Source organism: Leopardus geoffroyi, chromosome E2, assembly GCF_018350155.1.
Source record: "Leopardus geoffroyi isolate Oge1 chromosome E2, O.geoffroyi_Oge1_pat1.0, whole genome shotgun sequence".
Lineage (NCBI taxonomy): Eukaryota > Metazoa > Chordata > Mammalia > Carnivora > Felidae > Leopardus > Leopardus geoffroyi.
The window spans coordinates 12832999-12893946 of NC_059335.1; the positions used below are offsets into that span (position 1 = coordinate 12832999).

The following is a 60948-nucleotide window of genomic DNA, read 5'->3' on the forward strand; positions in this document are numbered from 1 at the left end:
TCTGCATTTTACAAGATGAAGAGACGAGACCCAGAGAGGTTGAGACACTTGCCCCAGGTCACCCAGCTAAAAGTCACTGGAACCCAGATTTGAACCCAAGAGGCGTGGTTTGGCTTTACTGAGCGTGACCAAGATAGCTGTGGCTTTTCCCTCAGCTTGACTAAACTTTAGATAGTCTTCCCTCTGTTTTTATTTTATTTAAAAGTTTTTTTTTTAATGTTTACTATTTTTGAGACAGAGAGAGACAGAGCATGAATGGGGGAGGGTCAGAGAGAGGAAGACACAGAATCTGAAGCAGCCTCCAGGCTCCGAGCTGTCAGCACAGAGCCCGATGCGGGGCTCGAACTCACGGACCGTGAGATCATGACCTGAGCCGAAGTTGGATGCTCGACCAACTGAGCCACCCAGGCACCCCTACTTCTCTCTGTTTTTAAACCGCTGACCTCCCTCTCACCCAGGCCCTTCCCGAATCCAGATGGCCTAACCACAGGGGTCCCAGACCTCGCTTTTCTTAGAGCATTGACTTTAGAAAACTTGTCATTATAAATTCTTGCTCCGTCCCTTTGGGAGATATGTAAATATCTTTAAAAACCGCTTGCCAGTTTTACAATCCAGGAAATGTCGGTCTCAGGGGACCTGGGAACCATCTCTTTGGAATGTAAACATCTAAGGAGATTGCCCCCCTGTCTCCCAGTTTCCCTAAGGGGGTGAGAGCCTAGCTTCTGTGGGCACCTTTTTCCCAGTTGTAAAACTGCCTCCTGTCACAGAGACACAAGCACGTTTCCTTTTCCTTTGGGGAAAGCCAGTTAGCAAACACAGATGATCTAAGATCCCCCCTTAACTCCAGCTCTTAAAAACCCACCTTCTCTTCGTTTCAGTTGAGTTCAGACTGAGCGCTGGCTTCTTTTCCCTCCTGCAGTACCCTCCCCCTCCCCCGCCCCCCCAATAAAGTCCTCCTTCCCTGTTTAACGCAGTCAGGTGCACTTTTGTTGGGCAGAAATCATTTACATCCAAAATCATTTGTGGCTTACCGAGAAAAATAGTTTGCAGTGTATCAATCTCCTTATCATTAGCAAAAATCATTTGCAGAGTTAAATCTAAACTTTACAGAGTCTGGGCCCCAATCAACAATAAATAGGACATCCAGGGGCGCCTGGGTGGCTCAGTCGGTTGAGTGTCCGACTTCAGCTCAGGTCATGATGTCATGGTTTGTGAGTTCGAGCTTCGCATCGGGCTCTGTGCTGACGGCTCAGAGCCTGGAGCCTGCTTCGGATTCTGTGTCTCCCTCTCTCTGCTCCTCCCCTACTCACGCTCTGTCTCTCTCTCCTACAAAAATAAATAAACATTCAAAAAAATTAAGTAAATAAATACAAAGCTACATTAACCAGATAATCCTTGAGTGGTTCTGTGAGACAGTGCTTCAGTAAGATGTGAACAATTTTTAAGGTTCTGCTTTTGTCTTATTTATACATTTTAGATCAAGCATTGCCCCACAGAAATACATTGCAAGACACACATAAGCTACATGTAATCTGGGGAGTTAAGCATCCGACTTCGGCTCAGTTCATGATCTCACCGTTTGTGAGTTCGAGCCCCGCATCGGGCTGTCTGCTGTTAGCGAAGAGCCTGCTTCAGATCCTCTGTCTCACTTTCTCTCTGCTCCTCCCCTGCTTGCTCTCTTTCTCTCTCTCAAAAGTAAAATAAACATTAAAAAAATACATGTAATTAAACATTTTTCTAGTATCCACATTAAAGAAGGAAAAAGATGTGGTCAATTTTAGTAATTCATTCAACCTCGTATATATGAACATTATCACTTACAAAGTTAATCAATATAAAACCATTATTAATGAGATATTTTGTGGGGTTTTTTATACTAAGCCTCTGGAATCCCGTGTGCATTTTATGCTTCTATTACGTTTCAGTTCACACTAGCCACATTTCAAGTGCTCAATATCGAAAGCTTTGGAACTTTGTATATAAGTGTAAGGCTTCACTTCCTCAACGTGATGTATATCATGGTTTGTTTATTCTTCTATTGATGGATACCTGTGCCGTTTCCAGTTTGGGGCTGTTATGAATAAAGCTGCTAGGAATATTCTTGTACACTTGCTTTTATAGACAGAAGCTGTCATTCTTCATGCATAACTTCTTAGGAGTAGACCTGCTACATTAGAGGATGTGGGTATGTTCAGCTATTAAGAAACTGCCAGAGGGGCACCTGGGTGGCTCAGCTGGTTAAGTGTCCAACTTGGCTCAGGTCATGATCTCGCGGTCCATGGGTTCGAGCCCCACCTCGGGCTCGGTGCCGACAGCTCAGAGCCTGGAGGCTGTTTCAGATTCTGTGTCTCCCTCTTTCTCTGACCCTCCCCTGTTCATGCTCTCTCTCTGTCTCAAAAATAAATAAATGTTAAAAAAAATTTTTTTTAAAAAGAAAAAAAAACAACCGATCGATGCTGACCTTAGTGGGTTTATGTTGGAGAAGTAACAGGATGTTTACATGGTCACAAATGATCTCCCTGTGAGATCTCCCTCACAGGAGGGAATATTGACATAAAAAGAAAATCCCCGAGGGCACCTGGCCAGCTCAGTTGAGGAGCAGTGCGACTCTTGATCTCAGGGTTGTGAGTTCGAGCCCTGTGCTGCATGTAGAGATTACTTAAAGATAAAATCTGTAAAAAAAGGGTTGGGGGGTTCCCGGTGGCTCTGTCGGCTGAGCGTCCAACTCTTGATTTTGGCTCTGGTCATGATCCAGGGTCATGGGATCAAGCCCCGCGTTGGGCTCCACGTTGATATAGAACCTGCTTAAGATTCTCTCTCTTGGGGTGCCTGGGTGGCTCAGTTGGTTAAGCGTCCAACTTCGGCTCAGGTTGTGAGCTCGTGGTTTGTGGGTTCGAGCCCCACGTCGGGCTGTGTGCTGACAGCTCAGAGCCTGGGGCCTGCTTCGGATTCTGAGTCTCCCTCTCTCTCTGCCCCTCCCCTCCCCTCTCTTAAAAATAAACATTAAAAAAAAAAAAAAGATTCCCTCTCTCTCTCTTTCTCTCTGTCTCTCCCTCTCTCCCTCTGCCCCTCTCCTCAGCTCAAGTGCTCTGTCTAAAAATTAAAAAAAAGAAAAGAAAAGAAACGAAACCCCAGAAGGACCACTTTAACCAAATGATCAGAGTTAACATCACTAATAATGGGACGGACACACAGCTTGGACCTCCTGATACGATACCCGAGAAAGGACAGGCCTCACTTCTGTGCTATTGGGCAAAACGTGCCCAGCCTGAATCTAACCGTGTGGAGGCATCAGACGAGCCCAAACTGAGGAACGTTTGACAAAGTGGCTGACCTCTGCTCCTCCAAAACATCCCTGGCAGGAAACAAAGAATGACAGAGGCCCTGTTGTACATGCAAGGGGGATAAAGAGGCCTGACAACAGAGTGCGTGTATGAGTCAGGATTTTCTTTTGCTACAAGAGACATTATTTAAGCAACCGAAAAGAATCTCAAGGAAGTCCACAAATTAGATCATTTGTGTTCCGTGTTAATTGCCTGATTTAGATAGATACACTATGCTTGTGTAGGAGGAATGTCCTTGTTTTTAGGAAATCCGCATCAACCTGTATTTAGAGGTCAAGGGGCAACATGTCTACCACTTACTGTCAGGCTGTTCAGGAAAAAAAATATTTGTACAGAGATAGTGAAAGTGATAAAATAAATGTGGTAAAATGCTAACTCAGGGTAATGTGGTTGAAGGGTAGGTGGAAATTCTTTGTTGCATTGTTATAGTTTTTCCTCTAAGTCTGAAATTATGTCAAACACTTAAAAATTAAAAAAATTAAGAGGGAACGATAGTACCCCACTAAGGCAAATTATAATAATGTACCTGCCTCAGAGAGTCGTGAGGATTAAAATAAGTTCATATATATAAACAGCTAGGACAGTACTTGGCATCTAGAAGGTGCTGGCTACGTGTTATTATTTCTTTAAAAACATTTTTTTTTAATGTGTATTTACTTTTGAGAGACAGAGAGAGACAGCACGAGCAGGGGAGGGGCAGAGAGAGAGGGAGACACAGAATCGAAAGCAGGCTCCAGGCTCCGAGCTGTCAGCGCAGAGCCTGACGCGGGGCTCGAACCCACAAACTGAGAGATCATGACCTGAGCCGAAGTCAGACGCTCAACCGACTGAGCCACCCAGGCGCCCCTATTATTTCTTTTATCTTTATGCCTCTGGAACATTACAGAAAGTAGATGTTTGCCAGGTAAATGCTTGCTCCTTAAGGCATCCATTGTTTCTATGTGCCGGGCACTGAGGTAAGCATTTTATAGGCACCACTGAATGCCCTGCGCGGTCTTGTAGATTAGAGCTAGCATTGGTTTTCCAACTTTTATTATAAAAAAAAAATCTCACCCAGACCAGTTGGAAAGATCATGCAATGCACATTCCTTTGCGCTTCACTCAGATTCAGTAACTTCTAACATTTTTTTCAGGCCCACTTAATGATGCTCCATTTTATTTATTTATTTTTTCAACGTTGTTTTTTTTTTTTTTTTTTTTTTTTAATTTATTTTTGGTACAGAGAGAGACAGAGCATGAACGGGGGAGGGGCAGAGAGAGAGGGAGACACAGAATCGGAAGCAGGCTCCAGGCTCTGAGCCATCAGCCCAGAGCCTGACGCGGGGCTCGAACTCACGGACCGCGAGATCGTGACCTGGCTGAAGTCGGACGCTTAACCGACTGCGCCACCCAGGCGCCCCATTGATGCTCCATTTTATAGATGCAAACACTGAGGTGCAAACAAGATTAAGTCACTTCCTGAAGGTTTTCCTGAGCGGGGATTTGGACCCAGGGAATCTGACCCCAGAGGGTGCCCCCCAGATATGTTCGACATTGCGGGACACAAATGGGGTGTCTGACTCTTGATTTTGGCTCAGGTCATGAGCATAGGGTCGTGAGGTCAAGTCCCGCTTCAGGTTCCACACTGAACCCGGAATGTGCTTGAGATTCTTTCTCTCTCTCCCTCTGCCCCTGTCCCCAACTCTCACGTGCACTCTCTCTCTCCAATAAAATAAAATAGAATCATAATTAGGGGTGCCTGGGTGGCTCAGTCAGTTAAGCGTCCGACTTCAGCTCAGGTCATGATCTCGTGGATTGTGAGTTCGAGCCCCGCCGTATGGATGGCACAGATATCAAAATTCTCATTATTAGCACACTGCACTCCAGTGGAAAAAACCTGTGATTTCAACCCACGTGACAGTGGTAATGGCAGTGAGCGTCGGTTAGAGAATATGGCAGCACCAGACTGGGGGGAAATCTAACCAGCTGGACATTTCCTCCCCTCACTCTTCACTCTATTTTTAAACCTTCCATCTGCCCTCATATGCCTGTTACTCTTTCCTAGTTTCCACCCTACCTCTGACCTATCATTAGCATGAATTCAGTCGTTGGCACGCTGTAATCCTTTCTTTTGTAAATGTGTATTTATTTTTGAGAGAGAGAGAGAGAGCAGGGGAGGAGCAGAGAGAGAGGGAGACACAGAATCCGAAGCAGGCTCCAGGCTCTGAGCCGTCAGCACAGAGCCTGATGTGGGGCTCGAACTTACAGACCGCGAGGTCATGACCTGAGCCGAAGTTGGACGCTTAACCGGCTGAGCCCCCCCCCCCCGGGGGGCTCCAAGTGTGTTCTGTGCCAATGGTCTGGACTGAACTTTCCCAGCCTTCCCGTGGGCTGAGTCAGAATTGCTTTTGTGGCGGAAGCCGTGTCTCTCCTGGGTTTGCTTTAGATTAGGTAAATCTATTCATGGGAAGAAGCAGGATGTGGAGTTTGAGGTGGGACGGATCCAAGCTCATATTCTCTGTTTATTACCTGTGTGAATTTGGGCAGTGACTTCACTTCTGCGAGCCACCTGTCATATCTGTAAAACGGCCGTGATCACGCGTGCTTCCTAGGGGTAGCGCGAGAATGACGATTAGGTCTGTTAAACAGCCCTGGCTGGAAAGAGCGATTAGTTATCGGTCGCTGCTGAAACTCTGTTTCTGTTTTCTCCACTTGGAGTTCTTCAAGGCAATAGGTACCTTGTGTGACACAGAATGTCAAATGCCAGAGCAAGATCCGGGGTTTCAGTGCAATGGATTAGAAATCTCCCAGGAGTGTGGGGGGGGGGGGAGGTGCGCCTGAGTGGCTCAGTCGGTCAAGCGTCCGACTTCGGCTCAGGTCATGATCTCATGGTGTCATGGGTCCGAGCCCCGAATCGGGTCTCTGCTGTCAGCACGGAGCCCGCTTCAGATCCTCTGTCCCCCTCTCTCTCTGCCCCTCCCCCCCCCAAAATAAAGAAACATTAAAAAAAAAGGAAAGAAATCTACAAAGTGAGCGTTCATAGGTACCATCAGGTGTCATGACCATGGTTTGAAACCCACTGGGGGTTTGTGAGCCAGTGGGCATTGTCCCCTGACTTAACTCGTTTATGTGAAAAATCTGACAGTGTTACCTCAGTGCAAACACGATGGAATGTGGTTGTTAACCCCCCAGCCTGATAGAATGTGCTCTTGCATTTGTCATTTCATCAAATTTGTCATTTAATTAATCTGGAATACTCCATCCCCCTGCCCCCCTTTAGAAAGAATCATTGTTGAGCCCTTGAAAAGTAATCTCTAAAAAAAAAAAGACAAGAAAAGTAATTTCTAGATTCCACCCTAATAGAACTTCCTGTGGTGACAGAGATGTCCTGGAGTCTGTGATGTGCAGCCCAGTGGCTGTGAGCGCATGTTGAAAAGCAGTGAGAGGCACCTGGCTGGCTCAGTCAGTGGAGTGTGCAACTCTTGACCTCGGGGTGGTGAGTTTGAGCCCCACGTTAGGTGTAGAGATTACTTAAAAAAAAAAAAAAAGTGTTTTTATTTAAGAGAGAGAGAGCAGGAGTGGAGAAGAGTGGCAGAGGGAGAGAGAATCCCAAGCAGGCTCCATGCCCAGCGGGGAGCTCAACACGGGGCTCGATCCCATGACCCAGGGAGTATGCCCTGAGCCCAAATCAAGAGTGGGTTGCTTAACCGATTGAGTCACCCAGGTGCCCTGGGTATAGAGATTACTTTAATTTTTTTTGATGTTTATGTATTTTTGAGAGAGACAGAGACAGAATGCGAGTGGGTTGGGGCAGAGAGAGAGGGAGACACAGAATCCGAAGCGGACTCTAGGCTCTGAGCTGTCAGCACAGAGCCCGACGCGGGGCTCGAACTCACGAGCTGTGCGATCATGACCTGAGCCGAAGTCGGACGCTCAACCGACTGAGTCACCCAGGCGCCCCGTATAGAGATTACTTTAAAAAATAAAATAAAATCTTGGGGCGCCTGGGTGGCGCAGTCGGTTAAGCGTCCGACTTCAGCCAGGTCACGATCTCGCGGTCCGTGAGTTCGAGCGCCGCGTCAGGCTCTGGGCTGATGGCTCAGAGCCTGGAGCCTGTTTCCGATTCTGTGTCTCCCTCTCTGTCTGCCCCTCCCCCGTTCATGCTCCGTCTCTGTCCCAAAAAAAATAAATAAACGTTGAAAAAAAAAATTAAAAAAAAAAAAATAAATAAAATCTTTAAAAAGAAAAGCAGGGCGCCTGGGTGGCTCAGTCAGTTAAGTGTCCAACTTTGACTCAGGTCCTGATCTCACCGTTCGTGAGTTTGAGCTCTGTGCTGACAGCTCAGAGCCTGGGGCCTGCTTCCGATTCTGTGTCTCCCTCCCTGCCCCTCTCCCGTTCATGTTCTGTCTCTCTCAAAAATAAATAAACATTTTTTTAATTTAAATTTTAATTTTAATTGAAAGTTTTAATTTTAACTAATTAGAATTACATAGCCACATATGGCTAGTGGCTACTGTATTGGATGGCAAAGCTCTAGACTGACCTCCTGGGTATTTGTGAAACTGACATACTCTCTTCTCATAATTGGGTTCGATGAACAAATAGAGGTTCCTGAGCTGGGATTTAACATGGACATCCTGTCTCCCTGACTCTGCCAGACTGTTCCTGGGGACTAGTCTATGCTTTTCAAAATCAGCATGGCTCTGGGCTGGCCATTTAGTTGCTCCGAAACTCAGTTACCCAGTCTGTCAAGTGGGGGATGACGTCCCTTCTGCAAGGTATTGTGAAGTCAGGCTAAAATTCTAAGCCAACCCCACCTTTTCCTAGTAATGTGAGTTTGGGCAAGTTACATAACCTTTCTGCAGCCTTAGTTTCATTAAGTTGGGAGCAAGACAGTCCCGAGCAGTAAGCAGTAGCGACAAAGTACTTACAACAGTGCCCGGGGCCTGAAGCAACCTATATACGTGTATGTCCTTATTATAATGTCCTTGCAAAAAGACTGGACAAAAATTGTAGGTCATGAAGTCAACTTAGTCTCCACCAGTGTTTTGGGGGTTTGTTTCTTCACTGGTTTCTCTTGGAATTATTTTCCTGTGTTATGTTAATAATTTATAAAAAAAACAACAACAACCCATATTTGATATTATCTTTCGAAGCAAGGATATGTTTCATTTTGTAACATTTTTATTTCAGTGTTGCAACTGTGTTTCACAGTAGTCTTGATGTCGGATCTATTTCTGACTCCCAGTGTGCTCAAACAAGTTTTAAAAGCACTGCTGTAATATTTTTTTTCAGTGGCGAGATCTCAAAATTACAGAAAAGTTGCAATTGTGTGGTACAAAGAAATGTTCTTTCCTAAACTGTCCAAGAGTGAGTTGCCGGTGTTATGCCCCCATCACCCCTGGATAGGTTGTTCAATGTGCGTTTCCTACGAACCCGGACCTTCTCCTGTATAACCAAACTAGAGCCTCAAAAATGAAAAGTATTAGCATCATTAAATTACTGCCACTCAATTTTTATACTCCAGTTTTTTCCACTTCTTATACTCCAGTTTTTGCTGGCTATCCCAATAATGGCTTCCGTGGCAAAGATTCTGATCTAGACTCTTGTATTTCCATTTGCCTGTCGTGACTCTCTTAAAAAAAATTTTTTTTAAGTTTATTTTGAGAGAGAGAGAGAGAGAGAGAGAGAGACCGAGAGACCATGGAGGGGGGTCAGGGAGAGAGGGAGAGAGAGAATCCCAAGCAGGTTCCATGATGCTCAACCAACTGAGCCACCCAGGCGCCCCTCCTCCCTTGTCCTGGTCTGTTTCTTCCTTTAGTCTGGAAACATTCTGCATTCTTTCCTTGACCTTCATGACTCTCGTGAACAACATTACAGGCCAGTTTGGGGGTTGGGTGTCCACGAATGTGTGTTCACCTGGTATCTTCCCACAACCAGAGCCTGGTTAAGCGTCTTTGGCAGGAGTGACACAGAAGCGATGTGGGGTCTTCCTATACCCCTACCGGGACTTGTGCTTTGCTGCTTCAGGAAGGTGGCGTCTTCCAGGCCTCCCCACTGTAACGTTACTCTTTCTCCCTTGGTAATTCATGTGTGCTCTAGGGAGGTATTTTCGGGCTATGCAAATATCCCATTCCTCACGCAGACTTTTGATTTATTCATTTAGTCCCCTCAAAATAGACTCAGCATCAACGGATTCCAATGTATTCTAACCATTGTTTACTTTGATGTTCAAATTGTCCCCACTTGGACCAGAGGGAGCCCCTTGGAGCTGACTTGTGTGTCCTTTTGGCCTGACCCCCTCATTCTTGGAGCATTTCTTTGCTTCCTGGTGCAACAAGATGTGCTTTCCCACCCGGCCCAGGCCCGGAAGTAGCCTTCACCCCAAGAAGCCTTGCTATATTTTGCTGGAGGCTGAGATTCAGAAAGCTGGATTTGGCTGCTACATGGGGTTGTTGCCATGGGCTCTTGCTGCACCCAGGCTCTCTCAGTGGACAGAGGTAGGGAATATATACTCATACACCTACATATACACATGTACCCAGACTTACGTCTATGTTTATTTCTGCATCTGTTTTTACACATCGAAAGCCATGAGCATCCCCTGCTCTCTCCAATCCCACCCCCACACTGCACAGTCCATTCTCCTTTTCTCTGTGTGCATAATTGTAGCTCATGTCTCCATCAGTGAGAAATCTTTTTCTTAAGTTTTATTTATTTTGAGAGAGAGAGAGAGAGAGAGAGAGAGGGAGAGAGAATGTGAACAGAAGAGGGGCAGAGAGAGAGAGAGAGAGAGAATCCCCAAGCAGGCTCCGCACTGTCAGCGCAGAGCCTGACGTGGGGCTTGAACTCACGAACCGTGAGATCACGACCCGAGCCAAAATCCAGAGTCGGATGCTTCACCGACGGAGTCACCCAGGCACCCCTCCATCAGTGAGAAATCTTTTTTTTTTTTTTTTTTTTTTAATTTTTTTTTTTTCAACGTTTTATTTATTTTTGGGACAGAGAGAGACAGAGCATGAACGGGGGAGGGGCAGAGAGAGAGGGAGACACAGAATCGGAAACAGGCTCCAGGCTCTGAGCCATCAGCCCAGAGCCTGACGCGGGGCTCGAACTCACGGACCGCGAGATCGTGACCTGGCTGAAGTCGGACGCTTAACCGACTGCGCCACCCAGGCGCCCCCATCAGTGAGAAATCTTAATACGTTTACTTATTTGCTGGATCCCCCTGAATGTAGCTAATCTCTTGTGGTTGCCATCCACCCACGCCACCAGCCCCTGGGACGTCCGCCCTGCTGATCCCACTTGTCTCTGACACCCAATTCTGAACCCTGTGCCCCCTTGCTCTGATCTCTCTTCCAGACCTGCTTGCTTGGGTGCAGGAAGGGAAGGGAAAGGAAGAGATTAAAGTATTTAAAACAGAATAGATGATTGTTTTTGCTCTTTAAAAAAAATTTTTTTTTCAACGTTTATTTATTTTTGGGACAGAGAGAGACAGAGCATGAACGGGGGAGGGGCAGAGAGAGAGGGAGACACAGAATCGGAAACAGGCTCCAGGCTCTGAGCCATCAGCCCAGAGCCCGACGCGGGGCTGGAACTCACGGACCGCGAGATTGTGACCTGGCTGAAGTCGGACGCTTAACCGACTGCGCCACCCAAGCGCCCCTGTTTTTGCTCTTTGATTTCTACTTCTAAGCTCCTAGCTCTGCTTTTCTTTCCTCCCTCTGGTGAAAAATGGCCAGATTCTGCCTAACTTAAGCCTTCTTTTATTGAACTGGACATAGCTTCAAAACATCTTCAGTCCAGTGCTCACCAAAACAGAGGTTTGAGCGAGAAGAAGAGGGAGGAGAAGGAAGAAGAACATGAGCAGAAGAATCTAGCTCAGATGAAAAGCAACAGAGGGTTGCCTGGTGGCTCAGTCGGTTAAACGTCCGACTTCGGCTCAGGTCATGATCTCGCGGTTCGTGGGTTCAAGCCCCGCGTCAGGCTCTGTGCTGACAGCTCAGAGCCTGGAACCTGCTTCGATTTCTGTGTCTTCCTCTCTCTCTGCCCCTTCCCCTGCTCATGCTCTGTGTCTCTCTCTCAAAAATAAATAAACATTAAAAAAAATTTTTTTTTAATTAAAAAAAAAAAAAAAAGCAACAGAGGCAAAAATGGCGTCATCTCATCCCCGCATTTTCCCCAAGGTCTTTGAGGCCCGTGTTTGTGCTTGAGAAATGGATTTCGCCATCAGGCAGGTCTTGCTGGAGACAAGGCAGGTGTGACAGGGGACAGGGTGGGAGGCTCTGAAGGGACTGGCCCTTCTGGTTTCTCTCCTTCCCAGGTTTGTGTTTTTAATGAAGGGCTTATTTAATTTTAATTACACAAGCAGTTCGTGGATACCTTCTCCATGTGAAGCATTTAAACAACACAGAGAGAGCCAAAGGCCCTTTTGAGAGACCGGCAGTCAACCAGCAGCGGAGGGGAGAATTTGGAGCGTAGCAAGCAAACGTTGTTCAAAATGACAAACGCACATCCCTTTGACTTGGCCGTCTTCCTCCAGGGAATCTGTTTTACAGGTGCGGCCTCGTGGCTGGCGGCTGGCGGAAGGTCTGCCCAAGTGACACTGATTCTAGCTCGGCTTGTAATGGCAGAAAACTAGGGATAGCCTCAATGTTTATTAACAGCGCGCCTGTTGGGGCGCCGGGGTGTCTCAGTTGGTTAAGCGTCCGGCTCTGGATTTCGGCTCAGTTCATGATCTCGAGGTTCGTGAGTTCGAGGCCCACGTCCAGCTCTGTGCTGACAGCCCAGAGCCTGGAGCCTGTTTCTCTGCCCCTCCACCCCCCCTCTCAAAAATATATACACATTAAAAAAAAGAGGAGATTGGGGCGCCTGGGTGGCGCAGTCGGTTAAGCGTCCGACTTCAGCCAGGTCACGATCTCGCGGTCCGGGAGTTCGAGCCCCGCGTCGGGCTCTGGGCTGATGGCTCAGAGCCTGGAGCCTGTTTCCGATTCTGTGTCTCCCTCTCTCTCTCTCTGCCCCTCCCCCGTTCATGCTCTCTCTCTGTCCCAAAAATAAATAAACGTTGAAAAAAAAAAAAAAAAGAGGAGACTCTTTCATGTCTACGGACATTAAAAAAACGCACATCTAGATGTATTAATCTGGAGAGATCGTGAAGATAATATCGCTCAGTGACAAATAAGGAAGACGCCGAGTAGGGTTCCACTTCTGTGTAAAAGCGATGATCCAGGCGTGAATGTTTATATAGCCTAAAATATTTCAGGAGATACCCCCAAGACAGTGAGTACCCTTGCCTCCGGAAAGGGAAAATTGGGTGGCCATGGGATTCATCCTTCCTGATGCATCCTTTCCGTTCTTCCTGTGTGATCTTGGACGGGTGGTGGGGCTTTTCTGAGCCTCAGTTTCCCCGTTTGGAAAGAGACGGTCATTAAAATGAGCGACCCGGGCTTTCGCTGAGGAGTTGTACACCAGGTGGGCCAATGAAGAGACAGGCCTTCCCACCCTGACCCTCCTGGATCTGGGCCTTCGTGGGGACTCCCTCCAACTTTCCGCTTCATCCCCCACGGTCCGTGGCACCGCAGCCCGTGGTCTGCAGCCAGATGCACAGGGGATTTTCCTAAGTCCTGGGCGGTCTGGGGCAAGTGAGGGGGCAGGTGATCCAGTCCTTCCCCACGGGCTCTTCATCCCACCCACTCCCCCACGCTTGGGTCCAGTGCAGGTTTTTTCCGGTTTCTCCAGGATCATCCTCTTCCTCTGCTGGGCCCTCCGGTGAGCGTGGGTGGGGGGGTGCTTCCGGGGCTCTCGCTCACCCAGCCTGTGTACCAGCCCATCGGGGCTCCACATACAAGGAGCTCCATTGCCTGGGTCCAAAGCCCTCCTCCTCCCCCAGTTTGTGACTTTGAGCAAGTCGCTGCGTTTTCTGTGCCTCAGTTTCCTCATCTGAAAAATGGAAGCAGGAACTGAGCCCTTGAAGTGTGACTGGTCGGAATAGAGATGTGCTGTGAATGTAAAATACCCTGCAGGTTGGTTGTTTTGTTTTGTTTTGTTTTTAAGTTTATTTATTTATTTTGAGAGAGACAAAGACAGTGTGAGTGGGGGAGGGGCAGAGAGAGGGAGAGGGAGAGAGAGAATCCCAAGCAGGATCTGTCCCATCAACACAGAGCCCGATGCGTGGCTTGAACCCACGAACCACGAGATCGCGACCTGAGTCGAAACCAAGAGTCAGACGTTTAACTGACTGAGCCCCACCCCCACCCCGCCCCGGCGCGCCCCCACATTTCATTTTGAAGACTTAGCAGGAAAAATGAAAGAATGTAAAAGACTTCATTAATACTTTTTATATTGTTCACATTCTACAATGATAATATTTTGGCCATGTTGGGTTGAACTGTGAGTAATCTCACCTGTTTCTTTGCTTTTTCTAACGTGGTTACTAGGAAACAGAATTATACATGTGGCTCACATTATATTTCTCTTGGATGGTGATGGTCTATTTATTTATTTTTTAAAGTTTATTTATTTATTTTGAGAGCGAGCGAGCGAGCACGAATAGGGCTGGGGCAGAGAGAGAGAGAGGAGGGGAGAGAGGGAATCCTAAGCAGGCCCTGCACCATCAGTGCAGAGGCTGACGTGGGGCTCAGACCCACGAACTGTGAGATCATGACCTGAGCCAAAGTCAAAAGTCAGACACTCAACCGACTGAGCCATCCCGCCCCTCTTTTATTATTTATTTTATTTATTTTATTTATTTATTTATTTTTTCAACGTTTATTTTTTTGGGGACAGAGAGAGACAGAGCATGAACGGGGGAGGGGCAGAGAGAGAGGGAGACACAGAATCGGAAACAGGCTCCAGGCTCTGAGCCATCCGCCCAGAGCCTGACGCGGGGCTCGAACTCACGGACCGCGAGATTGTGACCTGGCTGAAGTCGGACGCTTAACCAACTGCGCCACCCAAGCGCCCCGATTTTTTTTTTATTTTTTAAAGTTGGTTTCGGGTGGCGCTGATTTAGACAAGTGCTGGGTGTACCAATTTTAGCTCCTGTCATGGGCAGCACTAGTCCATTTTTGTTTCAACAGCCACCTGATTGGCTTTTCCAGCTTTATGTAGGTATAGTTGATGATTAAAACTTGTATAGATTTCAGGTGCACAAAAGGATGATTTGACACATGTGTGCCTTGAAATGTACCACGTTCAAGTTAATTAACACGTCCGTCACCTCACATGGTTAACCACGTTTTGTATGTGTACTGAGAACGTTTAACATTTACTCTCATTGACAAACAAAAAGCAGAGGCTCTTAAATACAGAGAACAAACTGGTGGTTTCCAGAGGGGAAGGGGGGGGTGATGGGTGAAATAGGTGATGAGCACCAGGTGTGTATAGAAATCTTGAATCACTAAATTACACACCTGAAACTAATATAACATTGAATGTTAATTATACTTCAGTTAAAAAAAGAAAAATAGGGGGGCACCTGGGTGGCTCAGTTGGTGAAGCATCTGACTCTTGATCTTGGCTCAGGTCACGATCTCGCGGTTCGTGAGTTTCGAGCCTCGCATCGGGCTCTTTGCCGATAGCTTGGAGCCTGCTTCAGATTCTGTCTCCGTCTCTCTCTCTGCCCCTCCCCCATGCGTGCTCTGTCTCTCTCGAAAATAAATAAACATTAAAAAAAAATTTAAGACCTAGACACATAGTTCACTGTGAGCATCATGCCCTTCGGCACCCTCCTGCTTTCCCGTGTGCCGTTCCTTCTGCCCAGGATGCTTTTCCCTTGTCCTCCCCTCTCTCTACCTGGCCGATACCCCCTCCTTCTTCAAGACTCAGCTCTGACGCCCTCTCCAGCAGGAAGCCCTCTCTGTCCTCCATCTGGATCGGGCGCCTCCTCTGGGGCTCCCACAGTCCCTGGGCTTCCCCCATAGGTGTTCTGACACTCTAGATGGTCAGAGGAGCGAGTCTGGCTCTGCCACTGGACCCCGAGTCTCCTGAGAGCAGTGCCGGGCTGTGTTTTTAGCACTGCCCAGCTCAGGGCCAGGCACAGAGGAAGGTTTCAGTAAATGTTTGTTGAATGAGAAACAAATGAGCTCAGAAGTGAGACGGACCTCAGGACGTGATGGCGGGACTCCTGAGAAGTGGGAGCACTGTCTTCACCCCTTCTCTTCGTTTTTCCTGCCATCAGGCTTCCTCAGAAGCCGAGGCTTGATGGTTGGCCTAATTCATTCCTGAACGCTGCAGGCTGTGGTTTCTGTGGAAAGTCCCAGAGAAATTCTTTTTTTCTTGGCTTCTCTCACAATTCCGTCCACATTTCTTTGCTGACTCAACATCCTCCCCAGCTTTTATTTTTACATTTTTCCCAAACTCTTTTAATGAAAAATTTCAAACGTACAGAGGAGTCGGAATAATTTTACAGTGAAGTCTTGCATACCCATTACTTGGATTCTACAGTTAACGTTGTACTCTGCTCGCTGTATCACATCCACCCCTCTTTCCATCCCTCTGTCTGTCCATCACTCCTTCCCAGCCCTGGGGCTTCGGAGCCACCTTTTGTGGTTTCCCTGCTCACTGCCTCTGTTCTTGTGTTTAGCCTCTAACTCTCCCCAGTCGCTCAACTTGAGTCTGCTGTTTCCTGCTGAAAAATAGTATATAACTAATAGATAAAAATAGTATAGCTAAAATAGTTAGTATAACTAAAAAATATTAGCATATAACTAATAACTAAAAACAGTAAATAACTTAGGGATGCAGAAGCCAGCATGTGCTGAGAACGTCCTACGTGTCTGACACTTTTCCAAGTGCTTTATAGGAAACCATCCACTTAACCCACCTGACGACACTGTGTAGAAACAGAGGCCTGGACGGGTGACGCCACTAGCTCAGAGTTTCAGAATAAGTGGCCCGCCCAGGATTTGAACCCAGCAGGTGTCTTAACTGGTAACCGGAAGAGCACCTGGGAGACACTGGGGGTTTTGAAACCAAGAGGGCCGGTTGGTGTTTTGAAAGCGCCCTCTGGTGGCTGCGAGGAGCATTGTCCGCTCCTGGCTTCTCTGGCTGACGCGGGGAAGACATTCAACTAAATCCTGGGGCAGAGACACTGTGTCCACTCGAGAGTGGCTCTGCCTGGGCTCTGGGATGTCTTCTTGGAGGAGGCGACGTTGGAACAGGGCCTTACCCCACACGTAGCAAAGGCGCGGGAGAACCCGCCTTGTTCTGGGAAGAGTGTGCAGCTTGGCGTGGGAGGGAGTCACCAGATGCGGCTGCAGAAATAGGCCACGGCCCATTTAGCCAAAGAACCTTGGCCTTGGGATTTTTTTTTTTTTTTTAACGTTTTATTTATTTTTGAGACAGAGAGAGACAGAGCATGAACGGGGAAGGGGCAGAGAGAGGGGGAGACACAGAATGGAAGCAGGCTCCAGGCTCTGAGCCATCAGCCCAGAGCCCGACGCGGGGCTCGAACTCACTGACAGTGAGATCGCGACCTGAGCCGAAGTCGGACGCTCAACCGACTAAGCCACCCAGGTTCCCTGGCTCCTTATTTACTTTTTGCTTTATTTTAATTTATTTTTTTAATGTTTATTTTTGACAGAGAGAGAGAGAGAGAGAGAGAGAGAGAGCGGGGGAGGGGCAGAGAGAGAGGGAGACAGAATCCGAAGCAGGCTCCAGGCTCTGAGCTGTCAGCACAGAGCCCGATGCAGGGCTCCAACCCACAGACCGCAAGATCAGGACCTGAGCTGAAGTCGGACGCTAAACCGACTGAGCCACCCAGGCGCTCCTCCTTATTTACTTTTTAAAGTAGGCTCCATGCCCAACATGGGGCTTGAACTCATGACTCAGAGATCAAGAGTCATAGGCTCTACTGACTGAGCCAGCCAGGCACCCCTGGACTCAGTCTTACAGGAACTCAAGCGGCACCAACTCAGAGTCAAAAGTGCATTTCCCTTGTCAGGATTCCCTCAGTGAGCCTCTTTCTCCTTAGTTCCAGGAAAGGGCAGCCATCCCACGGGGATTTTCCTCTTAGGACCCCCGAGCAGGGAGACACCGCATTTTGTGGATAAGGTGCCCATAGGAAAGTAAAGGCCGTCACTTCCTGGACACTCACCACGACCCGGGCACTGTCCTGAGCGCTTCCCACATGTTAACTGGTTTCACTTTCGCAACGACAACATGCAAGCTCCTGGTTCCTCATGATCCCATCACTGCGGGCCGCTCGGACACTCACTTCCTCCTGCCTCTCTGCTCCGTGCCCACCTCACCCCAGCCTTCCTCCGTCGTTCAGGCTCACCACCTGCACGCCCGCCTCCTGGCCTTTGCACTGGCTGTGCGCTCTGCTGGAAAGCTCTCCCTCTCCAGCTGCACGTCGCTTCCTCTCCCTCTTCTTCCCGTGTCTGCTGGCAGGTCACCTCCTCCGAGTGGGCTTCCTTGACCACCTTATCAAAAGCAGCCTGCCTCCCTCACCCCCAGCCCCCCATCCCTTTGCTCGGCTGTACTTCTCTACACAGCAGTTCTCTCCACCTGACGTCTTCACGCACATGCGCCGCTTGGGTGTCCCTTTGCGAGGGCCTTGTCTCTTACTCCTGACACCGTGCGGTAGGAACGCCTCCTGAATGCCAAAACAACCCTTAGAACCACTACCTCCCCATTTTACAGATGAGAACATCGTTTATTTATGCATGTATTTTGGGGGGGGAGAGAGAGAGAGAAAACCCACGAGGGTGGGGGAGGGGCAGAGAGAGGGAGAGAGAGAGAATCCTAAGCAGGCTCTGTGCTCAGCGCAGAGCCTGATGCGGGGCTCGAACTCACAACCGTGAGATCATGACCCGAGCTGAAATCAAGAGTCAGATCCTTAACCTGCTGAGCCAGCCAGGCATCCCTAGAGATGAAGAATCTTTTTTTTTTTTTTTAATTTTTTTTTTAATGTTTATTTATTTTTGAGAGACACGCAGAGACAGAATGCAAGTGGGTTAGGGACAGAGAGAGAGAGAGGGAGACACAGAATCCAAAGCAGGCTCCAAGGCGTCGTCAGCACAGAGCCCGATGCGGGGCTCGAACTCACGAGCTGCAAGATCATGATCTGAGCCGAAGTCGGACGCTCAACCGATTGAGCCACCCAGGCGTCCCTGGAGATGAAGAATCTTAAGGCAACTCAGCTAAGAGTTAACTTGTGGAGACGGGATTCCCATCCGAGCAGCCCGGCCTAAAGGTTTGACCAGGGTCTGCAGGTTTCCCGCCGCAGGCTCTGTTGCTACGGTAAAATGCTCTGTAACAAACTGCCCCCACACTCGGTAGCCTTTATTTAAGCTCACAAGGTCACAGGTGGCCAGTTTCAGCGGGGCCTGGATGGAGAGGTCTCCTGGACGCTCGTATGTCTGCGGGTCAGCTGCTCGCTGATCTAGCTTGGTCTCGGCTGGGGTGGCCGGGAGACTTGGTTTTACTCCAAGTGTCTGTCACCTTCCAATAGGCTAGCCTGGGCTTGTCCTCCCGGAGGTGGAGTGGAACCGCCCAAGTCCCCTCACATGACACCTACGATTGTAAGCGGCGGTCTGTTACTTCCCCCTCGTGCTGTTGGCAAAAGCAAGTCACAAGGCCAAGCCAGGGTCCTGTAACCGTGGCGTTGGCGTTACACGGGGACCGACCGGGGCCAGCCGTGCAATCTACGGAGTTGGTCATCAGCTCAGGGTCTCTGGGGCGGGAGAGGTGGGAGGCCATTTGAGAGAAGACCCCAGGAGCTCCCGTGAGGGGCTTCTTTGAAGGGAACTCCCAGGCTCCAGGCGGACAGGCTTTGGGTGGGGGAAGGGAACCAAGCAGGAGAGGATGGCCGGGCAAAGAGGCTGTTGTGTGTGCATTTCTTACTTGGGTGTGGTTGTCCACAGGAAGTTGGCAGGAAGCTTTGAGAACATCCATGTTTGCTGGTTGATGAGTGACTGCCTTGATATTTAATTGTGGTCACTTCATTACCTGTTTTTGTGTTTTTAAGATTTTATTTTTTCAAGTAATCTCTGTACCCATTGTGGGGCTCGAACTCTCAACCCCAAGATCAAGAGTCACATGCTCCACCGACTGAGCCAGCCAGGCGCTCTTGGGATTTTTCTTTTTAATGTTCTTACTTACTTTTGAGAGGGAGAGAGAGAGAGAGCAGGGGAGGGGGCAGAGATAGAGGGAGACAGAGAATCCAAAGTGGGCTCTGTGCTGACAGCACAGAGCCCGATATGGGGCTCGAGCTTATGAACTGTGAAATCACAACCTGAGCTGAAGTTGGATGCCTAACCGACTGAGGCATCCAGGCACCCCATCCTGGGATTTTTTTTTTAAGCTTATTTATTTTGAGACAGAGAGAGAGAGAGAGAGAATGAGCAGAGGAGGGGGAGAGAGAGAGAGAGAGAGAGAGAGAGAGAGAGAGAGAGAGAGAATCCCAAGCAGGCTCCACACTGCCAGCACAGAGCCTGATGTGGGGCTTAAACTCACGAACCGTGAGATCATGACCTCAGCCAAAGTCAGATGCTTAATCCATTGAACTACCCAGGCACCCCGCCCCTGGGAGTTTTAATCTAGATTAATGTATATCTATCAAATATACGTCAATCTAGGTTTTCCTGTATTCCTGTATTTCCTGTATTCCCGCCTGGTTCCGTGCACACGACGTGAGGAGGCCGCTTAATTGTCACAGAAGCTCTGTAGAGCCAGAACTATGATTAACTCCAGTTTACAAGTGAGAGATATTTAGTGGCTTGCACAAGAGTTTCCCAGGACTTTTGCCGCTTGTAAAAATAACTGGACCCAGATGGTCCTGGAATGTCTGTGGGTAAAGTGAGGCTGGCCGGGCTGTCACCAGCAGATTAGAGATTAGAGATGGCCTGAGGCCGGGCCCATGTCTTCAGCAACATGCAGAATAGAGCTGTCATTTTTTTTTCTTTTGAGAGAGAGAATGCGTGTGTGTGCACAAGTGGGGGAGGGGCAGACAGAGAGAGAGAGAGAGAGAGAGAGAGAGAATCTCAAGCAGGCTCCATGCAGAGCCCAGCGCGGGGCTCCTTCTCACCAATCATGAGATCATGACTGAGCTGAAATCAAGAGTCAGACGCTCAACGGACTGAGCCGCCCAGGCACCCCCTAGCTGTCATTCTTACCGTAACTCTGGGTGTGGGTTTTCCCCGGTTCCTGGTCTCCTGGAGTGGCCTCCCTATCCTCAAGGCTCATGCCTGTAATAACAGTGAAGCTTTTACAGCTGATGTGGCAAACCCAAACCCGGTCTTCCACATTTGGAAGATTTATCGTTCCTCCCAATGCATTTGGAGTACTAATTAATTTCCCTGTGTTTTACCCATCAGAACTCGATTTTTCTGCTATGTCCTGGCCACTGAGGGATGGTATTCTGCCCCAGCGCTAACCACCTGGCTCAAGTGTTAGGCTTTTGCAATATTGAAGATTCTCCTGGCTACTTGTTCCACGGTGCCCATCACTGTGTCCCTAAGGGCGTCCCCAGCACTGACCATCGGACCGGGAACAAAGGTCCTGCACCCAGTCTGGAGCTGGGATGGACATTATGAGTTCCGACTCTGGCACCCTCAGCCTATGCCCACCAGCCTCCTGGGAAGGCTGCCCATTTGTAGGGACAGCCCACGGATTAGAAAGTACTTCCAGACAGGGTCTTGAGGCAGCTGGCCTCTTGTGGTTTGGGTCCTGAATGTTCTACACTTCCCAGCTGTCAGGGGACAAGCTTCCGGCTCCCGGGCTGCATCTGCTGTGACTTTCCATGTCTCCTACAGTAGAGCCACACTGCTTGGGTCCAAATACCCGTTCTGCCCTCGTAAGCATGCCTTGGCATCTTGTTTAGATGACCTGTGCCTCAGTTTCCCCATCTGTGAAATGGGGATAATAAAGGCACTGACCTTATAGTGTTGCTGTGAAGATGAGATCAGGTGACATCCGGAAAGTGCTTCAAACCTCCCCCTCCGCCCTGCTCGTAAGCACCCTAAATGTTGATATTATAAGTGATTACTAAGGGTCATAGCCTTCCAGGCACCCCTCCCTGCTATGAGCACCAAGAAAGGCAGATTCGGGGCCCAAGGTGGCCGCGTATTAAATGACGAGTGTGTTTCTTTACCTATTCCACTGCCGACAGGCATTTGAGTCACTTCGAAATTTTGGCAATAACAAATAGCAATGCTAGGAACATTCTTGTAGAGGTCCTTTGGTGGACACACCTGTGCGTTTCTGCCGAGAACGTAGGCGGAACGGGCAGTGCAGGGTCCGGGGGTATGCAGGTGGTCAGCCAAGGTGGTTGTACGTACTTACTGAATGTTGAACCATGCGATTGCATGTGCCGTTTTAATAAATGAAGGAAATTCAGACGTACAACTATAGAAGCCACCGGGTTGCCCAGACATTGCTTGGACTCGAGTGTATTAGTTCCCAGTTGCTGCGTAACAAGCTGACCACAAGCTTAGCGGCTTAAACGAACACAGCTGTGCTACCTTATGGTTCCGGAGGTCCCAAATCTGAAATAGGTCTTACGGGGCTAATGTCAAGGGCTGTGTTTTGCCAGGGAGCAAGAATTCCTGTCCCTTTCTAGCTCCTTCTAGCTGGACTAAGAATCAAATTGACATGAGACAGGCTAACAGGAGAAAATCAAATTTAACAGGTGTACATACAGGAAAGCCACACAGACATGGAGATCCCAGACACTCAGGCAAAAATGAGGTCTGTGTGTCCTTTTTTTTTTTTTTTAATATTTACTCATTCTTGAGAGAGAGAGAGAGAGAGAGAGTGAGTAGGGGAAGGGCAGAGAGAGAGAGAGAGAGAGAGGGAGACACAGAATCCAAAGCAGGCTCCAGGCTCTGAGCCGACAGCACAGAGCCTGACGTGGGACTTGAACGCACGAACCGTGAGATCATGACCTGAGCCGAAATCAGTCGCCCAACCAACTGAGCCACCCGGGCCCCCCTCTATGTGTCCTTTTGAATGGAGGAGAAGGGAGCAGGCATGTCTGGGATTTCAGAGGAAAGGGATGCAATTCACACAACGATGAAACAAAGAGTAATGTTTGGGAAACAAATGTTTGCTGGGCCACCCAGAAACAATGGGACAGAGAGAGGGCTTTGATCAGAGTGGCCTTGCCAGTAAGTTCCTGCCCACCATACCTAGTTCATATCATAACGTAATTATCTATTCTGATGTCTCTCTTCCTGCATCAGGTCCTTGATCTAAATTCTTTTTAGTCCACTGAGGGAAAATTACAGAGCCTGAATCTTCTGGGTTTCCATTGCTTTATTTTTTTTTAAGTTTTTATTTATTTATTTTGAGAGAGAGAGAGAGAGAGAGAAAGCAAGTGTGCGAACTATGGGGGATGGGCAGAAAGAGAGAGAGAGAGAGAGAGAGAGAATCCCAAGCAGGCTCGGCACTTTCAGCGCAAGGCCTGATGCGGGGCTTGACCTCACGAACCGCGAGATCGTGACCCGAGTGGAAATCAAGAGTTAGACCCTCAACCGACTGAACCACCCAGGCGCAGCCCCTCCATTGCTTTTTAATTCCAAAAGTCTCCATGGCAAAGATCTCGGGGCAGCCTGGCCCCCACAGTTCTTACAGAGGCTCTAGGGGAGAATCCGCTCCTTGTGTTTCCCAGCGTCCAGCATCGGCCTGTGTTCCCTGGCTCCTAGCCGTATCACTCTGACTTCTGCGTCTGTTCTCGTTTCCACTTTTCTGACTCTGATCCTCCTGCCTCCCTCCTATAAGGACCCAGGTGATTACCTTGGATCTTTCTTGGTAATCCAGGATAACTTCCACGTCTCAAGGTACTTAACGACACTGACGATGTCGCTTTTGCCCTGTCAGGTACCATATTCACAGGTCCGGAGGGGATGGGGGTGTAGAAATCTCTGGGGGGGACCGTTATTCTGCTTCCCACACTGAGGTACAGAGCTCTGAGAGCTACAGAAAGACCAGCCAAATCCCCTGAGCCACAGATCTGGACCGGTACTCGCTGGGGCCACCGTGAGTAGGTCATCAGGTTCTAGAAAAGACCATAGAAGCCAGAACAGGCTCTCTTCATCTCCAGCTCAGCCAGGCCTCCAGTACCTGCTTGGTCCCCGAGGAAGTGAGATACCAGGCGTTCCCCTATCCGTTGCTGACATTTTGTCTCTTAATATTAACTCAGGTAATGACATTGACCTCTTCCGTGCCGGGTGAGGTTCTGAGAGTTCCGTGAGGGTGAACCCGCTTCACGCCGACAACAATAACAGCACCACCACCACCAACCACGCCACGAGGTACGCACTATTATTATTTCGACTGTACCAATGAGGAAACTGAGGCAGAGAGAAGTTAAGGAACATTCCCAAGGCCACAGAGCTAGAAAATGGCAGAACTGGGATCCGAGGCTTTGCTTTGAAAGGGCTATACTCTTCTGTAGTGAGGCCGCCGGGGTCATTACACAGCATTCTTGTCCCAGGTCCCACACTGTGGTTTCCAGAGCACACACTCCTCCTCTTCCTGGGAGATTTCCTGGAGTTTTCCCCAGAGGATCTGGAAGGAGACTTGAGGGGAGAGAGCCACCTTGTGGAGAGAGAGGGGATCCTAGAACCTGGCCCTGTTCTCCACGGGCATACCTCACCAGGCCAGCCCTGCATTCTGGCGTTTCAGGTCTTGAAGGTACTAACAGCAGCAGCCATTTATTCTATTTTCTTTATAATTTTTAAGAATTTTAACTTTTTTATTGGGCTATGACTTAAAGCACAACGCTGAGGTGTGCAGCTCAAGGAATTTAGGTAATTGTATACATGTACACACATATGTGTGTATATACATGTAATTACCACCTGGGTCAAGATATAGAATCTTCCTTTTCTTTAATTTTCTTTATTTATTTTGAGAGAGAGCAAGTGTGAGTGGGGGAGGGGCAGAGAGAGGGAGAGAGAGAGAGACTCAGAAGCAGGCTCCACACTGCTGTGGGGCTCGATCTCACAAACCACGAGATCGTGACCTGAGCCGAAATCCAGAGAGGAAAACCCACTGAGCCACCCGGGCACCACTAGAATATCCTAATATTCTAGAAGGTTCCCTCGTGCCCCCTCCTAGTCAACACCATCCAGAGCTAGCCACTTTCTGATTTCTCTCACCACCAATTGGGTTTGCTTGTTTCTGACATTTATATAAAAGGAATCATACAATGATGTATTCTTCTGTCTCTGGCTTCTTTCAACATTATGTCGTGAGGGTTATGTCGTGAGGGTCCACCATGTGGTTGCATACGGCAGTATTGTTATTTTTAAAAAATTGCCGGGAAGCGTTTCATTTTACGAATATACCGCATTTATTTCCCAAGTCTGTTGGTGGTGGACATTTGGGCTGTTTCTAGTTTTTAGCTATTATGAATAGAACTGCCGTGGGCATTCTTGTACGTGGATATACGCAATCACTTTTCTTGGGGATATACCCAGATGTGGAATTGGTCATAAGGCACCCGTGTGTATAGTCTTGGTAGGTCCTGCCAAACGGTCGTTCCAAAGTGCACACTGGTATTTTTGATTTCGTGATGTTAAGTATGTCGGTATTTTAAAAAGAGGCAGAAATCGGAGACATCTGTCTGAAGACGTGCCCAGAAAATCAAACGCTGCTTTAAAAGTGTGCCTTGAACAAAGTTTGCTCATTTCTGCCCATCGCCTTCCCTTGTTTGTAAAGCTGCCAAAGTAACTTATTGTTTCGTTTGCATTTTGTGCGTTCCTAGGAGGAGAAAATGCACACTTTTTCCAGTCTCCCAGCACACTGGACGATGTACAGGTGATGCCATGGTCCAAGGGCCTGGCCCCAGCGGCACCCTTCACAGACTCTGGCTCCCAGAGAGTGTCATTTACACAGACTGCTGGGCTAGGACCCGACCTCTCTTCCCTTAGAATATATATTTATACATACATATATACACATACACATATATATACATATACATATATATATACATATGTATATGTGTGTGTATATATATATATATATATTATTATTATTTTTTTTTATTTTATTTTTTTTTAATAAAGACTTTCAGGATGCCTGGGTGGCTCAGTTGGTTAAGTATCTGACTCCAGCTCAGGTCACGATCTCACAGTTGAGCTTGAGCCCTGCATCGGGCTCTCTGCTTTTAAGGCAGAGCTCACCTAGGATCCTTCGTCCCCCTCTCTGCCCCTCCCTCACTTGTGCTCTCTCTCTCTCAAAAATAAACATTAAAAAAAAAAAAAATCAAGACTTTTTTTTCCCTAATTATCCCATCGGGACCTAACAGCTGACTTTTAACCCCGGAGGAATAGTGCAGTGGCCGAGGACACTGTACAGAAGACACTAGTGACCAAAGTCATTGGATAAATATTGACTGGGCACTTATTCTGTTCCAGGCCCTTTCTAGTCACTGGGGCTACAGGAGGGAACAGAACAGACAGAAATCCCTGCTCTTGTGGGGCTTGTTTTAAGGAAAGAGACAGTACTGTAAACAAGCATGATGTATAATGGCAATGAGTACAAAAGAAAAAAAAAAAAAAAAGATGGGGAAGGGGGAGTGTCTGGGTGGGGAGACAGGATGTTTGCAATTTTAAATGAGGGGCGGGGGTCAGAAAAGGCCTCACTGAGAAGGGGACATTTGTGTAAAGACCTGAAGGAGGTGGCATCATAGACCAGAAGGAGCGGTACGTACAAACGTCCTGAGGCGGGAGCATGCCTGGTGCATTGGTGGAACAGGACGGCGGCCAGTGTGACTGAAGCGACCCAAAGGGTGTGACTTACGAGATGAGGTCAGAGAGACAAAGGGTGGGGGGACCAAAGAGAGTGTAGGACCTTGTAGGCCATCGTAAGAACTTTGAGTGAGAGGGAAAGCCATTGCAATGTTTTGAGAAGAAGTTTTAAAAATTGTTTTAATGGTTATTGGTTTTTGAGAGACAGACAGAGCACAAGTGGGGGAGGGGCAGAGAGAGAGGGAGACACAGAATCCGAAGCAGGCTCCAGGCTCTGAGCTGTCAGCACAGAGCCCGATGCGGGGCTCGAACCCACGAACCGCGAGATCATGACCTGAGCCGACGGACGCTCAACCGACTGAGCCACCCAGGCGCCCCTAGACTTATTTTTTAAAAGGATCACTCTGGCTGCTGTGTTGAGAACAGAATGGGGTTGAGGGAGGGCAGGGGCTAAAGCATGGAGACCATTAACTATTGCAATAATCAAGGGGGGAAATGGTGGTGCTTGGGCGGGGAAGCAGAGGTAATGCGAAATGGTCAGGTTCTAGAGGAATTCTGAATATCTGTAGGATATGCTAATGGATTGGCCACATCATAGGAGAAGAGATGGTTAAGCGTAACTCCAATGTTGTGGTCTGAGGAGCACACTGAATAAACCTTTTTATTACAGACAATTTCAAACATGTACATAGATAGACAAAAGGAGTGTAGGAGACCCCATGTAGCTACCAACAAGCTTCAGTAATGATCACCTTATGGTCAATTTCGTTTTCTCTATGCTCCACCCGTTCTCGCTCCCATATGGTGCTGAAGAAAGTCTCAGTCTTATTTTCATTAAATATGTAAATCCTTCAATATATGCCTTCAAGGAGATAAACTTCCCCTTTTTAAAATAAATGTCGGGGCGCCTGGGTGGCGCAGTCGGTTAAGCGTCCGACTTCAGCCAGGTCACGATCTCGCGGTCCGTGAGTTCGAGCCCCGCGTCGGGCTCTGGGCTGATGGCTCGGAGCCTGGAGCCTGTTTCCGATTCTGTGTCTCCCTCTCTCTCTGCCCCTCCCCCATTCATGCTCTGTCTCTCTCTGTCTCAAAAATAAATAAACGTTTAAAAAAAAAATTAAAAAAAAAAAAATAAAATAAATGTGGCACAAGAAACTATTATACCGGTTCACAGTTGACCCTCTTACAAAGACCACCAGAGTCTCAGTGGTGCCACAGAAGGCAAAGTCAAGTGAGGCTGATTGAGGCAGGCTCTTCACAGCAAGAAACTGGCTAGGATTAGGCAAGGATGGGGACAGAATAGTTTAGGATTAGGGGCACCTGGGTGGTGCGGTCAGTTAAGCATCTTGATCTCGACTCAGGTCATGATCTCACGGTTCGTGGGTTCGAGCCCCCCATCGGGCTCTGTGCCGGCGGCTCAGAGCCCAGAGCCTGCTTCGGATTCTGTGTCTGTCTCTCTCTCTGCCCCTCCCCTGCTCACACTCTGTTTCTCTCAAAAATAAACGTTAAACATTAAAAAAAAAAAAAACAAGTTTAGGATTAGTGAACACAACAAATGGGGGTCTTGAAACAGTCTTGATAAACAAGCTGTTGTCTGATAAGTGAGTTTTTACAGCCTTTTCCTTCTAGGCAAGACTTTCAAGGAAAAAACCATCGTCACGTTGAAACACGTGGTTTCAGTTCTTACATCCAATAGAATTTAAAATACCTAAGATGGTTAAATAGCCAGTCAATTAATAGATTTCCTTTTTGGTCTCATAAAAATATTTTTCCTGGTTTTTCAAGTCAGGCTCCAAATGAGGTCCACACGTTACACTTGGTTTTGTGTGTTTAAGTCTCTTTTAAGTTATAGCTTCCCATCTTTTTTTTTTTTTTTTTTCTCTCCTGTAAACATAATTTTTTACAAAGCCAAGTCATTGTCTTGCAGAGTCCCCACAGTCTGGATTTTGCTGACTGTATACATTTGGTGTCACTTAACACATTCCTTTGCCCCACGAATGCCCTTTAACGTGGTAGTTAGGACTGTTGATCTAAGCTTACAAAAATACGACAAACCGGGGCGCCTGGGTGGCTCAGTCGGTTAAGTGACTGACTCTTGATTTTGGCTCAGGTCATGATCCCATGGTTTGGGAGATCGAGCCCCACCTCAGGCTCCCGCTGACAGTGCCCAGTGCCCAGCCGGCTTGGGATTCTCTCTCTCTGCCCCTCCCCTGAGCACATGCTCGGGCCCTCTCTTTCTCTCAAAATAAATAAATAAAACTTAAAAAACATAAGACTAACAGTGGGAAGATGGAAGAATAGGAAGCACCAGGAATCTGTCTCTCCATCTAGACTACAATTGCACCGGCAGAATCTGTCTGATACGATTTTGGAACTCTGCAGAGTCCGTCGAAGGCTTTCAACTTCCAGGGGAGGGCTTGGAGGGTAAATTGTGGTTAAGTTTGGCCAGTTTTTTTTGTTTTTTTGTTTTTTTTTTAATTTTTTATTTTATTTATTTATTTTTTTTTAAGTTTATTTATTTTTGGGACAGAGAGAGACAGAGCATGAACGGGGGAGGGGCAGAGAGAGAGGGAGACACAGAATCGGAAACAGGCTCCAGGCTCTGAGCCATCAGCCCAGAGCCCGACGCGTGGCGAACTCACGGACCGCGAGATCGTGACCTGGCTGAAGTCGGACGCTTAACCGACTGCGCCACCCAGGCGCCCCAGGTTTGGCCAGTTTTATTTCTCAGCACAGTCGCGGCTACCCATCCACCACTCCCAGCCATGTGACAGGCTGTTGTGCGTGTGTTTCTGGAGCAACTTGTATGCAGCTGTGGGAGCCAGTGTGGGCAATAAGGGCTCTGTTCTCCAAATATTGGGGGTCTGTGCTCTGATCGCTGATTGCTGCTTCTGATAATGTGGTGGTCAAAGGAGAAAAAATAAACCAACAGAAACTGTCTTCAAAAAAGACCTAATGGCAGATATGTTAGACAAAGACTCTAACTGTCTTAAAGATGCTCAAGGAATGTGGAGGAAGTCAGGAAGAGAGCGTGTGAACAAAATGAAAATTGCAGACAAAAGAGACGGGCAGTCATCGTTGTTGCACCTCCCTTTTGTCGTAAGCCCCTTTCTCTCCCGCTGAAGTGACTTCTGGGGGATGTGAAGGGCTGACACCTTTCCTCCTCCCTTCATTTTCACTTTTTCCCCTTTGGGAGCTTGACATTAGACTAGGATATTCAGGGCTCCTGGGTGGCTCAGATGGTTAAGTGTTTGACTCTTGGTTTTAGCTCAGGTCACGATCTCATGGTTCACGAGTTCAAGCCCCACATCGGGCCCTGAGCTGACAGTGTGGAGCCAGCTTTGGATTCTCTCTCCCTCTCTCTGTCTCTATCTCTGTTCCTCCCTTGTTCATTCTCTCTCTCTCTCTCTCTCTCAAAATAAATAAATAAACTTAAAAAAAAGAAGACTAGGATATTCAAAAAACAACTACATCTATGGGGAATATTACATGCCCAAGGAAAGCCTCAGAAAAGACCCAAGAGGACCTAGAGTTTATACCTCAGGCTGACCCTCAGCAAAGAGACAATCTGCAACAATAAAAATATATATAAACAAAAACAATAAAAACAACAAACCCTACGAAAGGGGAGAATCTGATATCCAGAGTTACCATATTATTAGACTCAAATGTCCAGTGTTGAACAACAACAACAAAACATCACAGGGCATACAAAAAAACAGGATAATGTGGTACTCAAAGGAGAAACAATAAACCAACAGAAACTGTCTTCAAAAAGGACCTAATGGCAGATATGTTAGACAAAGACTTTAACTGTCTTAAAAATGCTCAAGGAATTAAAGGAGGATGTGGAGGAAGTCAAGAAGAGAGCATGGGAACAAAATGAAAATATCAATAAAGAGACAGAAAACCTAAAAAGAAACCAAGAAGAAATTCTGCAGCTGAAAGTTATAATAACTGAAATGAGAAATTCAGTAGAGGGATTCAAAGACAAATTTGAGTAGGCAGAAGAAAGAACCAATGAACTTGAGTGTAGGATAATGGAAATTTTCAAGTCTGAGACAGGAAAAAAAAAAAAGGTTGAAGAAAAGTGAACAGAACCTAAGAGTCCTGTGAGATACCAGCAAGTGAATAAATACACATGTTGTGGGAGTCCCAAAAGAAGGAGAGAGAGAGAAAGTAGTAAGAATATTTGAAGAAATGCTGATGGACATTTGGGCTGTTTCCAAGTTGTGGCTGAAAACTTTCCAAATTTTGATGAAAGACATGAATATAAACATCCCAGAAGCTCAATAAACTCCAAATAAAATGGACTTAAAGAGCCCCTCACTGAGACACATTATAACCAAGCATTCAGAAGTCAAAGACAAAGAGAAAATCTTGAAAGCACCAAGAGAAGCAAATCACCAATGCAAAGGATTCTCAATAAGATTACCAGTAGATCAGGGCGCCTGGGTGGCTCAGTCAGTTAAGCGTCTGACTTCGACTCAGGTCATGATCTCACTGTTCGTGGTTTCAAGCCCCAAGTCCGGATCTGTGCTGACAGCTCAGAACCTGGAGCCTGCTTCGGATTCTGTGTCTCCCTCTCTGACCCTCCCCCGCTAGTGCTCTGTCCCTCCCTCCCTCAAAAATAAACAAACATTAAAAAATAAAATAAAACAAGCACCACAGTAAAGAATGGGCAACAGATTTGAATAGATATTTCCTATTGCTTAGACCTTTGTTGTCCATTGTGGTAGCCACTAGTTACCTGCAGACAGTGAGCGCTTGAAATGTGGGCAAATCCAAATTAGGATGAATGTAAAATACTGCATTTTTAAGACTTAGTATGACAAGAATGCAAAACATCTCATTAAATTTTTATATGACACATAGAAATGGCAATATTTTGGATATATTCAGTGAAATAAAATAGACCTCTTCTCAACAATTTTGCCATTTCAAGAATGTTACATAAGCGTAGTTGTATAACAGGTGACCTTTTGAGATTGACTTTTTCCATTCCGCCTAATGCCTTTGGGATCCACCCAAGTTGTTGCGTGTATCTTTAGTTCCTTTTTAAAAAATTTTTTTTAACGTTTATTTATTTTTGAGACAGAGAGAGACAGAGCATGAACGGGGGGGGGGGGGGGCGGAGAGAGAGGGAGACACAGAATCCGAAACAGGCTCCAGGCTCTGAGCTGTCAGCACAGAGCCCAACGCGGGGCTCGAACCCACGGACCGCGAGATCATGACCTGAGCCGAAGTCGGCCGCCCAACCGACCGAGCCACCCAGGCGCCCCTCTGTAGTTCCTTTTTAATTACTGAGGTTGTTTAACATCTACCTATTAGAAGGCGTTTTGACTATTACAAGCAAAGCTTCTATGATCAATCACGTACAGGATTTGGGAGGGACATCAATTTTCCTTTCTCTGGGATAAGTGCCCGGCGATTCCTTCAGTTTTTGTTTCATGGATTTAAAACTCTATTACCGAGGACATACATCTTTAATAGTTACGTCCTTGTGATGAATTGACTTGTTTTTCGTATGAGATGACCTTCTTTATCCTTGATAGTGTTCTCTGGTGTGAAATACACTTTGCTAATAGTAAAATAGCTACTCCAGCTTTCTTATAACTAATAGTAGCATGGACATCGTGAATTTTACCTTTGTTTGGTGCTCAATATTTTTGTGTACCTGTCCGGTCTTCTTGACCCTTGTTCTAGAATTCGGTTTAGCTATTTGGAAACAGTTTGATACTTTTGGGTCTTGCTTTTATGATTTGTTAGGCAGGTCTGGAACACTGCTTGCCTGGGGCTAATTATTTCTATTACTGAGGCTACAGGTTCCTGAGTCCAGTGCCCCAGGGGTTATGAATATTTCAATTCTGGCAAATCGGGGGTTATGAATCAATTCAATTCAATACTCTGGCAACAGTCATTATTCCCTGCCCTACGTGAGTGCCAGGACTCATGTCTGATCCTTTCAGGTTGTTTTTACCCCAGTCCTGCTAGTTTTCTCACACATATGTGATGATGAGCACTCAGCTGCATGGTCAAGGGGGACCCTCTGCGGATCTCCAGAGTTCTCTCTCTACATTGTTCTCTCCGCAGTGGCATTCTGTCCTGCAAACTCTAGCTGCCTCGATTTCCTTAGATTCTGAGTTCTGGATTATCCTCAACTCAGACAGGGAGCCAGGCACCCCCTGAGTTCTCGCTCCCTGTACCATGGTCTGGAAACTCTCAAGATAGAAAGTTGATGTAATTGATAGGGTTTGCCTTGTTTCCTTTCCCATTTCTCAAGGATTACTGTCCTTTGTTGTTTTCAAATTGTTATTTCAGGGTGCCTGGGTGGCTCAGTCAGTTAAGCGTCCAACTTCGGCTCAGGTCATGATCTCGTGGCTCGTGGGTTTGAGCCCCGCATCAGGCTCTGTGCCCACAGCTCAGAGCCTGGAGCCTGCTTCGGATTTCTGTGTCTCCATTTCTCTCTTGTCTCTCTCTCTCTCTCTCAAAAATAAACGCTAAAAAAATGTTTTAAAAGAAAATTATTATTTCATGTATTTCCTCTGCTTTTTTGGCTGTTTTATGTAGGAAAATAAATCCAGTCCCTGTTAGTCCATTTGAGGTAGAAGTATAAAAGTAGCATTTTATCATTTTGCTTCTCTCCTACCTGCATCATTGTATTTGCAATGATTTCTTATAGACAGTTTATGGTTGGCTCATGTTTTTAATCTATTCTGATTATTGATCTTTTAAATTTTTTTTTTTCAACGTTTATTTATTTTTGGGACAGAGAGAGACAGAGCATGAACGGGGGAGGGGCAGAGAGAGAGGGAGACACAGAATCGGAAACAGGCTCCAGGCTCTGAGCCATCAGCCCAGAGCCTGACGCGGGGCTCGAACTCACGGACCGCGAGATCGTGACCTGGCTGAAGTCGGACGCTTAACTGACTGCGCCACCCAGGCGCCCCTGATTATTGATCTTTTAATAATAGGTCTCTTGTAATTTTAACTTACTGGTCTTTTATAATAATTGGCCATTAATAATTAACCTTGTGTCATATTTCTAGTGATTGCTCAAGGGAGTATAATATTCATACTTAACTTTTCACAATCTCTTTAGAATCAGAATTTTGACATTTCCAGCATAATGTAGAAATTTTACCACTATACAGATCCTATTATTCTCTTCCTTTATATTATAGTTGTTCAATGTGGGAGGCATTTAATTGACATTTCAAGGTTGGTACATTCTTTTTTTTTCTTTTCTTTTCTTTCTACTTTAATAGCCCCTTCCATATTTATTTTTTATTTTTATTTTTTTAATATAATTTATTGTCAGACTGGCTAACATACAGTGTGTGAAGTGTGCTCTTGGTTTTTGGGGTAGATTCCTGTGGTTTGTCACCCACATACAACACCCAGTGCTCATCCCAACAAGCGCCCTCCTCCATGCCCATCACCCATTCCCCCCCTCCCCATCCACTCTCAGTTTGTTCTCTGTATTTAAGAGTCTCTTGTGGTTTGCCTCCCTCCCTCTCTGTTTGTAACTATTTTTTTTCCCCTTCCCTTCCCCCATGGTCTTCTGTTAAGTGTCTCAAGATCCACATATGAGTGAAAACATGACATCCGTCTTTCTCCGACTGACTTATTTCACTCAGCCTAATACTTTCCAGTTCCATCCACGTTGCTGCAAATGGCAGGATTTCATTCTTTCTCATTGCCAAGTAGTATTCCATGGTACAGTATTTTCAATGGACTTGTGATGACAATGAGGAAGAGGACAGAAAGAAAAAGGTCAGTAGAGGGGAGGTGGTTAAGGAGAGAGAGCCAGGTAACTGAGTAGTAACAGTAAATAATGGAGAAGAAGGCAGCGGGCAAGTGTGAAGTTATAAACTGATGAAAGGACTTCAATTTTTTTTTAATTAAAAAAAAATTTTAATGTTTATTTTTGAGAGAGAGAGAGTGTGTGTGTGCACACACGAGAGCGGGGGAAGGGCAGAGAGAGGGAGACAGAGCATCCGAAATGGGCTCCACCCCTGACAGCAGAGGACCCCACGTGGGGCTCAAACTCACGAGCCAGGAGATAATGACCTGAGCCAAAGTTGCGCTTAACAGACTGAGCCACCCAGGCGCCCCTGATGAAGGGGCTTTTAAAGGAGATTGGTTGGTGCTGACGACAAGGAAAAGTAGCATGTGATCGCGTGATGCTGAAGGCACAGAAGCAAAACACCGGCGAGTGATATTTGATGAGGACCACAGACTCCACGCTCTCAGGCTAGACACACGTTGAGATTATGGTTTTGGCCTAGGATGTGGTTGCCCATGGAGGACCTTCAGTTCTGGGACGGCACCAAGAAATGCCGAGATACCGCGCAGTGTTCCACACGGCCGACGGAAGGTTAAGGAGGAAGGGATGCAAGGAAGTGCTGCCGATTCTCAGAAGGGAGCCCTTCGGCGGAGAGCGAGCTGTGGTCGCCTCCCGAGGCCAGGCCGACGCTGGCTTTGAGAGCAGAGAAGTGGAGAACATCCGGGAGATTTTCCTGTGTTGCGAAGAAGCCAGTTGACGCACTGGGGACAGTAGGAAGGAACGGGATGGATTGGCATCTGGCAGGCCAGCGAACACAGAGTTAATTTTCTTGGTGTAACAGCCCTCTCCTCCATCTCTGCTCTCACTCGTCAAGAAATGGTAATTTAAGGAAGGACTGAGAAACAAACTGTTACCGTGTGACGGTTTGTGCTTGCTTTCTTTTTGGTTTTTACAACTTTATGGAGGCGTGATGGCCAAGCAGTGTACTGCATATATTCAGAGCATAACACTCGATGACTTTTGACCTGGGTATACCTTGAGAAGCTCTACTCTTACCACAGTCAAGATTAGGGACATACCTACCACTCCGAAAGTTTCCTATGCTCCTGAAGCACCGCAGTGGCACTCGAAAGCCGTTGGGAGAGACCCCGATGTAGCCGAAAGGGATGACCGAGCCGGGGGGACCCGCGTGGGTGCCCATCGGTGCCCAGACAGGTTTGGAGGTTCCCGGTGGGCACCAACAGGAACGGGAGCCAGCTGCCAGGCAACCGCAGGAACTTGGACATGAGCAGCAGGGAGGCGAAAACCAGACCGTCACCTCCTTCCCACCAGTCCTGTAGCCACGCCCTGGGTGAGGAGGGGAGAAAGGGAGAAAGCCCTGAACTGACGGAGCTGAAATTGGAAGTGACTGGAGAAAACCCCGGGGGCGGCTGAGTTTATTCAAACTGGTTGAGTTTCTGCCTACCGTTGGGTTGGATGAGGGATCGTGATAAACAAAGGTATCCTAAAAATAAATAATATATTGTAATATTCTTATATTATGTATATTTACCTAAATATGTTATTGGAAAGTTTACACACTTGGGTTTGTGCCCTGAGAAATTTGCCCATGCTGCCTGAAGTTCTGTGGCATATGATACATAGGATTTGCAAGATACCAGAATAATCCACAGGCCAGCTTTTAGAAAATGGTGTCATTCTTCCATCCACTCAGGGATTTCTCCTGTCACTGTCTTCAGTGCCATCAGAAAGCCATTGTCCAATGGGAAACGTCTACTTGGCTTTTTTGTTTTTTGTTTTCTTTATTTTTATTTTTTTGCTCTAGATGGCGTTTGCCAGCCATGGCTCTGAATACTTCTCGTTCAGAAACTCTTAAGTCCCCTCATGAACAAATTTGAGTTGTTTGTAATTTCTTCTGCAAACTGGCAAACTGACACAATGGGGAGCTGGAGGCCTAGTGACAAAGATGAAGAATTAGCTGGAGTGGGGCTCTAACTCAAAAAGAGTTGGTTTAGAACCAGAGAACTTTCTAGAAAGAACTTGGCTGGACTATACTATGGCCAGACTCCCCTGTCCTTTGTGGGAGGGGTCAATCGTTCACATTAAGTCTCCTTCCACCCCTGGTGCAATTGACTATGTCAATTAAGCCTCGATAAAGCTATTCAAATAAAACAATAGGGGCGCCTGGGTGGCGCAGTCGGTTGAGCGTCCGACTTCAGCCAGGTCACGATCTCGCGGTCCGGGAGTTCGAGCCCCGCGTCGGGCTCTGGGCTGATGGCTCAGAGCCTGGAGCCTGTTTCCGATTCTGTGTCTCCCTCTCTCTCTGCCCCTCCCCCGTTCATGCTCTGTCTCTCTCTGTCCCCCCCCAAAAAAATAAAAACGTTGAAAAAAAAACAAAACAAAACAATAAATATCTGTTCCTCCTTACCCTTACCCCACCTTTTTACTTTTCTCTATAAGCTCCTATGTCATTGGAGTCTTTTCTAAGATGGGTTTTATGTGTTCTTGAGTAATAAATAAACGAGCATGAGAAGCTCAAAACAAGTCTTAAGAGTCCCAGGCCCCCAGTCCTCATACCCTGCTGGGCCCCAGCTGCCTCCTGCGTTCCCTCTGCCCACTGAGGATGATGACGTAGGCAGCAGAGAAGGGAAGGGATGATGTAAAGGGGCAAGAGACAGGACATAGGAGAGGGGGCCCGTTATGTAACGGAAGAATTTGGAGTCTGATTTTTCAAATTCTGCTATACCTCCCAGGGAAATGTTAGAACCAAAACAGCCAACCGTGGCCGTAAGGTTGGGCCGGGAGTGCTCTGGAGGAGTCTGATGCCGATCTCTTGCCCAGCCAGCAAGAGAAGGTGACCAATAAAGCAAAAGCAAAACCAGACTTTAGGTCGAAGTATCAAAGTTCTGGTCTTGCTCTGCCCAGAGCTACATCCGTGTGAGAAACTCACTAAAGTTTTCCAGACCTCTGCCTCCCTTTCTGCAAAACGTGTGGGTTGGATACGATGAATTTTAAGGGCCCTTTCAGCACTAAAATTCCACTTCTAGGCTTGAGGTATACACAAATTACAGTAGAAACTTTATTAGAAATATAAAACGCAACCACAAGAACGCTCCTTTCTTCAAATCTCAACTTGTTGGTGACCGGCAGTCAGAAGGCTCCCGGTCAAAAGAGGTGTCCTGTGATCCAGGACCAGAAGTGTCTCCACAGGAACAATGGACAAGTTAGTTATTGCAGTAACAGCAGCAGCAGCAGCTCGAACCTCCAAACTGAAACAGGAAGCCTGGTGGCCTCATTTTCAGTCTTTCGGGGTTGAGGGAGAGACTGGTACGGACAAACTTCCTTCACCCACATGGGTCCTATGGTAAAGAACCCAGCCATCAGCCTGCAACCAGTTATGGATGTACAACCTTTCACCTCCAAAAAAGAATTGATGCCTCCTGTGGAAGAAGAAAGGTCGGGGAGACACATAGATGTTTTGGGAAATCGGAGAGGAATCATTCCTCCCTCATTCCTAGAACCCTGAGTATCAGAACCTCTTGGATCCACTCAGATGTCTGGGTTTCCAGCCTCTGAAACCACCAGATGCTCAGTTTACCTCCAGTGATCTGAAGTCTTCCTTGGTAGCACTGAGTTGTATCATTGGGACAGGGAAGGGAAGGAGCAGTCAGACAGGTCCCCAAAGCCACACAGGTTGGGCAGTAGAAGGGTACTGATGTACTGGGAGCTGGAGGGGAAACAGAGGGACAATCAGGGTGTGTCCGGCCTCTGGAGTTGTCTCTTCTTGCTTCCCTCCCTTTCCCAAGTCTTTGCTGCTGACACCACAGCAGTCACGACCTATCACTGCCACCTCCCCCCACCCTGTACCCCCCCCCCCCCCCGGCCCCGCTGCTGGCTTCTCCAGCTGTTTTTCTTCGCTGTCAGAACCCATCCATTGTGACTTCCAAACTGTGTGCTTGGGTGTGGAGACAGAGATGAAAAGGACACGGTTCCTGCCATCGAGGACCCTGGTCTAGAAGGAGAAGGATGTGTCAGGAATTATAATACATCTCAGTAGGCACTGCGTCCAAGGTATGATGGCAAAGGAATGGAGGACAACCTAACTCTCCGGAACAATTTGCCGAGTATTTTCGCAGAGCGGACACCTGAGTTGAGGTGAAGGGTGAACAGAGGTTAGTTAGCTGCGTGAAAGTGGAGGGGTGGGTGGGGTAGCAAAGGAATCGGCGAGGACAAAGGCCCGGAGGTGGGAGCCAGCCGGGTGGCTTTCCGGGACTGGGAGACACTGCAGGGCTGGCGTTCAGTTGGTAGGCACAGGAGGGCTGGGCCGCTCTTTATGGCCAGCACCCATTCTGGTTGGGCCAGGACCGTATCTACACTTAAGCATTTTGAGTACCAGCCCCCCTCCCCCCACTGGACCACAGTAAAGGGGGAGGAGAGAGAAGGAAGTGAGCTGAGAGCAGGCAGGGCCAGATTGCTATAGGCCCCCGGCCACATTGGCCACATTGGCCACATTGGGGAACTGGGGAAGCAGTAACTGCCAGACTGATTAGGCCACCCCGCCCTGCTCAGAAACCTCCACTGACACTTTATTGCTTAATAAATACAAAAGCCATGGGGCACCTGTGGCTCAGTCGCTTAAGCAGCCAGGTCATGATCTCACTGTTCCTGAGCTTGAGACCCTCATGGGGCCCTGAGCTGTCAGCTGCAGATTCTGCTTCAGATTCTGCCCCTCCCTCGCTCACACTCTGTTTCTCTCTGTTTCTCAAAAATAAATAAACGTTAAAAATAAATAAATAAATAAATAAATAAATAAACACAAAAGCCAACTTATACCCCAGCCTTCGTTGACGTCCCGGTGCTCCGAGCAGCGTTTAGACCCCAAGGTAACCATTTAGAAAAAGCCTGGCGGAAGGTGTGAGGTTCTTTTTCTGTGTGTGGCCCCCCAAGGGCCTGAGCCAAATAAGGACACAGAGAAAGGAGGCATACCATCTTTGCAGGGGCTCAAGATAGTTTCTCCACGTCCCCACCTCTCACCTCTCGAGGCTTCTAGGGTCTCTGCCAGCCTCCAGAGCTCCTGGAGGTCCTTTCTGCCGTTGCAAAAGGAATCCTCACAATAGCTGGCGTAGGAGACTGTGATTATGCCTGGGGGTGGGGAGTGCTGGACATACGTCACCGCCCGCGTCCCATCGTAGATGCAGCCCTTAGTGGCCAAAACTGCGGTCTTGGCCCCTGTTAGGAGACGGGGTGGGGAAGAAAGCGGAGGGTGGGCCTGAGGTTTCGGGGAGTGGGTGGGAGCAGCACTGACCCGCACATACTCACCCCTCCTCCCGCCCTTTCTCATTTCACCTGCTTTGACCATCAGAAGGGATTCCTGGCAGAATGACCCGCCCTTACAACTCTCAACCTTCTCCGTGGTCCAGTTAAACATACTGCTTGGGTCCTCTTCTATACTGGTGAACACGCCCTTGTGACAATATAAGTTTTGCACCGCTGGGGAGAAAAGGAGATCTGGGTGAGTGCCTGCTCTTCTCTGTGGGGCCCCTGTCAGCGCTCCTTTACCAGCGATCCATCCCCTGTGAACCAGCTCTCCCCCCCCCCCCCCCCCCCGGCCCCCGTTCTTACAGGCCAAGGAGGGGGCTCCCAGGAGGAGGAGGAACAACAAACTCTGGGCACGACGGGTACTCATGGCGTCCTTTAGACAGGGCTGGAAGCGCGGCTCAGGATCTGTGATTTGACAGAGACGAGGGGGCTTTTCAGCCTCACAGAAAACGAGATCGCAGGGACTGTCTGGCCAGTACGGGCACGTCTGCGCTACAGAAGACCGTGACCTCCAGCGTCAGCGTGTCCCGCTCGAGCCTGCAAGTTTGCACCACATAACGCGTTCACCGCGCCTCAGTTTCCGCAGCTGCAACTCTCCGACCCAAACACCTGTCCCCCGAGGACAGAGGACGTCAACAACCCAGTACCCTCCCAACCACGGGATCCGGAGTCCGGCCCACAGGCCCCTGCTCCCGCACACTGGGGAGGCCGGGTTCAAACCTACGTTCTCCCGAGGCCGGGGATTCTCAGCCCCCAGTCCCCACCCCGCGAACTCGGAATTCTGAGATCCCCGCCCCGTCCTATCTAGGGATCCAGGGGTTTGGGTTCCAGCCGCCGCCATTTCCCGCAGGGCCCCCAGCCTCCTCCCCTCTCAGGCCCAAGAGTCCTGGCGCCCACCCTCCTCCTTCCTCAGGACCCAGGATCTCCAGCCCCCCCCTCCCCCCTTTTCTCTTTAAGGGACCCAAATTCCACCTGGCTTTGGATAATCTCACAAGAATCCTAACGGAGCCGAAGGAACGGCCCGGAACGGCTTTCTCGTTCCACTTGGCCTTCGTTTTGTCTCTCGGAGGCACGGAAGGCGGGGCCAGCTTCGCCCAGCGGGTCACTCGAAGCCCCATTGGTCGATGTGAAAGCATCTGATGAGCTCATTGGATGAACCCGAAGGAAGGCCGCACCCCCTTGGCCCCGGAGAAGAGGCAGTCCTGGGAGGTGCGCATGCGCAGGCTGGCGCGCGGCGAGCAAACGGGAGGCGGGTGGGGGGGGGTGTGTGAGCCCAGGGACGTAGCCGGTGTTTGTGGTACGCGTCGTGCGAGGCAAGGTGGGCAGCCCGTCCTCAAATGGCCTTGTTGACCCTTTTCTCTCATTGAGCTGTGGAATCTCTGCTTCTCCAGCCAGGCTAGGAGGTCAGACCCTTGGCCATCACCCACTGAAGTTCTCTCCCTGTCCGAATGGCCTCCCATGTTCCCAGTCTGGCTCCTGCCCCAGCACCCACCCGGTGGCCATAGGCACTGGGGAGGCAACGTGATCTCATCACCCTCACTTGCAGTGGTTCCTGCCCAGCCCGGGCGCCTCCCTCTGATCGCATCACAGCACCGGCCCCTCCATGGCCTTCTGGAAGGCCGAAGAGAGAAATGCCGGCTTCAGGGTTCCTTCCAGCATCCCCGAATGTGTGCATGAACCTCAACTCTGAAGGCGCAGGTTGCCGTTATGGCCGACCCACGTGGCCGTGCCACTGCCACGACTAAGACGTGCCTTTCATTCAGATTTCTTGTTCCTGGCTGAAAATTCTATTTCGTCTGTAGGTGAGCTTTCCAGATATGTATGTAACAAGAAGCAAAGGTGCCCTTTTCGTGCTTTCCGACTTGGTGCTGTTTCTGTAAGTGAGTATTTATTTTGAATCGAGAAAATACTACAATGAGAACTGAAACAACTAGGAACAGTTAATGCAAATGTGAAGCGAAAACAATTTGTCTAGATTAGGAAGAGTATTCTGACCTTTTAGAAACCACCCCCCCCCAAATTTTTTTTTAATGTTTGTTTATTTTTTGGGGGGTGGGGGAGGGGTAGAGAGAGAGACACAGCGGATCCAAAGCGGGCTCCTTGCTGACAGCAGCGAGCCCAACGTGGGGCCCCAACTCCCCAACTGTGAGATCACGACATGAGCCGAAGTCGGATGCTTAATCGACTGAGCCAGTCAGGCACCCCCCAAAATGTTTTCAAAGATTAATCCAGGACAAAAAAAAAAAAAAAAGCTGCCATTAGGTTATAGTGTAGCCCTAATTATTTCATGTTTTAACGTTCAAAACACTAAGAAGAGGCATGTGATTCATGGGATGAGAAATAATCAGGTGTCAGATGCCTTTAAGTCCTGGACTACAGGACTGGCTGGGTTGGGATCATTAGGAGGCAGGAAAAATAAAGCACCTTACAGCAGGGCCATGGCCAGTCCCAGCCTTGCCCCAGCAACCAGTCTGGGGGTAGAGCCCACAGATTTCAGGGGAGGAGGTCTGTTGTTATGATGGTGGGGAGCCTGGCTATTCTGTCCACACTGTCTGGTCGGAATACCCTGGAACATTTGGCGGTTCTTAGAGTAAACGAAGGGACCGTCTTGGTTGATGCCTTTTAACAAGGAGCAGACTTACGGGATAAGCAGTTTTTAGTGCTTACTGTGGTTTTGATCCCACCCCCAGGAGCAAAGAGAAAAGATAGCAAGAAATTCACTTCAAACACGGGGTCCCTGATGCCTCGCCCCGAGTTTTCTCATCTCTCAGGACTCTGGGGGTCCCTATTCCCAGCCCTCTCCTCCCTTGGACCCAGGAGTCCAGGCCCCCAGCCCCTCCTCCCTCAGACCCAGGGGTCCTGCCCCCAGCCTACTGTCACCTGGACCCAGAAACCCAAGTCACTACCCACCTCAACTCTCAGCATCTAAATGTAACGTAAAAATAAGGTACCCTTTGTGAACTTTCAGGATTGGTACTATTTCTGGAAGTAAAGCTATATAAATGAATACTTTTTAATTAATTAAATTAATTATATTTTAGAGAGAGAGATAGTGGTGGAGAGGGCCAGAGGGAGATGGAAAGAGAATCTTAAGAAGGCCCCACATCCAGCGTGGAGCCCGACACAGGACTCGATCCCACGATCCTGGGATCATGACCTGAGCCGAAATCGAGAGTCAGATGCTCACCCGACTGAGCCACCCGGGTGCCCCATGAATATTTATTTTTTTTTAATTTTTTTTTTTCAAGGTTTATTTATTTTTGGGACAGAGAGAGACAGAGCATGAACGGGGGAGGGGCAGAGAGAGAGGGAGACACAGAATCGGAAACAGGCTCCAGGCTCTGAGCCATCAGCCCAGAGCCCGACGCGGGGCTCGAACTCACGGACCGCGAGATCGTGACCTGGCTGAGGTCGGACGCTTAACCGACTGCGCCACCCAGGCGCCCCGAATATTTATTTTTAATAGAGAAAATGCCTTAGTAAGAATGGTGTTAGTAAAAGCTCTTAATTTTATGTAAACATATATTAAGAACTTTCAATTGGGGACAGTTAGTATTAAATATAATTACTAATATGTTATTAATGAAGACATTAGGGACAGTGAGTATAAATATGAAGAGGTAGCTCTGGTCCCAAGGACCCTGTCCCTTAGGCCCTGGGGGTCTGAGCCACCCTCCCATCTTTTCAGGACTCAGGCTCCAGTGCTCACAGCTCTCGGTCTCTAACAGTGCTCCGGTTTCTTGCAGCACTGTGTAACTACGGGGGAGGGGCTGGGTCCCAGTGTTCGGTCACAACTGCCAGTATGGGACCAGTGGGGTCAGAGGGAACCAGAGGGAAGAGAGGGTGGTTGGGAGCTACACAGCCACCTGCTTTGAGCTCCAGAATCTTATCTCTGTGCCCTCATCCCTCCCCATCCCTCTGACTAGCACTTGTCCTGCCTCCTGTCCCGGTCCCACAGCTGGCTTCTAGTTTCTGTCATGAACATCATCTTAAATTGGCTCTGGGCCTGGGAATTTGTTTGTTGGGGTCGTAGTAACTGAGTGCCACCACCTGGGAGGCTTTGGTTTTGGAGAAGGGTGTTGTCTCTCACAGTTCTGGAGTCTGGAAGCCCACAGTCAAGGTGCTGGCAGGGTCGGTTCCTTCTGAGGGGTGGGAGGGAAGGATCTGTCCCAGATCTCTCTCCCTGGCTTGTGGCTGGCTGTCTTCTCCCTGTGTCTTCACATCCTCTGCCCTCTATGTGTGTTTGTGTGCAGATTTCCCCCTTTGTATAAGGACACCAGTCATGGGGCACCTGGGTGGCTCTGTCAGTTAAGCGTCTGACTTCAGCTCAGGTCATGATCTCACAGTTCGTGGGTTTGAGACCCGCAATCAGACTCTGTGCTGATGGCTCACAACTCAGAGCCTGGAGTCTGCTTCAGATTCTGTCTCTCTCTCTCTCTCTCTCTCTCTCTCTCTGCCCCTCCCTGCTCTCTCTCTCTCTAAATATAAATAAACATTTAAAAAAAATTTTTTAAAAAGGACACCAGTCATACTGGCTTGGACCCCACCCTAATGACCTCATCTTAATTTGATTGCCTCTGTAAAGACCTTGTCTCTAAATAAGGTCACTTTTGGGGGTCCTGGGGGTTAGGACCACAACATATGAATTTGGGAAGAGGGGGGACACAGTTCAAGCTATCTCAGACTGTTCGATTTGTGTTGCAGTCGAAGTGGTTGAGGGTGGGATAGCGCTCCACGGGGGTCCCAGTGCTGTTTTGTCATTCCTTCTGTCTTAGCATCATTCCTGATGCAGCCTTTGCCTCCCAAGGAGGCTGCCTTGGTGAGGGATGGCGTGAAGGCACAGGATCAAGGGGGCATCCCTGGAGCAAGTCAGGGGCCCAGGGGCTGCGCTCGGGGATCCCAAATCAGCCAGCAAGCAGTGAGCTGAATTCAAGGTTCTGTCAACACAGGATGTATGTAGTGCCTCCCAGTGGGTGACTGTGCAGAGATCATCCCTTCCTGTCCCTGCCTTTCACCTGATTCCATTGTGAGATGAGTGATGGGAGACACCTTCCAGGCACTAGGTCTGGTTTTGAGGGGGTGCTGCGGGATTTCACCTGCCTGCAGCTCTGCCCCGTCTTTGACATCTTTGAACCGCGACATAGTGAAGCATCTGCGATCAGCCCATGTCTGTCCCTCCAGGTTCCAGGCTTGCAAAGGTGATCATGTTCTTGAGTCACGGTCCAGGTGACCTGACCACAGAGTCCCTCAATCTTGGATTTAAAAGGGAACTTGGGGGCACCTGGGTGGCTCACTCGGTTGGGCGTCTGACTCTTGGTTTTGGCCCAGGTCATGATCTCACGGTTTCGTGAGTTCGAGCCCCACATCCGGCTTTGCAATGACAGCATGGATCCTGCTTGAGATTCTCTCTCTCTCCCTACCCCTCCCCTGCTCGTTCTCTCTCTCTCAAAATAAATAAAATTTTAAAAAATATTAAATTTTGTTTAATCTTTATTTATTTTTGAAAGAGAGAGAAAGACAGAGGGTGAGCAGGGGAGGAACAGAGAGAGAAGGAGACACAGAATCCGAAGCAGGCTCCAGGCTCTGGGCTGTCCGCACAGAGCCTGACGCAGGGCTCGATCCCACGAACTGTGAGATCATGACCTGAGCTGAAGTCGGACGCTTAACCGACTGAGCCACCCAGGTGCCCGAAAATTTTAAAAAATATTAAAAAAATAAAATAAAAGGGAACTTGGACCTCTTTTTTTTTTTTAATTTTTTTTTTCAAGGTTTATTTATTTTTGGGACAGAGAGAGACAGAGCATGAACGGGGGAGGGGCAGAGAGAGAGGGAGACACAGAATCGGAAACAGGCTCCAGGCTCTGAGCCATCAGCCCAGAGCCTGACGCGGGGCTCGAACTCATGGACCGCGAGATCGTGACCTGGCTGAAGTCGGACGCTTAACCGACTGCGCCACCCAGGCGCCCCTTGGACCTCTTTTTAAGAACACATGTAGCACTACTATTGTTCACCTGGAGTATTGCAACAGGCCCTCCCCCTGCCCCACGGTGATCTATTCCCTACCTGGTATCAGAATGATCTGTTTAAATATAAGCCAGATTGTGTCACCTCTCTGTTTAAAGCCTTCCAATGGATTTTCCCATTTTACAGAAAGGGAAGGAAGGAAGGAAGGAAGGAAGGAAGGAAGGAAGGAAGGAAGGAAGGAGAAGGGAGGGAAGGAAGGGAGGGAGGGAAAGATTCTAAATACTTGAAATGGCCTTGAAGGTTCTCCACATCTTGCCTCCCCTACCTCCTCATCTCCATGTTCTGCCCTGCTTTTCCTCCTTCTGCTCCAGCCACACTGGTCTTTGGGCTGTTCCTTGGATTCATGGCAGGCACATATCCGTCTCAGGGCCTTTGCATATGCTTCCCCCACTCCCTGAAGGGGCAGAGAGAGAGGGAGAGAGGGAGAATCCCAAGAAGGCTCCATACTCGGCCCGGAGCCTGGTGTGGGGCTCAATCCCACAACCATGAGAACATGACCTGAGCCGATATCAAGAGTCAGACACTTAACCGCCTAAGCCACCTGGGCACCCTGCAAATGGTATTTTATTTTATTTTAAGATTTTATTTTATTTTATTATTTTTTTTTTTTAATTTTTTTTTCAACGTTTATTCATTTTTGGGACAGAGAGAGACAGAGCATGAACGGGGGAGGGGCAGAGAGAGAGGGAGACACAGAATCGGAAACAGGCTCCAGGCTCTGAGCCATCAGCCCAGAGCCTGACGCGGGGCTCGAACTCACGGACCGCGAGATCGTGACCTGGCTGAAGTCGGACGCCTAACCGACTGCGCCACCCAGGCGCCCCAAGATTTTATTTTTAAGTAGTCTCTACATCCATCGTGGGGCTTGAACTCACAACCCCAAGGTCAAGAGTAGCATGCTCCACCAACCAAGCCAGCCAGCCACACCCCTGCAAGTGGTATTTAAAAAATACATATTTCACTTTCCAGTTGTTCATTGCTACTATCTGGAAATATTTAAGAATATGTAATACAGAATAGTGTGGAATATTTAATTTTTTTTAGCATGGATATAGACTAGTTTAGCCCTACTCCTAAGGTATAACTTTTCTGGGGTCTCTACTGAATGTCCTATATGTTCATTGAGGTCTGTCTGCTCTGGTTTATTGGAATTTGAATGTTTTCTTTCTGTGTGAGCTTTGGATATTGTTCTACATATAGCCCCCTGGAAGGTTTTTTAGGTTTGTACCAGAATTCACAAACTTAGATAAGGGGCTTCCCCCGCTCCCCCATTCTAAAGTAAATTGCCTGTATGTATCCGCTTGCTTAACCCTAGTCAGGTAGCATGGCATTTTTATTTGTGGCTTTTTAAATTCATTTTTGGCATTGTAAAGATAGCCCCGACCCACTTCTATATCACGAACACAAAAGGAGGCATTCAGAGTTAGTGTGGGTTTAAAACTTTATTCACTGATGTCAATAAAGTAACAGTAGATCTTTCCTGAGGTTCACTTTTTAAAACCATCAAAAACTCGGGGCGCCTGGGTGGCGCAGTCGGTTAAGCGTCCGACTTCAGCCAGGTCACGATCTCGCGGTCCGTGAGTTCGAGCCCCGCATCGGGCTCTGGGCTGATGGCTCGGAGCCTGGAGCCTGTTTCCGATTCTGTGTCTCCCTCTCTCTCTGCCCCTCCCCCGTTCATGCTCTGTCTCTCTCTGTCCCAAAAATAAATAAACGTTGAAAAAAAAAAATTAAAAACCATCAAAAACTCGGTGGAAATTCTTAACAGTAAAGATGACAAAGAGGTCAAAGGGGAGTCAATGAATTCATTCCCCTTTGGCCTCAGGTAATTCAGATCTTAGGTTCTTTGAGTGAAGTGTTGGCAAATCTCCGGAACTCTCTGGAACTCAAGGAGCCGAAGAGAATTCTATAAAATGCCAGCTCTCTGTGTCAGGAGATAGCTACAGAAAACACACTCACCTCTTCAGTTAAAACTCTTACATAGTTAGGGGCACCTGGGTGGCTTAGTTGGTTGAGCACCTGACTCTTGGTTTTGGCTCAGGTCATGACCCCAGGGTCCCTGACAGCACAAAGCCTGACGTGGGGCTCGATCTCACGAACCAAACTGTGAGATCCTGACTGATCCACCCAGGCGCCCCTATTACCTATGTTCTTGAGGTTATTTTTATAAATCTATTATATCTGTAAGTAGAAATATTATATGATGGTTGCCACGGGGCATTTCTTCCCAACTCCCTGTTCTGTGACATCATGGTAACTTGAAATCAGTCATGGTGGGAATATTTACACCATGGGAATAGGCAAACACTACAAGTCAGAGCTTTTATTTCTCCCCTCAGGGAAGCAGTTAAACATTTACCAGCACACCATGAGGGTGCTTGGCCTTATGTTCAGAGGCAGATTTATGTAGAAGGGAGCTTTCTCCCTGTTTCAGTATTGAGCCTTTTCATACAGGTTATATATCTATGACGTGCATCGCGTCCCCTAGATGGAGAGCATTTGTGCAGTGCACAACCTGACCTACGTTCTCAGTGGTCCTGACTCTTTGTTATATATTGTCACAGCAGACAACATATTTAAAATACAGGCTTGCTCCCAACTCTTGCCCATCCTTTGTGTTTCCCAGGATCCAGCCTTACCATTGTAAGCAGCAGGTTTCTTTAATAAATTCTGCTCAAATCACCCAAGTTGGGGTTGTACCGTTCATTTCCTTCTGGGACCATGACCGATTCAACAATCAGTAGGATCAGGAAACAAATCCGCATTCGGGGCAGGGGATTCTACCCCACGGAAGAAACACAGGCAGAGCTCGACCGGGGGTCCGATGGAGCACAGGTAACGCCAGTCCTATGATCATCTCACAGTTGCTCATATGATCACTTGGTGGTGGCAGTGACAGAAGCGGAAAGTGCAGTATTGGGGGGTGCGGTGGCTGTGGCACCGTTCCTGCGGCAACGGTGGTGCATGTGTTGGTGCAGGCGTCAGCCGGTTCCTTCGTATGACCCCACAGAGCAAACACGGAGCAACCGGAAGATGAGAATGTCCAACCGGAAAAGCGATGGGCGGTCAGAAAGCTTCCTTGGCGGAGTGTCCCTTCCTGCTCGGCAACTCTCCATGGCTCCCTGCCCTCCGGAGACAGGCCGACCCCTCGGTCTGGCTTTGCAGGTACTTGACCAGCCCCGGCCCCCGCCACTAACCATTCCCAAGGTCTTTGCTGCCTCCTTGACCCTGCACTGCTGTTCCTTCTGCTTAGAATGGCTCTCCCTTTGTTGCCCACACCCATCTTGTCTACCTGGAAAACTCGTAATCACCCCAGTTCCAGCTGCACCCCATCCTCTTGATGATCCCTTCTCAGGCAGACCCTTTTTTTTTTTTTAAGTTTATTTATTTTGAGAAAAAGAGCGAGCACACAAGGGGGGCAGGGGCAGAGAGAAGGAGAGACAACCCCAAGCAGGCTTTGTGCCATCAGCACAGAGCCGGATGCGGGGCTCAAACTCACAAACTGTGAGATCGTGACCTGAGCCGAGATCCAGAGTCAGATGCTTCACCGACTGCGCCCCCCAGGCGCCCCTCAGGCAGAGCCTTCATGAAAACAGCAGGCTTGCGCTTTCCTCCAGGTCTTTCACGTGCTGTTTCCGCTGCCTGTTGCCATCCTTTCTTCCGCCAATAAACTGCAGCTTATCCGTAAGACACAGCTCACGGGGCACCTCCTCTGTGAAGCCCTCCTTAATGCTCCCCCCTACCCGGGACATCAGTAGCTTCCTCCCCTGAGCTCTCCCAGACTCCCTTCACCACAGCCTTATGACCACCTGTATCTCTGATGTCTCCCCTCCTCCTGGAAGCCCCTTTGGGGCAAGGACGAGGTCTGAGTCCTCTGGGGTCTTCAGGGAGACCTTGGAATCCTGCATGAACTCACTTCCCATCCACAGAGAGGAATGTTGGCTGAACTCTCTGGGCACCTGTGTGTGTGTGTGTGTGTGTGTGTGTGTGTGTGTGTGTGTGTGTAGGGGGGTTCAGAGCTGGAGGGTGTGGGCAGCTTCTTGTAGTAGTTGTCAGGACACATGGACGCAGAGGCCGGGGGCTGCCCTGGGCTCCGGGACGTGGGCCTCCTGGCCCACTGTCACAGCGCAGCCCTCGGTGAATACTACGTTTCACCACCTGCAGGATTTCCCTACATCTTTCAGGGCCACCCGAGTGCCGTGCTAACCCAGCAGCTACCCACTGCCTGGCCCCGGCCCACCGTACAGATCTGCCCTTAAACCCGGGCTGTTTTACCCCTTCTCTGTAAACAGATCACAGAGTAGCCTCGTGAACCCGCAGGTGCGTGTGGAGGGACGGGCGGCAGAAGCGGGTACCGTGGGCACCTGAGCCACCTGCCGAGGCGTTCACCTGTGCCCCCCACCCCGTGAGAGCCTGATCCCATACGCACCTTTTCCCTGGGTGGTGGCTGCCCCCGTGCCTGGCCGGGGTCATGGTTTGGTGGCTCAGACACTACCCGGCAGGTGATGTGCACTGCAGGTCACAATGGTGTCCCATAGGCCAGTAGCCAGACTCCCCTGGGACACAGTAACAAGCCAGGAGCTGCTCTCTAACCGGAGGATAGTTATTTGCAAAAGGAGACATACGTACCCTTTGCTCCCAAACCCCGACTTTCTCACTTATCCTCTTAGCTCTTTCTGTCACAGAAACTTTTCAAAGACGTTGGGTCTGGTGGGTCATATGACTTTCGTTCCAGACCATTCCTACTCTAGGATCTACTCAAAACTGGCGGTCTAGGGGCGCCTGGGTGGCGCAGTCGGTTAAGCGTCCGACTTCAGCCAGGTCACGATCTCGCGGTCCGATCTCGCGGTCCGTGAGTTCGAGCCCCGCGTCAGGCTCTGGGCTGATGGCTCAGAGCCTGGAGCCTGCTTCCGATTCTGTGTCTCCCTCTCTCTCTGCCCCTCCCCCGTTCATGCTCTGTCTCTCTCTGTCCCAAAAATAAATAAACGTTGAAAAAAAAAACTGGCGGTCTTGTGGGTTCCCTCAAAAGTGAGTAGGAGTAACACGTCAAAATGTGCTACATTTCTGTCCCCCACCCCCCAAATCTTTAGGGACCTATCTTTGTTCCAAAGGCAGCCGCATAAGGTGTAGCAAATTGTCTCAGAAAGAATGCTGCAGTTTCAGTTACGTGCCCTAAGCCATGGTCTGGAAGCAGCTGATCCCCCTTCTGACACAGGGTCAGAAGGTCGGTCCTCGCTTAACACCCTGTCTCAGTCCCCCGGTCATTCCCCTGACTCATCACGGGGGCATGTTATCATCTCACATCATCACACAGAGAAGGGTGAGCCCAGTACAGTAAGATATTTTGAGAGACACGTTCACATAACTTCTCTTACAGTATATTGTTATGATTGTCCTATGTAAACATTAGTCATTGTTGTTAATCTCGTATTGCACCTAGTTTATAAATTAAACTTTAGCATGGGGGGTGCCTGGGTGGCTCCGTCGATTAGGCGTCTGAATCTTGATTTCGGCTCAGGTTGTGATCTCACGGTTCGTGGGTTCAAGCCCCGTGTTGGGCTCCGGGTTAGCAGCGCAGAGCCTGCTTGGGATTCTCTCTCTCCCTGCCCCTCCCCCACCCCTCAAAATAAATAAACTTAAAAAAATGAAACTTTAGCATAGGTATGTATGGGTAGGAAAGGAACACTATACAGAGAGCTTGGAACCACCGTGCATTCAGGCATCCACTGGGGGCTTTGGAATGTATCCTCCGCGGATACGGGGGGGGCTGCTGTTTGGGGACATGCCCTAGACCTATGGGGCCCCAGGGTTTACACCAATATGATGGGGTTGCTGGATGTGGCCCTGTTGATCTCTCACCCTCTGGCACACACGTGTCTCATTTACTGAATCATCAAGGGTGTTTGCTACCTCTGTTCACTGTGTCTGAGTCAATAACACAAATCCATCAATGCAGTGGGTGAGTGTGATGTTCTGTAGAAAATCAGATGATCAAGGTCCCTCTGAACCATATTATAGGACAGAGCAGGACACCCGACCTCCTTCATGGCGGGGATTAACGTCCACCCAGAGCCATCATCCAAATAATCCCTGCAAGGTCTGAGCATTTATTTGCCTTTGACCGGTGCCCAGCTGCCCCGGATAAATAGCCTCCAGTCTTTCTGGTACAGGGGATCAGTCACTGTCTACACCCGCGGTGGCATTGCAGGGTCCTTCTCAAATGGATCCGGTCTCCCCCCTCATTTGTGAAGTCCCAGGTCTATGAACAACCCACGAGCTGAGGGTAATCATCACCCTTTCTGTACAGAAGAGGGTGAAGCAACTGGGAGGGGGGGAAGGGAATGACCCAAGGCTACACAATCAGGGAGCGACAAGATCCGGCCTGGTAGCAAACAGAGTTTCACACACCCGAAACTGTAAGCCTTTTTGCTAAATAGCTCCACGCCCAGCCTTGCATTTGCTACTTGAAATACATAGGACTCCCAGGAAGGTTGCCTTAATATCCTGACTCGGTCCTGCCTTGCCAGGCCCCTGCCAACCTGCCACTCTCAACACCCACTACCTCCTCCTTGCTCCAGCCTAGCGGCCTGCTTTCTTTCTAATCCTCTCCATAAACCAGGCACGGGCCCACCCCAGTGCCTTTGCACCTGCTCTTGCCTCTGCCTGGAATGCATTTCGTGCATGTCTTCCATGGTAAGCGCTTTCTTTTCATCCTGCTCTCAGCTCACAGGCCACCTCCTCCTGGAGACCTTCCCTGATCCCAGTTCAGTCACTTAACTTTCACATTACTTGGTCTTCACCTTGCCCAGCACCCAGCACCATTTGTGTGTGTGTGTGTGTGTGTGCGTGTGTGTGTGTGTGTGTGCGCATGTGTTTGCTCCATGTCTCTCTCTCTCGATCAGGCGTGAGCTGAGCAGAAGCTGGGCCTCATTCTTGTTGGTCTTCCTGAATCCCCAACAACTGGGACGGTGCCTTGCACAGAGTCCAGCTTTAATAAATAAATGTTGACTAAAAGCAAGACATCGAATTGACTACCTATGACCCTATGTGCCTCTTTGCCCACCCTTCCTTCTCTTCCTCCAGAAACACTGCTTCAGGGGGGTGCCTAGGTGGCTCAGGTGGTTAAGGGCCCAACTTCAGATCAGGTCATGATCTCACAGTTTGTGAGTTCGAGCCCGGCATAGAGCTTCTGCTCTCCGTGGGGAGCCTGCTTTGGGTCCTCTGTCCTCCTCTCTGCCCCTCCCCGGCTCACTCAGAAACATTGCTTCAGGCCATGCACATCTCCAGAGGGCGCCATTATTCCCACAGCAACAATGTGACTCATTGGGGAGGGGGTGGTGTTTCTATGGCCCACAACCCGTACAGACGTAGTGATGGCTCTCTCGCCATCTTTCGCCGTGCATTCATTCATTCACCATTCATTCGTTCATTTGTCCAATCAGTATTTATTGAACACTCATTGTATGCCCCATTGGTAGTGTCGATGCACTGAGAGATGGGGAAATGTGACTCTGCCTGTGTGGCAAAGTTTAAACGTGAAATAGAATGTATAAAGATGTCAAAAATAAACATAGAGTTGTAAGTTACACGTCAGTCTCTTTCTCCTCTGCTACGGCTCCTCCCACTTTCCTCTTCCTCATACACACAGGGGCAGATAGCCCTTATTCCTCCCCGGCCCCCCTCCTACCCAGTGTGCTAGAGCTGGTTTGTACAGGCTTGCAAAAGCCGATTGTTAAATATTTCAGAATGTTTCCAGCTATGTGTTAAATGACCGGTAGCTTGAAATCAGACATGGCAGAACTATTTATACCACAGAAATAGGCCCACGTTGGGACGCCTGGGTGGCGCAGTCGGTTGAGCATGGGACTCTTGATTTCGGCTCTGGTCATGATCCCAGGGTTATGCGATTGAGCCTCGCATTGGGCTCCCCGTGGAGCTTGCTTGAGATTCTCTCTCTCTCTCTCTCTCTCTCTCTGCCCCTCTCCCTTGCTCATACTCTCTTTCTGTCTGTAAAATTAAAAAAAAAAAAAAAAAAGGTAAATAAAAAAAAAAGAAATAGGTCGACGTTACAAGGCACAGCGTTGAGGCTGTTTTTCTGAATAGCTGCTTTTCTAGCACATCCCCCTTCCCATCTCTCTCTGGCAAAGAAACGTGTTGTTGTCAAGGAATATCCTGTCTTGGACAGAGATTTACTTTCCACCACAACCCCTCCACTCGCCATATTTCAGCTCCCCAGTGGGTGGGTGGCCGGGAGGTGGAGACGCGCGCCTGGATTGCTACGAGTGGGGAGAACAGCAGAAGAGAAATGCATGAGGGAAAATCATGGAGAAGGGAACATAAAGGTAAACAACGGAAGAAAGAAGTGAGAAGCCAGAATCCGCATTGGGCAGAGGTTAAAGCAGAGAGTAGCCAGTACGCGCCCAACAATGTCCTCATGGGCTGTTGGGCTATTTCCCCACGTGGGGCCAGGTTGCAGTGAGGAAACCACCTTCCCAAACTACCCTGAGACAGGGTGGGGGAGGGCAGCCTTATAGCTGGGCTCGGAGGAAAGGGGGCGGAGTGGCTGGACCAGTGGGGCCTGGGGGCCCGGATGTTTCTGATTGCTGGGGGGGGGGGGGGGGGCGGGGTCAGGGAGCCTGGACCCCTGGGTCCGGGGAAGGAGGGAGGATCCGGATTTCTTATCCAGTGAGATTCAGAGGGTGGGCCCAGACCTCCTCTCTCAAGGCCCTGCCTCCCGCCCTTTCCTGGCTGCCTGGGGTGTGAAGAGATATAAAAGGTCTGGGCCCCCAGAAGAAGGAGAAGGAGCCAGAGTTCCAGCTGCCCTGACCATGAGCCCTGCGCTGCAGCTGGCTCTCCTGGGCGCCACCCTCGTGTTGCCCCGTGAGTGAGGACCCCGACCTGGGAGGGCGTTTTCCTGGAGGATGGGCTCAGATGGATTTCTCTCCCCGTCTCAGGAGCGCAGGCCCTGACCTGTCAGAGGGCGACACGTGAGTTTCTGATTAATGTATCGGAAATGCCCTTTCGGTGGAAGGCGGACCACGAGGTATGTGCCAACGGCTGGGGCTGCCAAGACACGCTGATCCTCATTGACAACGGTGAGAAGAGCCCCGTGGGCCTCAAGGGTGACTCTCACCCTTCCCTGGGAGAGACATCCCTCCCGTCCCAGTCCTACTGTGTTGTGTAGGGACTCAGCCAAGGAGCCGTCCCCTCCTTGGCAGGAACAGCCCCTGGGGCTCCCAGTCGCCTCTCCAGCCTCTCACCCCAGACTACCATCAGACCCTCCCTCTAGGACCCAGGATCCAGGGCCCCAGCCCCTCCTCCTCTCTCAGACCCAGGGGTCCGGGTTTCCAGCCCCTCCCCCCTCAGACCGAGGAGTTCTGGCCCCCAGCCCCCTCCTGCCTCAGACCCAGGGATCCAACTTTCTAGTCCCTCTTCCCTCAGACCCAGGATTCAGACCCCCGGCCCCTCCTCCCTCCTGGGTCCAGGGCCCCCAGGCCCTCCTCCCTCAGACCCAGGGGTCCAGGGCCTGCCTCTCTGTCTTGGTGCAGGACTTCAAGTGAACATAGTACTCACCAAGGGCTGCACCCCGGTGGGGAATCAGGATGCCCGCATCACGGAGCACAGGGCAGGCCCCGGCCTCTCCATCCTCTCCTACACCCTCGTGTGCCGCCACCAAGACAACTGCAACAACCTGTCCACCACCCTCCCACTCTGGGCCCTGCCCTCCACCGCAGGTGCGGGGCTGCGTGGGGAGGCGGGACTCGGGAGGCACAGGGGGCGAGAGGGGCTGTCAGGAGCCCTGGGAGCCGGGAGCAGCAGGGCTGAGGGGCACACGTGAGCACAGAGGGAGCCCCCATTTAGCTCCCTCTTCCCTCCCTCCTCCCTGGCCACTCCCCCTGCGGCGCCCTCCCTCGGCACCCCTTCTCCTGTCCGTCCTGGAGCAGCAAACCGCACTCATTGCCTGGTGTTCCGGCACCTACCATGGCCTTCACCTGGCGCCTGCTCCTTTCTCCTCCTTGTTTCTTCTCTTCAGAATTTGGTCCACTCACGTTTTATTTAGGCTTTTGGCATTCCCTCTTCCAAAGTGAAATTGGCCCGTGACATTTTTTTTTTTTTTTTTTTGAGTCGAGCTGGCACACGGCATGACGTTAGTTTCGGCCGTACAGCACAGGGATTGGGCCTTACGCTGTGCCCACCGCAAACGTAGCTCCCACCTGTCACCATACGTCGCTATCACAGCGCCATTGACCGTATTCCCATCCGTGCCTGCCCTGTGTCCCCAGTCAGGTCTGGGGCCACGTGTTGTGTTTCTCTACTCTCTGGAGTCATTTGTGAACGTAGGTGTCTGATGTTGTCGCTCTGTTTCGTGGACCCCGGGGGGTTAACCACCTGGATTCCTCCCAGGGCACCCCTCCCCCACCGCACCCCCTCCTGTACCCGGGCCCAGGCGCCCCTCCACGGTCCTCTGGTTCCTTCCCTTCCTTCCTTGCTCTTTCCCTTACCACCCGCCCCTGATTCCCCGGCGTGTCTGCAGAGAGGAGCCTGGGAGGGCACACCGGTGGGAGACGGGGGAGGTCGCTCCTTGGGACCCAGCAAAGCCAGCGTGGAGAGTCGTAGGTCCCCATCCAAATCCAGAGCCCTCCGTCCCCTCCCCAGGCCCGGGCTCCCTGCGGTGTCCAGTCTGCTTGTCTAAACAGGACTGCGAGTCTGCGACAAAGGTGACCTGCCCGGCCGGGAGCACGCACTGCTACCGTGGCTCAATCCAGCTCAGGGGAGGTGAGCCAGGACAGGAGGTCGCCGTGGGGCGCTAAACCGGTGGTGGGGGAAGGGTCTGAAGACCGAGATCTGGTTCTCTGGTGGGTGCCAGGGGAAGCCGAGACCCGAGAAGGGTGGGTCTGGCCTCCGGGAGCCGCGCCACCGCCCCCCCCCTCCAAGGGCAAAGCCTCCCTCACCCCCTCCCTGCCCCTGTCCACAGGGGGTGTCTTCACCGTTCTGAGAATCCAAGGATGCATGTCCCAAGAAGGCTGCAACGTGCTTAATGGGACTCGGGAAATCGGGTCCATCGTTGTGAGTGAGGACTGCAGCCCTAACGGTGAGTGTCACGAGAGAAGCACAGCCTTGGGCGCGAGGACCCGCTGGTAACCTAAATGTTTGGTTTTGTTTTTGTTTTGAGAGAGAGAGACAGACAGAGAGACAGAGCACGAGCAGGGGAGGGGCAGAGAGAGAGGGAGACACAGAATCCGAAGCGGGCTCCAGGCTCCGAGCCGTCGACACAGAGCCCGACGTGGGGCTCGAACCCACGAACCGCGAGGTCACAACCTGAGCCGAAGTCGGATGCTTAACCGACTGAGCCACGCAGGCGCCCCCTGTAAATGTTTATTAAGGCCAGATTGCGTGGCTCTTTGGAGTTACAGTTTAGGGACTAGGGATTTTATTCGGAGAGGGATGGGGACCTTTGGGATGGAGCCTTCTGAGCAGAGGAGCTTGAATCGGCTTTCCCCTTACGAGGGGTGCTGCTGGGGGGTGTGGGCCGGAAATCAGGATGGGGGAGCAGGTGAGGGCGTGTGGTCCCGGGCCTGGCGGAAGCAGTGGAGATGGTGAGAAGCCGTCAGGTTCTGGAGGTAGGTTTGCGGCTTGAGCCACAGGATTTCCTGATGGGTGCAAACCAAGAGGAAGGCAGTTGTCGAGGATGACGGCAATGTTTTACCGGAGCAGCTGCCTTTGGCCAAGATGGGGAGGACGGGGCCCAGAGAAGCGGGTCCGGGCTTGGGGCAGGCAGCAGAGGGTGATTTGGTCGTCTGCGTGGTGGGAAGATGAGCAGGCCTCCCTCGTGGGCTTGTGGCGAAGGTCGCATGTGTGGATGCTGCCTCGCCAGCCCGGGTGTTTCAAGGGACACATCCCTCCTGGCCACATGAGGGCCAAAGAGAAGGTCTAGGCTCATGGTTTTTTTTTTTAACGTTTATTTTATTTTTGGGACAGAGAGAGACAGAGCATGAACGGGGGAGGGGCAGAGAGAGAGGGAGACACAGAATCAGAAGCAGGCTCCAGGCCCCGAGCCATCAGCCCAGAGCCTGACGCGGGGCTCGAACTCACGGACCGTGAGATCCCGTGAGATCGTGACCTGAGCTGAAGTCGGAGGCTTAACCGACTGAGCCACCCAGGCGCCCCTAGGCTCATGGTTTTCAAAGGGACCCCTGAGGGCGCAGGGGCTGAGGTAGCCGAGGATGGCCGTCACCCCCCCCCCCCCCCCCCCCCCCCCCGGAGCCAGAACACTGAGTTCCCAGCTCAGCTCTGCCAGTGACCTGTGGTGGGACATGGGGCAAGCTACTTAACGAGTCCTCTGCCTCTGTTTCCCATCTTTTTTTTTTTTTTTTTTTTTTAATGATTATTTGTGTATTTTTGAGAGGGAGCTGGTGGGGGGGGGGCAGAGAAAGAGGAGAGAGGGAATCTCAAGCAGGTTCGGTGATGTCTGACGCGGGGCTCGATCCCACAAACCGTGAGATCGCGCCCGGAGCCAAACCCGAGAGACAGACAGTTAACCGACAGGCGCCCTCTTTCCCACCTGGACAATGGGGCGATGATGGTGGCTGGAGGTGGCTGTGAGGTAATCCCGGTGGCCGCAGGGGGGCGGAGGGGGGGGTGGCTCAGACGCAGAGTAAAGGCTCCGTACGCCCTAGGCATTTTGAGTATTTTGCTCCGGAACACAGGGTTTCTCAGTTGAAAGAAATCTCTGGGGGCAGGCTCCCCTCCTCATCCAGGTGAGAGCCCTGAGTGCCACACAGAAAGTGGAGCCGTTGTCCCCGTCACGCCCAATAGCCTTCCTCAAGGATCGTGGAGAAAGGCTCCTGCAGACGTTCGGGCAAAAACAGGGCAAAGGATGTGGATGGGACTCCGGACTTCCAAGGTCCCTCCTAAATCTAAGGTGGCAGGACTCTGTGGCCGGGTCACCTGGAGAATGCCTCGGGGACGCATGGGACCCGGAGGGAAGGTGTGGCTGATTCCCTGGCTTACACGGACCCTGCCATCTCCTTCTCTGCAGCTTTTCTGACCTGTGAATGGGGGAGCGAGTTACTCACTGGTCGAAACCTGTCTCGGATGCCCATCAGGTGGACCACAACTCACAAGATTTGTGACCCTGGGGAGGTGTGTGAGGAGACACTTCTGCTGGTAGACGCAGGTGCGTGGGCTGCGGCAGAGGGCGAGTCTGGGCTCCCGAGTCTCCCAGCCCTGGGTCAGGTCCCCCAGCTTCCTGCCTGGTTCCCCTCACGCTCAGGCCTGCCTTCCTCTTTCTGTGCCTGGGTTCCCCCTTCTGGAAACGGGGCAAAGTGACAGCAGCGATAGTACCTCCCTTGCTACCTCGCGAGAGGCCACGTGAGGGAGACGGAGAACGGAGCGGGCACAGAGTGACCTCGCCGGTCTCACTCGAGATCTATCGAGCGCCTGCCGAGTGCCAGGCACTGTTGGTGGCACCGTGGACCCTTCGTATCCTCCTTCCCCCAGCGTTACATGCCAGTGGGGAGGCAGCGAGAAATACAAACGCAGCAGAGTAAGGTATGGGAGTGAAGACAAGAGCAACCCGGCCGGGAAAGGAGGCAGGGAGAGCGAGGTGAAGGCTGCCGTTGGAAAACAGGTGCTCTTGGGAGGCCGTACCGAGCGAGTGACGTTCGAGGAAGAACGAAAACGCCACAGAGCTGACTCTGGCCCCAGCCTTCACCCTACACTCCGTGTGCCCTGTAATCAGGCCCTGGCATTACCCCTCCACCCGCCTGCCGGGCGTCAGGGAGCCCCTGGCTCATCAGAGCCCGACTCCCCCAGCCCAGCTTCTGCTCTCTCTCACCCCTCAGGACAGAGCTCAGTCATAGTGGGAAGCAAAGGCTGCACCAAGGGCAGGACGCAGGATGCCCCGACTGTCTCCATACACTCGGGGCCCCCCGGAGTGCTGGTCGCCTCCTATGCCCATTTCTGCTCCTCCAACAGGTGCAACAGGGCCAGCAGTACCAGCGTCCTACTGAACTCTCTCCCTCGTCCAGGTATGGAATCCCAGGGGGTCGGGTGGGACTGGGGACACTGAGAGATGGGGAGGCACAGAGACTCTGGGGATCGAGGAGGGTGGCTGCAGCTAGGAGCAGAGCCGTGCGCCCCAGCCTTCTCTCTACTTTTCAGCTGCCCCCACCCCGGGAGACTTGCAGTGTCCCATTTGTGTGCGGGGCTCTGCCCCGTGCCCAGAAAACCCGGAAAACGTTACATGCCCTAACGGCACGACTCACTGTTACAGCGGTTACATTAGGCTCTATGGAGGTGAGTCCTGATGGCCAGGTCCCAAGCATGCAGGGTTGAGGGCCTGGATTCCGTGGTTCTGAGGTGGGAGGGTGCTTGAGGCCCTGACTCATGGGTCTGAGGGTACAGGGGCCTGGGAACTCAGGTTTCTAGCTCTGAGGGAGGAGGGGACTAAGCCCGGCCTCCTGATCTGAGGGGGCTGGGATTCCGTGGGTCTCAGGAATTTAAGGGTATGGTCCTTTGAAACCTCTCTGACTCAATCTTCACTCTCTAGGTGGGATCTCCTCTAAAATCCATATTCAGGGCTGCGTGACCGAAGCTTCCAGCTCCTTGTTGAACCATACACAGAAAATTGGGATCTTCTCCGTGGCTGAGAATTCGGAGGAACCGCTCGAGCCCTTTCTCCAAGATGGAGCTGTCCCCACCCGCCTACTGGCTTGGGTGGTGGGACTTGGCTTGTCCCTAGCCCTCTGGTGTGGGATGCCTCTCTGCTGAGCCCATTTCCCGATGATTCTCAGCTCCTTGCTGATTCCCCGAGCCAACTTTTCCTCTGACCTCATAACCAAACAGCCTTGGGCGTTGAATGATTTCCTTGTTCTCTCCATGAATGATCATCCCTCGACACCCCCACAGACCTCCGTGACCTGATAACAACACCGGGAGCGGCTGAACTTGCCCTCTGGGAGAGTCAAGGAGTGGCCACTTGTGTCCGATAATAAAGGCATCGTCCTTTCCCTGAATGCTGGGGTCTGTCTATGACAGGGGAGGGCAGGACCCGCGGAGATCTGACGTGGGGAGGACAGGAGCTCGGTGAGAGATTCACCACCTCAAGCCCTTCCTTCACCGGCCTGCTGCCCGTGCCTCACCTCATTCCAGACTGAGTGGCAGCAGGGGCGTCAGGATGTTCCGGCCCAAGGAATCTGGGCATCACCATGACCTGGGAGGAGGCGTTGCACTACAACCCGTGAGGCTTCTCTCTGAGCAGGCAGGGCCTCAGCACAAAGGGGGCTCAGCCCGCCTGAGGAACTTGACTTAGGGTTTGTGCAGAGTAGAGAAACAAAAGGTTGGTGCGGTTTCCTGAGGCTGATCTCACTGGGTCTCTGTCGTCCCCCTGGGCCCCGAGAAGGGTGAGGAGAAGTCATTACCATTACTGGACTCTGTAGGGAGAAGGGTAGGTGGGGGAGGTCGAGAGAGGGCTGCCTTGTAGGCGCTCTGATCTCAGGCTAAAAGGGCGCCTGGGCGACTCAGTCGGTTAAGCGGCCGACTTTGGCTCAGGTCGTGATCTCTCGCGGTTCATGAGTTTGAGCCCCACGTCAGGCTCTGAGCTGACAGCTTGGAGCCTGGAGTCCGCTTCAGATTCCGTGTCTCCCTCTCTCTCTGTCCGTCCCCCGCTCGTGCCCTGTCTCTCTCTCTCTCTCTCTCTCAAAAGTGAATAAACATTAAAAAAAAAAAAAAAAAAAAAAAAACCACCCAGACCACTCTGTAGGGAGGGAGCTGAGGAATTACCACCCCAGCCTTACTC

General features: G+C 50.0%; 2 protein-coding genes and 1 long non-coding RNA gene across 9 annotated transcripts; 2 read left to right on the top strand and 1 right to left on the bottom strand.

Annotated features, from left to right (window-relative positions):
* Positions 1–36864: 36864 nt before the first annotated feature.
* On the bottom strand, positions 36865–39528 carry TEX101 (testis expressed 101). 2 transcript variants are annotated; one of them, XM_045442129.1, is made up of 5 exons: positions 39432–39528; positions 39156–39299; positions 38844–39038; positions 37408–37536; positions 36865–37168 (listed from the first exon to the last, which is right to left on the bottom strand). In XM_045442129.1, the coding sequence occupies exons 1-5, from the start codon at positions 39493–39495 to the stop codon at positions 37038–37040; spliced, it is 663 nt and encodes a 220-aa protein (XP_045298085.1). In that variant the 5' UTR covers positions 39496–39528; the 3' UTR covers positions 36865–37037. The 2 variants fall into 2 exon arrangements, with proteins under 2 accessions (XP_045298085.1, XP_045298084.1); XM_045442128.1 differs by having other exon boundaries at positions 36865–37249.
* On the top strand, positions 39049–39534 carry LOC123578854. The gene is made up of 2 exons (XR_006702535.1): positions 39049–39321; positions 39434–39534. It is a non-coding gene; the product is annotated as an uncharacterized LOC123578854 (long non-coding RNA).
* Positions 39535–40115: 581 nt separating this feature from the next.
* Positions 40116–60166, top strand: CD177 (CD177 molecule). 6 transcript variants are annotated; one of them, XM_045442122.1, is made up of 12 exons: positions 40116–40337; positions 40675–41008; positions 48128–48314; positions 53378–53491; positions 54104–54244; positions 54698–54883; positions 55806–55925; positions 56125–56241; positions 58189–58326; positions 58994–59179; positions 59313–59447; positions 59701–60166. In XM_045442122.1, the coding sequence occupies exons 4-12, from the start codon at positions 53455–53457 to the stop codon at positions 59919–59921; spliced, it is 1281 nt and encodes a 426-aa protein (XP_045298078.1). In that variant the 5' UTR covers positions 40116–40337; positions 40675–41008; positions 48128–48314; positions 53378–53454; the 3' UTR covers positions 59922–60166. The 6 variants fall into 6 exon arrangements, with proteins under 6 accessions (XP_045298078.1, XP_045298081.1, XP_045298079.1 ...); XM_045442125.1 differs by having other exon boundaries at positions 40675–40930; XM_045442123.1 differs by having other exon boundaries at positions 40931–41008.
* The last annotated feature ends 782 nt before the right edge of the window (positions 60167–60948 follow it).

What these genes read in the sequence shown, in the direction of transcription:
- CD177 (XM_045442121.1), top strand. Translation starts at nt 53,978, where the DNA reads ATGAGCCCTGCGCTGCAGCTGGCTCTCCTGGGCGCCACCCTCGTGTTG. An exon ending in CTCAATCCAGCTCAGGGGAG is followed by an intron (nt 55,926 to 56,124) that starts GTGAGCCAGGAC and finishes CCCTGTCCACAG; the next exon opens with GGGGTGTCTTCACCGTTCTG. An exon ending in TTACATTAGGCTCTATGGAG is followed by an intron (nt 59,448 to 59,700) that starts GTGAGTCCTGAT and finishes TTCACTCTCTAG; the next exon opens with GTGGGATCTCCTCTAAAATC.
- TEX101 (XM_045442128.1), bottom strand. Translation starts at nt 39,495, where the DNA reads ATGAGTACCCGTCGTGCCCAGAGTTTGTTGTTCCTCCTCCTCCTGGGA. An exon ending in GGGAGCCCCCTCCTTGGCCT is followed by an intron (nt 39,300 to 39,431) that starts GTAAGAACGGGG and finishes TTTTCTCCCCAG; the next exon opens with CGGTGCAAAACTTATATTGT. An exon ending in CCTTCTGATGGTCAAAGCAG is followed by an intron (nt 39,039 to 39,155) that starts GTGAAATGAGAA and finishes GTCTCCTAACAG; the next exon opens with GGGCCAAGACCGCAGTTTTG.